The following is a 72,089-nucleotide window of genomic DNA, read 5'->3' on the forward strand; positions in this document are numbered from 1 at the left end:
GATCATTGCTGTCCAGTAAGGGCTGGAGGAGTATGAAGAAAAGGGACGAGAAAGTGGATGCTGGCTTTACCTCTAGAATAATGAGACTGGAGCAGCCCCACATTTAATTAGTCAACAAAGCTGAAGTCATTGTAGTTTGAAGGTGCTTTACTTGCTACTTAAACCAGTCTTTTCCAGCTCTTGCTAAGTCTCCTTACCTCTCTCAGAATCTAGAGCCTCTTCCAGTAAGTTATTTTCTAGTGAGTTTCCTCCTCTTCTCTATTCTTTCCCATAAATAGTAGGCTCCTGTTTGATTTCCTGCCCCATCTTTTATTTCTTAACTACTCACTGAAGATCTATTAAGCCCAAGATATTGCCTATTTTGTTTCCCATGTGATTGGATTTTTTTATAATATTCTCTGTTTTTGCTGGCAGATTCGACTTACTTAGAGCACTTAATAGTATTGTTGTGTTTACCTTTAGTGTCCACAGTGTATCTACAAGTAACATCATTGTTTCTGACATTTGGTTCTCAGGCTAATTTCCTTTTTTCATCAATCTTTTTAAATGTTCATGAGAATGTGGACTGCCTTAGCCTTTTCATGAATTTAACACAAATGTTTTAGTGTTTGAATGGAGGGACCCTGTTGGCTACAGTTTTAAACAGCTGTCCTCTATTGGGTTAAGAAATTGTTCTTAGATTCCTCCTTTGGTGAGAGGCTGTGTCCTGGCTGCCAACCATGAAAATAGCTGCTACATTTCCTCAAATTTATTTTCTATGGAGATTATGGTTATAATTCCTCTTAATTCCCTGTATTTGTGATAAATTGTTTTTTCAAACATCCTAGCGTTAAACCATCTTTCCATTCCTAGAATAGGTATGACTTGTTCATGGTGTATTACCCTTTTAAATAGACATGAATGCACTGTATTTATTCTGCTATTATATTGTGTATCTACGTTCAGGTATATGATGAATTTGCACTATTCATTATATTATTATTTTTCTGCATTATTGTTGATGCTTTTGGTCTCAATCTTTATTACACATCTAACATTTGCATGTATTGAACACCTGCTATATGCAGACACATTGTAAGTCCCTGCAAAGACAAGTGAGCAGAAACATCTTAATTTCTGACCCGCTTAAATATATATATATATATATATATATATATATATATATATATATATAATTATTAACATGATGGCCACAATAAGGAATCATACAGGATGCTTCCTCCACATGTGCTCCTCACACACTCTGTCCCTCCTGACCCTCACTGTCTGCCCTCCATCTTACTGACTTCTCAAATCCTTTCCATTACCAACCTCACCCAACCACGGAGAAAGTGAAAATTCTATTCTTTCCACCTCAAATTTGTGGCCTTACCTAATTTCCCTTTTAACATTTACCCATCTTTCCTCTTGCAGCTCAGATATTCATATTTCAGAGAAGTCTTTCCTACCCATCTCCTGGGGTAAATTGGTCCCCCCAAATTTTGTTTTCCTTTTAACTAAAATTTTTTAATTAAAAAATTTTTAATGTTGATTTAATTTCTTGAAAGAGAGAGAGACAGAGCACGAGCGGGGGAAGGACAGAGAGAGAGGGAGACACAGAATCTGAAGAAGGCTCTAGGCTCTGAGCTGTCAGCACAGACAGCCGATGTGCTCATGAACCTGGAAATCCTGACCTGAGGCAAAGTCAGATTCTCAACTGACTGAGCCACCCAAACATCCCTGTTTTCCTTTTAATTAATTAACATTCTATAGACACTAATAATATTGAAATTTTTTCTATCACAGAGGAAATAAACATATATTCTCAATTTTTAGGATGCTTCAATTTATAGAAGCTTTGAATATTTTTCTTTTCTTTTTTTTTTTTGCTTTGAATATTTTTCAATCAATCAATAAGTCAATCATTTTTGGCAATTAACTCCTCTGATCTTAATACAACACATCTCACTTGTGAGCATGTACACAGGAGCACACACACTCACACATGCTTTGTATTTCACTTTAATGGTTTTGTGATTCCCCCCCCCCCCTTATTTATGTAGTCCATATGCTTTGCCTCCCTTGTGGTGGAATCCACCTGACAGGTGACATCTGAAAGAGGGAGGTATAGAGTCTTCATTAACTAGAAGTGCTACATGGTGGTCAGCAGAGCTACCAGACCTGTTGTGCTTATCATGATCAGAATTCTGGGGGACCTTGGTGGCTCAGTCAGTTAAGCTATCTGACTCTTGATTTCAGTTCAGGTCATGATCTCATGGCTCATGAGTGCCAGTCCCCAACAGACTGCACTGACCATGCAAAACCTGCTTGGGATTCTCCCTCTCCCTTTCCCAGGCGTGTGCTCTCTCTCTCTTAAAATAAGTAAATAAACTTAAAAAAAATTTTTTTAATGATTAGAATTCCATCTTTGATGGCTGCCCAGTCTGAGTAGAATATTGATAAATGATAACCATAAATGACAAAGTTCTTGTGATACTAAGAACAGAAGCTCATATTTGTCAAGTGTCCAGTGTATGTCACAAAAACCACAATAGAAACATAACATGCATTATCTTGTTTAATTCACTGACCAGGCTTGTAAAGCAGGGAAATTTACTACTCTCATTGTAAACTGAGGTATCTATAGTCTCATGATTTTAATTAACTCTGTCAAGGTCACACAGAAAGTAGACTGGTGCACCAAAGTTTTATTCTAGAAGGTCTGACTCAAGATTCCTTTTTTTAAATCATAGGTCTATAATGATTTTTATGACAGTTATATATCAATAAACAATTGTCATAAAAGGAATAGATTAATAAAAAATAGTTATCATTTTTGACATCATTTTGACTTTTGGTGCACAAAAGCATTTTGAATCATCATAAAGAAAGTAATAGCAGTAACCACATTTTTAGGGGAAAAAAAAGACAGAGTTAACTGTGACAATAACAGGACACATCAGATCACAAAGTCAAGGGTGTTTGAGTTGAAAACCTATCTTAATCACTATTTTAGGGTTTTTAGAATAAGGGCAGTTATGGAGGTTATCAAAGAGAAGACCTTATTTGTCTTCAATGATTTTGGAAGATCATATCAAGGAAGAAATTGGTTTATATCCATAGATTTGAATAGAATTAGAACCAGTGAGGGGCGCCTGGGTGACGCAGTCGGTTAAGCGTCCGACTTCAGCCAGGTCACGATCTCGCGGTCCGTGAGTTCGAGCCCCGCGTCGGGCTCTGGGCTGATGGCTCAGAGCCTGGAGCCTGCTTCCGATTCTGTGTCTCCCTCTCTCTCTGCCCCTCCCCCGTTCATGCTCTGTCTCTCTCTGTCCCAAAAATAAATAAACGTTGGGAAAAAAAAATTAAAAAAAAAAAAAAAAGAATTAGAACCAGTGAGTAGGAGATACAATGAGAAAGATTTCTGATAAGTTAAAGATAGTCTGAATGATTGCATACATTTAAATGGATTTGGGCTATGACTTCAATGAGTGAATCATTAGATTTGGAAGGACTGATTGAGAGTGAAGGATATCCGTGTAGAATGGATGCAAAAAGGATATCCATGCAAAAAGGTGATGACTAGGAGGTGTCAGTTGACTCTTCACTGAAGGCTGCTTTTGCCTCCTTCTCCAGCAAACACACCAGATACATGGAAGCAGAAAACCAGACAGAAGTATCAGTATTCCTCCTCCGGGGTCTCTCAGATGATCCAGAACTGCAGCCTCTCCTCTTTGGCATGTTCCTATCCATGTATCTGGTCACTGTGCTTGGAAACCTGCTCATCATCCTGGCTGTCAGCTCTGACTCTCACCTCCACACCCCCATGTACTTCTTCCTCTCCAACCTGTCCTTTGTTGACATTTGTTTCATCTCCACCACTGTCCCAAAGATGCTGGTGAACATCCAGGAATGCAGCAAAGGGATTTCCTATATAGAATGCCTCATTCAAGTGTATTTTTTTATGATTTTTGCTGGAATGGACGATTTCCTCCTGACTGTGATGGCCTATGACCGGTTTGTGGCCATCTGCCACCCCCTACACTACACAGTCATCATGAACCCACGACTCTGTGTCCTCATGGTTCTGAGTTGTTGGCTCACCCTTTTCTGGGTCTCCTTGATTCATATTCTACTGGTGAGGTGGCTGACCTTCTGTACAGGCACTGAAATTCCACATTTCTTCTGTGAACTGGCTCAGATTCTTAAGGCAGCCTGCTCTGATACCCTCATCAATAACATCTGCTTGTATGTTGCCACTGCACTGCTGTGTGTGTTTCCTCTCACTGGGATCCTCTTCTCATACTCTCAGATTGTCTCCTCCTTAATGAGGATGTCGTCCAGTGAGGGCAAGTATAAAGCATTTTCCACCTGTGGGTCTCACCTCTCTGTGGTCTGTCTGTTCTATGGGACAAGCCTGGGGGTCTACCTCACTTCTGCTGTGACCCATTCTTCCCAGAGAAGTTCGATTGCCTCAGTGATGTACACTGTGGTGACCCCCATGTTGAACCCCTTCATCTACAGCTTGAGGAACAAGGATGTGAAGGGGGCCCTGCAAAGATTCCTCAGCAGAGCAACCTCATGGGCATGATGGGCCACTAGCTTTGAAGCCACGTGGACATTGTAGGTCCCAAAAGCAAATGTGAGATTAAATCTGTCTCTTTTTCTCCTCTAATGAACATGTTTGATTTATTCTATTCCCAAAGCACCCATGACTTCCCTTCTATTTGTTTTTGTATTAGTTTCTCCTCAACAATTCCTCCATAAAACATTTTGGACTTTGCTTCTCCATATGCTGTCGATAAATTTCCATGTTTGATCAGCTTTCTTGCAGCCATTCTTAAGATTTCTAACTTCAGGCTTGAAGGACTTGTCATATCAAACGTTGCTGTGTTTGCTGCAAGAATAATGCTCTAAAATGTTGATGTTCTTCACCTCAATTTTTTTTAGTGGTGAAAAAACTTATATTTAGCCAGCTGGACTTAGTTTATTTTTTTAATTTTTTTAATGTTTATTTATTTTTGAGAGACAGGGCACAAGCGGGGGAGGGGCAGAGAGAGAGGAAGACAGAATCTGACACAGGCTCCAGGCACTGAGCTGACAGTACAGAGCCCAATGCGGGGTTCTAACCCACGAACCATGAGCTCATGACCTGAGCTGAAGTCAGACGCTCAACCGAGCCACCCAGGTGTCCCAGCTGGACTTAGTGTAGAAAATCCCAATTTGTTGGCAACTGCAAAGTGTCATAGTCAGGAGCCAGTTGAACATATGCTTTCTTTTCTCCATTCGGCCTGATCAGAGTGTTGGCCCTGGCCACATCAATGTCATAGAGCTTCTTCACAGCCTGTTTGTTCTGGTGCTTGTTGGCCTTGACATCCACAATGAACACGAGTGTGTTGTTGTCTTCTATTTTCTTCATGGCTGACTCGGTAGTCAGGGAAACTTGATGATGGCATAGTGTCAGCTTGTGTCTCCTGGGGGCTTTCTTCCAGGGATATTTGGGCTGCCTTAGGAGATGCAGTGTCTTGGGCGGTCAGAAAGTAAGTGACATGTGGATCTTTTTTTTTTTTTTTAATGACTGTGGATGCCTTTTATCACTGTTTTCTTGGCTTTCAAAACCTTTGCTTTGGCTTCGGCTCTGGGAACAGCAGGGGCTTCCTTCTTTGCCTTTGGCATCATCTTCGTGAAAGGCTCTTCACCTTTTGTTTGTGTGCTTGTTTTCCCCACAAGAAATGGAATGAAATCCTATGTGGTCATTCAAAAAGTGCTTACCTTCTCAGAACTGTGCCTTTTCCTTCGCATGTATGACTTTCTGTCATCTTGAAAACGTGTGTGGAGACATTTCCTCTCATTCACCCCACTTTCAAAAGAGGAGAATAAGATGGAATTGGGTAGAACCTGGCTAACTGACATGGAGTTTCCATCCTACTTTGTATAAGAATAGGGATGTGATTTTCAACTTCAAAATCAGAATCTAGATTTCTATGATCATGTTCATAGTAATATCCTGCCTTGGAAAACTCTGAGATGTTGCTTCATTCTTTGTGATCTTTCCATCTTTCCTCCTTTTCTTCCTTTCCTTCTTTCATTTGACTTTTATTTCCCATATGTGCAATTTTAAGATATACCCTCTAAGTAAGTAAATAAATAAATAAATAAATAAATAAGATACACCCTCTAAGATCCTAAAACATACAATAGTGAAGACAATAGAATAAAAGTTATTTTCTAGTGTGGTTTCTGGGACTCTCTGGAGGTGCCATCAAGAATGGTAATTACACACATGTGGAATGTGTTCAGAATATAACTCACTTTGGGGGAATAACGTGGATAGAAACACTCACTTTCACTGAGTGTTCAGTGAAAGATGGACTAGTAGACGCTGTCAACATTTCTCCCACATTTCTCTCCCATTTCTTCCCTGGGACCCCTCACCATGTCCACTGCATGACTGCCAAATGACAGCCCTAGCCAGAACCAACTTTCCCCACTAGGTGATGGTGGAAGTGACAGAGAATTATGCCCACACAAAGACAGCCCTTCATGGAGATCTATAGGGTATGGCATGTCTTTCACACACTAGACTGGATAATTCTGAGGTTTGTATTTTGTACCACTTTCCGGAATTGCCCCACAGGATGAAATTCTGCTCCTTCCCTGTGGTAGCAGACTGAACATAAACTTAATTTTAATGTATTTTCTTCTTTTTAAATTTTTTTTTCAACATTTATTTATTTTTGGGACAGAGAGAGACAGAGCATGAACGGGGGAGGGGCAGAGAGAGAGGGAGACACAGAATCGGAAACAGGCTCCAGGCTCTGAGCCATCAGCCCAGAGCCCGACGCGGGGCTCGAACTCACGGACCGCGAGATCGTGACCTGGCTGAAGTCGGACGCTTAACCGACTGCGCCACCCAGGCGCCCCAATTTTCTTCTTTTTAAAAAACATTTTTTTTATTACGTTTCTTTATTTTTTGAGAGGCAGAGAGAGACAGAGCATGAGCGGGGGAGGGGCCGAGAGAGAGGGAGACACAGAATCTGAAGCAGACTCCAGGCTCTGAGCTGTCAGCCCAGAGCCCAGCACGGGGCTCGAACCCACAAACCATGAGATCATGACCTGAGCTGAAGTCAGACACTCAACCAACTGAGCCACCCAGGCGCCCCTAATGTATTTTCTTCCATGTATCACTTCTCCTCTCACCCATGTTCCATGTTCCTTGTTCTTTCCAATAAAGTGCTTGCACATAAACCCTTGGCTAAGCATCTGCTTCTCTGAGAATCCAAGCTAAGACAGGTGGTAAAGCTATAATGTACAACACCATATCCTGAAAGGAGTTCAAACTTCTGGAGAGAAAAAAAAAAAGGAAACTAATCATTGGGAACATAGGACTGCAAAATTACTCTGAAATTATAATCTGTTAGAGAGGAAAGGCTTATTTGATGTAACTCCAATTCACTTTGATTCCATTAAGTTGACACCAATGTGAATTTATTGGCTACTGTGTCCAAATCGAGGAGGGGTCCAAATGGTTGCAATACACAGTGGTGAGCATAATGTGGTGTGTCATAGATCGTTTTGAAAACAAAGGTAAAAATTTTGAAACCATCCTGAATAATTCCAAGAAAACTCTTTCAACTTTTTAAAAATAATTTTTGAGGCATGATTTACATATACAAAATTTACCCAATGATAATGTAAATTCAATGATTTTAGTAAATTTGTAGAATTATGTGATTATTACTGTAATCTACTTTTAGAATATTTCCGTTACCTCATAACATTCCCTTGTGCCCATTTGCAGTTACTATTGACTCCCACCTCAATCCTAGGAAATCACTTATCACTCTCTCTATTAATTTGCTTTACTAGATATCTTATATAGATGCAATCATACAACGTGTAGTCTTTTGTATTGGTCTTCTACACAGCGTATGTTTTTTCAGAGTCATCCATGTGGAACTATGTATCAACGTTTTGTTTCTTTTAATTGCAGAACAGTATTCAAATGTGTGGATGTACTAATTTTTTAATCTACTTGTCCGTTGGCACACATTTGGACATTTCCAGTTTCGTGTCATTATAAATAATGCTGCTGTGGGTACTTGAGCACATGCGTTTGTGCCAACGTGTGTTTTTATTTCTCTTGGGTAGATACCTAGGGTTGGAATTGCTGGGTCATATGGTAAGTTTATCTTTAAGCTTTTAAGCAACTGCCAAACTGTTTTCCCAAGTGACTGCCCAATGTACATTCCCACCAGGAATGCATGAAGGTCCAGTTTTTCCACAATTTGGCAACACTTTGTATTCAGGGAAAACTTCTATAGGAAAATATATGCTTACGTGATGAATAATGAGTAGAAATTTAACTGGATAATAGGCTTGGGTGACATTTAACAGACATGCAAGAATGAAGTATTTTAGGAGTATATATAGAATTTAATGGCTGAGTTATTGGGAATAAGCCTGGGGGTGCCTGGGTGGCTTACTCAGTTAAGCATCTGACTCTTGATTTCAGCTCAGATCATGACCTCAGTGTCATCATCTCAGGTGTTGGAATCAAACCCCTGGTAGGTCTAGACCCTACTTAAGATTCTCTCTCTTTCCACCAAAAACAATAAAATACCTAGGAATAAATCTAACCAAAGAGGTGAAAAATCTCTACACTGAAAACTATAGAAAGCTTATGAAAGAAATTGAAGAAGACACCAAAAAAAAAAAAAAAGGAAAAATATTCCATGCTCCTGGATAGGAAAACAAATATTGTTAAAATGTTGATACTACTCAAAGCAATCTACATATTCCATGCAATACGCATCAAAATAACACCAGCATTCTTCACAGAGCTAGAACAAACAATCCTAAAATTTGTAGGGAACCACAAAAGACCCCAAAGAGCCAAAGCAATCCTGAAAAAGAAAACCAAAGCTGGAGGCATCACAATCCCAGACTTCAGGATGTATTACAAAGCTGTAATCATCAAGACAGTATGGTACTGGCACAAGAAGAGACCCTCAGATCAATGGAACAGAATAGAGAAATGGACCCTCAAATGTATGGCCAACTAATCTTTGACAAAACAGGAAAGAATATCCAATGGAATAAAGACAGTCTCTTTAGCAAGTGGCACTGGGAAAACTGGATAGCAACATGCAGAAAAATGAACTTGGACCACTTTCTTACACCAGACACAAAAATAAACTCAAAATGGATGAAAGACCTAAATCTAAGACAGGAAGCCATCAAAATCCTAGAGGAGAAAGCAGGTAAAAATCTCTTTGACCTTGGCCACAGCAACTTCTTACTCAATATATCTCCAGAGGCAAAGGAAACAAAAGCAAAAATGAACTATTGGGACCTCATCAAGATAAAAAGCTTCTGCACAGTGAAGGAAACAATCAGCAAAACTAAAAGGCAACCGATGGAATGGGAAAAGATATTTGCAAACGACATATTAGATAAAGGGTTAGTATCCAAAATCTATAAAGAACTTATCAAACTCAACACCCAAAAAACAACTAATCCAGTGAAGAAATGGTCAAAAGACATGAACAGACACTTTTTGTTTTTTTTTTTTTTTTTAACGTTTATTTATTTTTGAGACAGAGAGAGACAGAGCATGAACAGGGAAGGGGCAGAGAGAGAGGGAGACACAGAATCGGAAGCAGGCTCCAAGCTCTGAGCCATCAGCCCAGTGCCCGACGCGGGGCTCGAACTCACAGACCGTGAGATCGTGACCTGAGCCGAAGTCAGACGCTCAACCAACTGAGCCACCCAGGCGCCCCAGTGAACAGACACTTTTTGAAAGAAGACATCCAGATGGCTAACAGACACGTGAAAACATGTTCAATGTCACTCATCATCAGGGAAATACAAATCAAAACCACAAATGAGATACCACCTCATACCTGTCAGAATGGCTTACATTAACAACTCAGGCAACAACAGAGGTTGGAGAGGATGCGGAGAAAGAGGGTATTTTTTGCACTACTGGTGGGAATGCAAACTGGTGCAGCCACTCCGGAAAACAGTCTGGAGGTTCCTCAAAAAATTAAAAATAGAACTACCCTATGACCCAGCAATTGCACTATTTATCCAACGGGATACAGTAGTGCTGTTTTGAAGGGGCACATGCAACCCAATGTTTATACCAGCACTATCAACAATAACTAAAGTATGGAAAGAGTCCAAATGTCCATCGATGGATGAATGGATAAGATGTGGTATATATATGCAATGGAGTATTACTCGGCAATCAAAAAGAATGGAATCTTGCCATATGCAACTCCATGGATGGAACTAGAGGGTATTATGCTAAGTGAAATTAGTCAGAGAAAGACAAATATATGACTTCACTCATATGAGGACTTTAAGATACAAAACAGATGAACATAAGGGAAGGGAAGCAAAAGTAATATAAAAACAGGGAGGGGGACAAAACATAAGAGCTCTTAAATATGGAGAACACACAGAGGGTTGCTGGAGAGGTTGTGGGAGGGGGGATTGGCTAAATGGGTAAGGGGCATTAAGGAATCTACTCCTGAAATCGTTGTACTATATACTAACTTGGATGTAAATTTAAAAAAAAAATTATCTTACAAACATAAGAAAAAAAAGATTCCTTCTCTTTCACTCTACCACTTATGTTGTCTCTCTCCAAAAATAAATAAGTAAATAATTTTTAAAAAAGAAAAAAGAAAGTAATAAGCCTGTAAATGTAGATGGAAGACAGACCATTGAGAGTCAAACTTGACATACTAAAGATTTTGTAATCATTTGAGAACCAAAACATGCTGTATTCAAAGGTATCAAATGAGGACCTTAGGATTACTCTGAGTGGGAGAATTGGAGCCATAGGGATCAGTTAGGAGACAGTTGAAACAGTCAAGGAGAGACATAATGGGTACCTGACCTAGCCAGTGGCAATAAGATAGGCAAATTTTGGAAGAGAGGTATATTAATTTCCTATTGAATCTGTTTTGCGTTGCCATAAGTCTAGTAGTTTCAAATGACACAATTTATTATTTTACATTCTGGAGGTCAAAAGTCTAAAATGTATCATCAGGATTGCTTTCCTTTTGGAGGTGCCTGAGAAAGTCCTTTTCCTTGCCTTTCTAAATTTTAGAGCCCCCCTGCATTCGTTGGCTCATGGATCCTACTTCCAGTTTCAAAGTACAAAGTACGACATCTTGAAATCTCCCTCTAGCCCTCCTGCTTGCTCTTCCTAGGACCTTGAGGATTACATCGTGCCGACCCAGATAATTCGGAGTACATTTCCTATCTCAAGATCCTTAACTAAATGACACTCCCAAAGTGCCTTTTTCCATCTAAAGTAGCACATTCACAGCTTCTGCAGAATAGTACATGGACATCTTTGGGAGGCTATTATTCAGCTTACCACAGGAGATGTGTTGAGTTACAATTTGGCAATGACTGCTTGATAAGGCCTTGAGCTGGAAGGTGGAGGGTCTGTCACAGCACTCTTTGCTGATTTTCAGTGGAGATTATCACCTCATGATCCTGTCTCATGTAAAGATAAGGCTGCACTAGACAGGTGTGCTTGGGCCACAAGTTACGGAAGAGAATTCTCTGATTCATCTGAACATAGCTGAGAGGCGGGTCAATTGGGCACTGGTACAACTAAACACTGGGGCTCAAACACCATGAGGATTTCCTTTCAGACTATCGGCTTTATTTTCTCAAACTGGCTACTTTCAAGTGGAAACAGACATGGAGATCAGCAGTTCTCACCTCTCACACCTCATAGCTGCATTTTTCAGAACTGGAATTACTTTGGTTACTCAGATGAAAAGAAAGGAAGGAAGGAAGGAAGGAAGGAAGGAAGGAAGGAAGGAAGGAAGGAAAGAAAGAAAGAAAGAAAGAAAGAAAGAAAGAAAGAAAGAAAGAAAGAAAGAAAGAAAGAAAAGAAAGAAAATCCCAGGAAACAATTCTAATCCGCACAAATATGTTCTCTTTCCACCTTGGGCCAATCAACTGGGGTCAGGAAACAATGTTACTAGGAGCCCCTTTAGAACATTTATTTGTTTACTGATTTTTTACTGTGTCAGTCATATTTTAGGCTCAACTACCACAAGGATAAACAGGTACAGGTGTATGGGGAGAACGTGTTGTCACAATAAAAACCATGTTCTTAATAAACCTCAATGAGTACGTTACATTGTGAAGAAGGTGAATGCACGTCTTGTGGAAACATGCCCCGAACAGATGGAAAGGTTAATACAAAGCCCTTAAGGTGGGAGGTTGCCTGGGGAGGACGTGGCTGAAGGAGTGATGGAGCCATAGTGCAAGAGAAGGACAGGTATCCAGGGCTGATTAGCTGAGGCTTTCCCTGCCTTTCAAGGACTTTTGCCTTTATTCGTTCTGAGTGATGTTGTTACAGGAGGGTGGGAGAGACGCTGGTCCTTGTCTCACGGAGTCGAAGAATGAATCTGTGGACAACAGAGCAAAGTGATAGAATTTACTGAGAGAAAGTGTGGGGTCCCAACTGGGTTGCCACTGAGGATTTCTGTCCCTGGATTTTTATTGGGACCTTATCAGAAAGTTTGTGAGAATCCACGCATGCCGCCTAGCCTGGGCAGTTCTGGAACAAGTTTACCTTATCCTGTTTCTTCCCCCTGAACTTCACTGCCACTGCTGCTTCTTCAGCCTCCCATTTGTAGCTGCATCCTGCCTCCCTGACGGTCCCTTATCTCTCCATGCCTATCATAACCCTTTCCCTATTCAATGTGAGGAGTCATAGCAGGGTTTGGGGCAGACAAAGGACACTATATGACATGATTTCACAGATCATTCCAGCTGCCTGGTTGAGAGTGGATTGCAGGGTGTGAGAAAGTCTGCTTGGAGATGACTGCAGTAAACCAGGTGAAATATGTATAGTTAGCTAGGAGCAGGGAGGTGACAGTGTGTTGAGAAGTGCTCCCTGGAACTATGATTAGAAGGAAGAGCCAAGATGATTTGTTGTCAGTCAGGATACGGGGATGAGATAAAGAGGAGCCAAGATGGGTTTCAGGGTTTGGGGCCTGAACAATGAAAGAACGGAAGTGTATCCATCGAGACAGGGAGGGCTGTGGATGGAGCATATTTGGAAGAAAAGTGGACGTCAGAAGTTCAAGTTTTGAAAGTTGAGAATTTCAAAATGGAGACGTTGCGAATGGATACATTTGATTCTACTCATATGAGGTACCAAGAGGAGTCAAACTCACAGAGACACAAAGTAAAATGGTGGTTGCCAGGGGCTGGAAGAAGGGAGGAGATAGAGGGCTAGTGTCAACGAGGACAGAGTTTCAATTTGGGAGGATGAAAACATTCTGGAGAGATATAGATGCCAAGTGCACAGAATGTACACTTGAAGATAATCAAAATGGTACATCTTATGTCATTTAAATCTAACCACAATGCAAAACGTCAAGCAGCCTAAGACAAAAATGAAAAAATCGAGATTTGTTTTACATAACATTTCAATATCATTAAATAATAAAGAGAATGGTTGAGATTTTTTTAGATAAAAATTTTAATATTACTTCTCAACACTTGTCTAGACCAGGGTTTCTCAGTCTCCACAATATTGACTTTTTGGTCTGATTATTTGCCACAGGGGACTGTTCTGTATATCACATGATGTTTAACAGCATCCCTGGCCTTCAGCCATGAGATGCCAGCACTGTGTTGGGATAACCAGAAATTGTTCCAGAAGGGTCAAAATCAGCCCCATGGAGAACACTGGAGCAAAACCATTCCCTGAGTGCAGAAGTTGATGCTGTTAGCTTTCAAAGAGATGGGATAAGAGAAAAGCAACATTTTAGGGAGGAGCAAATATCTTGGGAAGATGTTGAAGGGCCTGCAGAGCACCCCATAGGCACTATTATCTTGGAGGTGAAATGTACTGGTCTGGCGATCATGGGTCTGCAGGGATGGTGGTACAGACCAACTACTTGTAAGGGAAGAATGAGAAGATTCTGCTGTGAATGTCAGGAGTTAGACAAGCTGTTGCCTGGCTGAATCCTGCCCACAACCCTTAGTTCTCAGGTACACCGTCTCCACCAGATATATGTTCTCATGGACACTCTGCCATCCACCACATTCACCACTAGTGTTATTAAATAGTTATTTGTATGATTCTTTTATGAATGGCTGCCTCTTAAAAACGTCCACCTGAACTTTGAATCCCCTCCCCTTCTAAATTTTGGGGGGAGCTTATGCTTCATTTATCTTTTTTATCCTGTGTATTCCAATGTCTGGGTGCAATGTTGGAATTTCCAATAGAAATAAAATAGAATTCTGCAGAAAAGAAATAAAACTCAAGACACCTGGGTGGCTCAGTCACTTAAGGCTCTTGATTTCTGCTCAGGTCATGATCTTGTGGTTCACGGGTTCGAGTCCCACGTTGGGCTTTATGCTGACAGTGTACATCCCACTTGGGATTCTGTCTCTCCCCCTCTCTCTCTGTTCCTCCCCCATTCGTGCTCTCTCTCTCTCTCTCTTTCAAAATAAAGAAATACATTTAAAAAATAGTAAATTCTTAAGGTCCATCAATTCCAGGTATATGCCCCCTAAAATTTAAGGCAGAAACTCAAATAGATTCTTGCTGAAGTTCATCCCAGCATTAATCACAATAGCCGAAGGATGAAAACAGATGAATAGATAAACAAAATTGGATATATACATACAATGAAATATTATTCAGCCTTTAGGAATGAAATTCTGATACATGGTGCAACATGGTTGAATCTTGAAAACATGCTAAGTGAGATAAGTCAGACACAAAAGGATAAGCACTTTATGAGTCCACTTATAAAAAAATCTCAACCATTCTCTTTATTATTTAATGATATTGAAATGTTATGTAAAACAAATCTCGATTTTTCATGCTAAGTGAGATAAGTCAGACACAAAAGGATAAGCACTTTATGAGTCCACTTATATGAGGTACCTAGAACGGGCAAAGTCATAGAGACAGAAAGTAGAATAGGGGTTTTCAATGGTTGGGAGAGGGGGAATGTGGAATTTGTTTAACGGGGACAGTGTGCTATTGGAAATGATGGTAAAGTTCTGGAAATGGATAGTGGTGATGGTTGTACAACATTGTGAATGTTCTTAATGCTACAGACTTGCACACTTAAAAATTCTTAAAATGGAAAATGTTATTATATACATATTGTGGAGATATATATCTATCTGTACCTATATATTTGTATCTATCTCTACAATAAAATATAAATAAAAATAAAGTAAAGTAAAATTGTTGTAAATTTTTTTCAAAGTACATTCTCAGCCTCTTCCCCTGGAGATATTGACTATGTATGTCTGGAATAAGGTGGAAAGCTATACATTAACAAGAGCCCAAGGTGATACTTTTGATAAAGCTTACATTTTGAAACTACCCTAGGGCAACTATTCTCAAAATAGTGTTCTAGAGACCAACAAAATTTAGAGGTTGTGAAAAATCCAAATTATCAGGCCCAAAACCAGACACATTGAGACAGAAACTTGGAGATGGAACTCAGAAAAATATTTAAATAAAAGGGGCACCTGGGTGGCACAGTCATTTAAGAGTCTGACTCTCGATCTCAGTTCAGGTCATGATCTTGCAGTTCGTGAGTTCAAGCCCCACAATGGGCCCTGTGCTAATAGTGTAGAGCCTAGTTGGGATTCTGTCTCTCCTTCTCTCTGCCCCTCCTCTTCTTGTTCTCTCTCTCTCTGTGTCTCTCAGAATAAATAAATAAACTTAAAAAATAAAATAACTTAAAAATAAATCTAGTTAAACAAATATTCAAGGTCATCCTGGCACAGGCCAGAAGTTTGAGAACCATTACCCAAGTGACTCCTGGGATCCTTCATTACTCAGCCATCTGCCTGATGTGAATACTACAAGTCAGTTGTCTTCAGGAGGAGATCTAAGAAACACTGGAAAAATTCTTTCCAGAGAAAAGGGACCCAGAAGAGAGGTGTCACAGCTGGCCCCACTGTTACTCTCCTAGGGATAAGGAATTGGCAGGTCAGAGACCCTTTCCTGTGTGGTCCCTACCTATCAGGAGTCAAATTGATCAGGGAATGGAAAATCCATTGATCAATTTGTCTAACAAGCTTCACAGGGGATTCAGTCCCCAGGGCCACCAAACCTGTAACATATTAACTTATAGTCACCAAGGCCCATGTATCACTCCCAAGATACCCATGCCTTTGCCAGGAAAAATCAGACACACCCTGCATTACATGCCTGGCTCTGTATCCCTTCTCTTTGGGGAAACAAATGTTTCTTCATTGCCCACCCTCCATGAGAGAACAAGATGCAGGGGAGTCGGTCCCAGTGGTGAGCCCACATTGCCAAGCATGCATAGCCCAGTAAGTGTTGTGGGAAATAGAGAAAAGAGGTGGTTGGGTAGAAAGGGCATTGACTACTATTAAGCATGTGGCAGGGACACCCCCATGGTATCCATGCAGGAGGAGCTCTAGGGGCCAATTTTTTGGGAGGGTGAATGGCTACCCTACCATTGTTAGTGAGCTTTTACTTTGCTTGCATGTTATTTGGGTGGATGGTTGATGGAGATTATAGGGTTGAGGAGGAAGAGTTAAGCACCCAGTCTGCTCTTGGATACCATAGCACTATCCAGGACCACACCGTGTAATGGCACAGTTACCAGTCGGAAGTGCACAAATGGATGCCCCCAGGTACTGATAGATTATTAGGCCTTTGACTATGCAATATGGATCTTCTCTTATTCTTTACTCCTATCGCCTGGCCCCAAAACTCCAGAGACTTCACCTTCACTCAGACCAGATAAATCCTTTCTGAATCCTTCTTTACCACCTTCATTTGCTGGGGAACATACCCTGTTTCTCCGTAAGGACCTGTCCCTCCTCTTCCTTCTTCACCTTAGTCTGTGGTCCTCATAGAGATATTCAAGAGTGAAGAGTCTGTGTTCCCTGGTATCTAGGGCTGCAGTGTATAAAGACGTGGGCAGGATGGATGTGGGAGGAAGAGCAAAGCACACAGGAAGGTCCAATGTCCAGTCCCCTCTTGACACCCTCCCCTTCAGCTCTGGAAACATTCTGGAAGACACTGATTTCACATATCCCTTCCTCATAGTTGCACTTGATTCCTCTTGGGTGTCAAGTCTCACCCTTATCTAGAAACACGGAATCATTAGTAAGACATGGGAACAATTTATTCACCTCTTCATCTTTGTTCCTCTTCCCTAAAATTGGTGACGTGGTCCCTTCAACTTTAATGATGTGAGTATTCCCAACCCCATTCCCTTTGACCCTAGTTTGCCTGCCTTAAATCTATCTTTCACTCCAGACACCAGGGAAAATCGTGATATGGATCATGTTACTCCTTTAGTCACAGTCCTTACATAGCCCCTATCCTTTTATCCATTGTTTTTTTCAAGGTTCCCAGAGATGTGGCCCCCACTCATCTCGTCAACCTCATTCTTCACCATTTCCATGTCCCACTTTGTGTTGCAACAAATTGCTAAGAGCACACTGTCCCATGCAGCTTTTTGCTTATGGGCCTTTTTCCTTGCTGCCTTCTCTGTCAGAAAAGCCCATGCTCAGTCATCAACCTAGACAACTCCTTGCCCACGGATCTGTTCCTCCAGGAATCCTTCCTTGACTGCATCACTTCAGGCTGTATTTGTGGTTCCTTTCTCTACTTCACTCTGAAGACTGCATTTACCTTAGCTTTTAAGTCACTGTATTATGATGACTGGTTTCTATATCCACCACTACCCCTGAAAGGTAGGCTCCCTCAAGACAAAACCACACCATTAATCTTTGTACCCCCAACAGCTAACACTTAGCCTGTCCCAAAGTAATCCTTCTTGCAGAATGGCTTCCAGGACTTTTTCAGTGACTAACAGCCTAGTTCCATTCTTCTCTACACCCTGCCTGGCTCAACAAAATTGCCCACTAACACTAGATCCTAGAAACAGAACAGAAACAGAAGACCAACATGTATTTGGTGCATGAATAAAGGGGAAAGTATAAATGACAAATGGTTGTATCTTTCACCTCTAATTTCTAAGCTCTCGTCCTAAGATAAAATGTTTCTTCCTTTCTTTCTTTTTGCTGATCATAAATCTTTATTTTTTAATATGAAATTTATTGTCAAATTGGTTTACATAAAACACCCAGTGCTCATCCCAACAGGTGCCCTCCTCAATGCCCATCACCCACCCTTCCCTCCCTCCCACCCCCCATCAACCTTCAGTTTATTCTCAGTTTTGAAGAGTCTCTTATGGTTTGGCTCCCTCCCTCTCTAACTTTTTTTTCCCTTCCCTCCCCCATGGCCTTCTGTTAAGTTTCTTAGGATCCACATAAGAGTGAAAACATATGGTATCTTTCTCCGTATGACTTATTTCACTTAGCATAACACTCTCCATTTCCATCCATTCTTTTGTTGCTACAAAAGGCCAGATTTCATTCTTTCTCGTTGCCAAGTAGTATTCCATTGTGAATATAAACCCCAATTTCTTTATCCGTTCATCAGTTGATGGACATTTAGGATCTTTCCATCTTTTGGCTATTGTTGAAAGTGCTGCTATAAACATTGGGGTACAAGTGCCCCTATGCATCAGCACTCCTATATCCCTTGGGTAAATTCCTAGCAGTGCTATTTCTGGGTAATAGGGTAGATCTATTTTTAAATTTTTGAGGAACCTCCACACTGTTTTCCAGAGTGGCTGCACCAGTTTGCATTCCCACCAACAGTACAAGAGGGTTCCCGTTTCTCCACATCCTCTCCAGCATCTATAGTCTCCTGATTTGTTCATTTTAGCCACTCTGACTGGCATGAGATAATATCTCAGTGTGGTTTTGATTTGTATTTTCCTGATGAGGAGTGACATTGAGCATCTTTTCATGTGCCTGTTGGCCATCTGGATGTCTTCTTTAGAGAAGTGCCTATTCACGTCTTCTGTCCATTTCTTCACTGGATTATTTGTTTTTTGGGTGTGGAGTTTGGTGAGTTCTTTATAGATTTTGGATACTAGCCCTTTGTCTGATATGTCATTTGCAAATATTTTTTCCCATTCCATTGGTTGCCTTTTAGTTTTGTTGATTGTTTCCTTTGTAGTGCAGAAGTTTTTATCTTGATGAGGTCCCAATAGTTCATTTTTGCTTTTAATTCCCTTGCCTTTGGAGATGTGTCAAGTAAGAAATTGCTGCAGCTGAGGCCAGAGTGGTTTCTTCCTGCTTTCTCCTCTTGGGTTATGATGGTTTCCTGTCTCACATTCAGGTTCTTTACCCATTTTGAGTTTATTTTTGTGAATGGTGTAAGAAAGTGGTCTAGTTTCATTCTTCTGTATGTTGCTGTCCAGTTCTACCAGCACCATTTGTTAGAGGCTGTCTTTTTTCTACTGGATAGTCTTTCCTGCTTTGTCAAAGATTAGTTGGCCATACTTTTGTGGGTCCAATTCTGGAGTCTCTATTCTATTCCACTGGTCTTTGTGTCTGTTTTTGTGCCATAAGATAAAATGTTTCTAATCTATAAGAAACTCTTTCTTAAGATGAATGTGATAATTCATCATTTCATGACCCGCTTGAATCATAATCCAGTCCCTCTAAGAAATGGCTTTACTGAATTCTAATGCAGTTGATGATGTTGACACACAGCACCCAGGGAATATCCAGAATTGTGGGCATTTCCTGTGTACTCTGATATTCTGCTCAAAACAGATCAGAATGCAAGAGAGCAAGCTACATCTATTAAAAGTCAAGGAAAATTTTTCAAACTATCATGCTTTAAAGATGAGTCATGACCTTCTGTTTAGAATACCTCTCACCTGACCAGAAGCCACCAGAGGTGATTGCAAACTGCCCACCTACCAAGGGTCAGAACAAAGACGTTTATTCATACTTAAACAATTTGCCTACAACGTGACCATCTTTATCATTCCAGAGACACTCTTTGCTTTTGGGTTTTAGTGTTTGGTTTTTTTTAGGTAAAATTTGTATGTACTATTATATTAGCTTAAGGTATATGACATAATGATTCATCACATTGCCCATATAATATTTGACATATTACCACAATAGGTCTAGTTAACATCTGCCACCACACATAGTTATAAAAATTTTTTTCTGGTGATGAGAAATTATATGATCTATTTTCTTCTTTTTTAAATATTTTTTATTTATTTTTGAGAAACAGTGCACTTGTGAGGGAGGAGCAGAGAGAGAGGGAGACAGAGAATCTGAAGCAGGCTCCAGGCTCCGAGCTGTCAGTACAGAGCCAGATACAGGACTGGAACTCATAAACTGCGAGATCATGACCTGAGCTGAAGTCAGACACTTATCCGACTGAGCCACCCAGGTGCCCCTATAAAGTCTATTTTCTTAGCAACTCTCAAATATACCATATAATATTATTAACTGTATTCATACTGCACATTATACCTCATGGTTTATTTGTTTTATAACTGGAAGTTAGTACCTTTTGACCACCTTCACCTATTTCAGCCACCCCTTCCCTGCTACTTTGGTTTTTATACCTAAGAGGACTGACAGGGATGACAGTCAATGGTGGCTTTTTCCCTTTGTAGTTAGGGGCATTACAGAATAGTAGTTGTGCAAAAATACTTCTAATGAGACAAAATACAACACTGAAGATCATTTTATGATTTTATGCTGTTCAGCATCCTGGGTTATAGGACCCCTTCCTCTATATCTGGGTACAGGACCCTCAGGACCTGAAACAAAGAGAGTAGGAGAGTAGGTGGGCTCCTCTTCTTCCCAGCCTCATTGAATCATCACCTGAATATGAGTGCCACATCTGACTCTCATTTTTTTGGGCTCCTATGTCAACATCCTGGAGCAGTTTCTATGCTTCCTCGGGCATTTCATGAGCACCATAGAGGATATGACTAAAATTCTACTTGTGACCTTTGTAGTATCTAATGGTACTGAAATAGTGCAAATGTTAATATGCATTTTTTGCTCGAACGTATACCATCTGGATGAACAGCATTTTGTCAAGCAACAAATGTCCAGGAAGCATCTGGCCCTGTTCCTGCAGGATGTTGATGGCCCCTGGTACACTCAGCGTTAAGAATCTGTTCATGTGATTTATCATTTTGTGAAAACATTTTCTTTTTCTTCCTTTTTTTTCTTCTTGAGGAGTAAACCTACATTCTACTCATCCTGCAATAGTCTGTCCAGACACGTGAGATACCCTCAAATTTTCTCACCTCTGAGACATAGTTATCTGACCCTTTTTTGCGTCCCACACAAGGCAGATAATCCACATTAAGTTACTGCGGTTCACCAGACCTCATGTTGCTCATTTGTGTTAGAATGAGTTTGGATCATGTTATGGCTAATGTCCAAAGTTGTTCTTAACTTTTTGGATTTGGTGATTCTAAATAAAGAGGATAAATGAGGGCCCCAAAGGCCAATGGACAGGGATTGATCAACATTATTAAATGTTGCACATAAAACAGAATATGGGATGTCTAAATTCTGTAATGTTAAGGCTTTTATGCCCAATGCTTCATTTCAAGAAATAAAAAAGTAGACTCTAGAGTTTGTCTAGTGTCTATCTCATGTGCATTCCCTTCTTCAATCATCTAGCTGATGTGTTGACAATATGGAACCAAGAAATCAAACGAGTGTTTCAGAATTTTTACTCCTGGGATTTTCCCAAGACTCAGAGAATCAACCCATTCTATTTGGGCTATTCCTGTCCATGTACCTGGTCACCGTGCTCGGGAATCTGCTCATCATCCTGGCTGTCAGCTCTGACTCTTACCTCCACACCCCCATGTACTTCTTCCTCTCCAACTTGTCCTTTGCTGACATCTGCTTCACCTCTACCACCGTCCCTAAGATGCTGGTGAACATCCAAACACAGAGCAAATCCATCACCTATGCAGGCTGCATCGCCCAGATGTATTTTTTCATGGTTTTTGGAGGTATGGACACTTTTCTCCTCACTGTGATGGCCTATGACCGGTTTGTAGCCATCTGTCACCCCTTGCACTACACAGTCATCATGAACCCGTGGCTCTGTGGCCTCCTGGTTCTTGTGTCCTGGTTCATCAGCTTGTCATACTCCCTGATCCAGAGTCTCTTAATGTTGCGGCTGTCCTTCTGCACCAACTGGGTAATTCCACACTTTTACTGTGAACTTGCTCAGGCCCTCATGCTTGCCTGCTCAGACACATTGGCCAATCACATCCTGCTATATATTGTAACTAGCTTTCTTGGCATTGTTCCCTTCTCAGGGATCCTTTTCTCCTATAGCCGAATTGCCTCCTCAATCCTGAGAATCCCATCAGCTAATGGGAAGTATAAGACATTTTCCACCTGTGCATCTCACTTGTCTGTGGTTTCTTTGTTCTATGGGACAGGGCTTGGTGTGTATCTCAGTTCTGATGCATCTTCCTGGAGGGGCATGATTGCCTCATTGATGTACACCGTGGTCACCCCAATGCTGAATCCCTTCATCTACAGCCTACGGAACAAGGACATCAAGAGGGCTTTACAAAAAGTTCTCAGGATAACACTCTATGTTCAGTGATGGGAACACTAGTCCTGGGTTTTTGAGCTGACAGTGGTAGCAGCAGGTGGCTGCTAAAGAAATCCTACCTCCTAATCACACTGAGTTGTGCTTCTCACCCGTCCTCCATAAGTAAGTGACGTTGCCCAGAGCTGCCTTGCGAGTACTTTTTCTGGGTACTTTAACCTCTTATGTTGACTCCTCTGTTATCCTCAGTTCTACCCTCTGCGTCCCCTCCTTTCACTTTCCTATTACTGCACCTCACCTTGGATTTCCAGTCCTGCGGCCACTTATGCTACTACCAGTTCAGAACAGTTGCATGAGGATTATGAAAAGTAGTGCATTTTATCAATAACCATTGTTAGTTCTTATTAACTAAGCGCCTTTGGTGTGCTAGGCTGCAAGAGATGTCTGGAAAACAGCACTGAAGGAAAAAAAAAACACAGAAAAAAATCTTTGCCCTAATAGAGCATAAATCCAGGATCTCAGAGTTTCTGATCACATTATGTGTCCAAACAGAATATTCACTGATGGATTAATTATTTGGCTATTAGCAAGGTTGAACGTTTCTCCAAATGTTTATTGAGTGCACTTCCAAAATAAGCTATAAAAATATATCACTAAATGTAGAAAAACTTCTGGGTCCAGAGTATCAGAACTGACCAGGCTCTGATACATCATTTGGTTTAGTTGCCTTGTTGTGCAGGTGAATTTACCAAGGGCCCAACACAGGAGAACACACAGTGATAAAATCTGTGTGAAAGGAAACATGTCTTTAAGTATGGTGTCAGTTACTGGATTATAATTCAGGAGAGTAAGGACAGAATCACAGAATCACTGCTCTCTAGGTATGTGATTCTGGGCAGTTTCAGCTGAGGTAGAGTATGTTAGGACCAGTGGATCTTCTGATAAATGTTTGTTTTCATATCTTCTTCACCATAAAGCAATTGGATAATGTGTTAAGTCTTTGGATGGTGGTGTTTGCCAAGGCACTGCAACAGGAAAGGCAAACATAAACACAAAAATATCCGTCCTGATAAAGATGAGTTGCTGACCACTCCAGGATGGAAGGAGTCTGACAGAATCTACTTTCCATCAAGTGGAGTCTTCAAGGGATAGCACCATTTTGAAAAACTATTTATGGATTTCCAAAAGGGGGACCCACCTCCCCCTTAATTTCTTTTAGGCTTTGTGTCTAAAAACGGATTTCATCTAGAAACTGGGAAAAGAATCAGGATATTTGATTGTGGTAGCCGACATCTGATAATTGCAGACTTGCTTTTTATATTTTGGGTTATCTAAGTCAACTGATACTCTCGATGTCTGCTCATCTATGATCTGTTACCACCACCACAGGTCTCTGTGGCTCATGGATCCCAGTCACCATTCTGGATTTGTTGCTCAATCACCCATGGTTAAGACTACTGCCATTTAAGTTTAGAACTCAAGATATTTGTGAATGTAGTTTAGAACTTCTGTCCAGGTATGGAGGTTAGCTAACTGAACCATATTAAAACACTCAAGAATTACAAATTTGGAACAAGAGTAGAAATTTTGGATATCAATTGATTAAGACTGCCTTAACATTCCCTGCAGCTTGACTAAACTTAAAACATGTTTCTTCCTGACTGCAAGGGCCTGACCTCCCCTTTGTCATCAATTTTACAACCCAGGATGTCTTCCTTAAAGACCTGGGAGCCATCCCTTTGAAATATAATCGTCAATAATGTTAGCACCTTTATCTCCCAACCTCTTTGCATAGGAGGGTAGGCACTTAAGTTCAATAAGCAGCAATTAGCAAACACAGACTAGCCACATCGACCAACCTCCCCCCAATATCTTCCACCCCTTTTCCATAAGCTCACCCCAGCTTTTATTTTTTATTTTTTTATATATATGAAATTTATTGACAAATTGGTTTCCATACAACACCCAGTGCTCATCCCAAAAGGTGCCCTCCTCAATACCCATCACCCACCCTCCCCTCCCTCCCACCCCCCATCAACCCTCAGTTTGTTCTCAGTTTTTAACAGTCTCTTATGCTTTGGCTCTCTCCCACTCTAACTTCTTTTTTTTTTTTTCCTTCCCCTCCCCCATGGGTTCCTGTTAAGTTTCTCAGGATCCACATAAGAGTGAAACCATATGGTATCTGTCTTTCTCTGTATGGCTTATTTCACTTAGCATCACACTCTCCAGTTCCATCCACGTTGCTACAAAAGGCCATATTTCATTTTTTCTCATTGCCACATAGTATTCCATTGTGTATATAAACCGCAATTTCTTTATCCATTCATCAGTTGATGGACATTTAGGCTCTTTCCATAATTTGGCTATTGTTGAGAGTGCTGCTATGAACATTGGGGTACATGTGCCCCTATGCATCAGTACTCCTGTATCCCTTGGATCAATTCCTAGCAGTGCTATTTCTGGGTCATAGGGTAGGTCTATTTTTAATTTTCTGAGGAACCTCCACACTGCTTTCCAGAGCGGCTGCACCAATTTGCATTCCCACCAAAAGTGCAAGAGGGTTCCCGTTTCTCCACATCCTCTCCAGCATCTATAGTCTCCTGATTTGTTCATTTTGGCCACTCTGACTGGCGTGAGGTGATACCTGAGTGTGGTTTTGATTTGTATTTCCCTGATAAGGAGCGACGCTGAACATCTTTTCATGTGCCTGTTGGCCATCCGGATGTCTTCTTTAGAGAAGTGTCTATTCATGTTTTCTGCCCATTTCTTCACTGGGTTATTTGTTTTTCGGGTGTGGAGTTTGGTGAGCTCTTTATAGATTTTAGATACTAGCCCTTTGTCCGATATGTCATTTGCAAATATCTTTTCCCATTCTGTTGGTTGCCTTTTCGTTTTGTTGGTTGTTTCCTTTGCTGTGCAGAAGCTTTTTATCTTCATAAGGTCCCAGTAATTCACTTTTGCTTTTAATTCCCTTGCCTTTGGGGATGTGTCGAGTAAGAGATTGCTACGGCTGAGGTCAGAGAGGTCTTTTCCTGCTTTCTCCTCTAATCACCCCAGCTTTTAAAATCCTCCTGTCTTAGATACCATATGGTTTCACTCTTATGTGGATCCTGAGAAACTTAACAGAAACCCATGGGGGAGGGGAAGAAAAAAAAAAAAAGAGGTTAGAGTGGGAGAGAGCCAAAGCATAAGAGACTGTTAAAAACTGAGAACAAACTGAGGGTTGATGGGGGGTGGGAGGGAGGGGAGGGTGGGTGATGGGTATTGAGGAGGGCACCTTTTGGGATGAGCACTGGGTGTTGTATGGAAACCAATTTGACAATAAATTTCATATATTAAAATAAATAAATAAATAAATAAATAAATAAATAAATAAAAATAAAAAATAAAATTCTCCTGTCTTTTGTTCTGTGGAGTTGAGTTCAATCTCTATCCCTTACTGTAATAGTCTTGAATAAGGTCTTCTTTACCTGTTTGACTATGTCCAATGCAATTTTACTTGGACACACAACGAACGACTTTCTCTAGAAAGTCTCTAGAAATTCCTAAAAAATTTCTATCAAAGTACTCTTTTGATGAAATTGCCCAGTGTCTTGCCTGCTTAAGCAAATAATATTGCATCTCACAAAGGACTTCAGACTGGAAGAGGAGCAAAACCCACTTTCTTGATGCATCAGTTTCATTTGGAACAAAATATCTGAGGTAGCCTGGTACAAAGACTGTCCATGACACTCAAAACATGTGAACTCACTCAGAAGGTAATGGTAGTAAAAGATGAATAGAGACTAACCTGATGGAGAGAACATCAGGAGAATTTAGATGGGTGTAAGAGAAGGCATCTTTTTTTTTAAGTTTATATTACTTACTTAGAGAGAGAGAGAGAGAGAGAGAGAGAGAGCGAGCATGGGAGGTGCGGAGAGGGAGAGAGAGAATCCCAAGCAGGCTCCTCACTGTCAGCATGGAGCCTGATGTGGGGCTCCAACCCAAGAACTGTGAGAAAATGACTGAAGCTGATCAAGATTTCTTCACTTAACTGACTGAGCCATCCAGGTACCTTAGAGAGAGAAAACATCTTTAAGCTTCGATATTTAAGTGGAAAATTGAGTAAGAAAAGGGAAGAAAATTTTAGGCAGAGAGAATTAAGTGTAATGGTCTAAAGACTGAAAGAATATAGTCTGTTTAAAGAAAAATAAGAGGGGTGCCTGGGTGGCTTAGTCAGTTGAGGGCCCAACTTTGACTCTAGTCATAACCTCATGGTTTGTGGCTTTGAGCCCCGTGTTGGGCTCTGTGCTGATGATTCAGAGCCTGCTTCACATTCTGTGTCTCCCTCTCTCTCTGCTCCTCCCCTGCTCCTGCTCTGTCTTGTATGTTTCAAATAAATAAATAAATAAACATTAAAACATTTTTTTAATTAAAAAAAGAAATATAAGATATCCAATATGTCTGGGAATGCAAGCTGGTGCAGCCTCTCTGGAAAACAGTATGGAGGTTCCTCAAAACATTAAAAATAGAAATACCCTATGACCCAGAAATTGCACTACTAGGCATTTATCCAAGGGATACAAGTGTGCTGTTTTGAAGGGACACATGCACCCCGATGTTTATAGTAGCACTATCAACAATAGCCAAAGTATGGAAAGAGCCCAAATGCCCATTGATGGATGAATGGATAAAGAAGATTTGGCATATATATATATACACACACACACACACACACACACACACACACACACACACACACACAATGGAGTATTACTCGGCAATCAAAAACAATGAAATCTTGCCATTTGCAACTACGTGGATGGAACTGGAGGGTATTATGCTAAGTGAAATTAGTCAGAGAAAGACAAATATCATACGACTTCACTCCTATGAGGACTTTAAGAGACAAAACAGGTGAACATAAGGGAAGGGAAACAAAAATAGTATAAACAAGGGGAGGGGGATAAAACATAAAAGATTCATAAATATGGAGAACAAACAGAGGGTTACTGGAGGGGGTATGGGAGAGGGTGTGGGCTAAATGGGTCAGAGGCACTAAGGAATCTACTCCTGAAATCACTGTTGCACTATATGCTAACTAATCTGGATGTAAATTTAAAAAAATAAAATAAAATAAAAAAGATATCCAATATGTCTAGGCAAATGGTTCTCACACTTAGTGTGCAATAGAATCACCTGGTGGGCTTGTTAAAATACAGATGGCTGGGTTCCAGCTGTAGAGGTTCTGATTTAGCAGGTCTGGAGAGGGTATGAAAGTTGGCATTTGTAGTTTCCCAGGTGAAGCTGGTGGTGCTGGTCCAGGGACCAGTGAAGGACTTGGAAAGGGATAGGAGAGACTAACTGAAGGGTGTTATAGACCATGGCAAGGGGTTCGAATTGTACTCAAAGAGTAACAGAAAGTGACTAGAAGGTTTTAAGCAGAGAAGTCACAAGTTTTGACTACACCTAAAAAATCAATCTGGCTGCCATGTCCACAGGGAGAAAGTGACTATTGCGCACCCAATTAGGGCACTCTTGTAAGAGCAATAATACAATGTCACCATGAATTGTTTTGGAAGAATGGGAAAAGCAAATCATATCACTAAAACAGTGCTATACAGATCATTTAATTGCTTTGATATGAAGACAAATAAAACAAAGACCTAAAATGACAAAATTTGGGGGGGGGTCTGAGTGACTTGAAAGGGAGGAGTAGGTCTCTCACTTGAAAATCTGAACAGCTATACTGTATGTGCTAGATGCTAGATGCTAGTGAATTTTGGCAGTAGAAACAAGAAGAGACTTACTCGTATGTCTGCCAACATGCAGTTAAAGCAACTTCCACTAATGGACCAGTGTTGGAGTGTTTCTTAATTCTTCAGAAAACTCCTCTTCCGAGAAGGGCAGGAATAGCCTCAGTGTTGAACACTGAGGTCATCCCCATGAGCAATGCTTTCAAAATCCAATGAACAGAGGAATCTGTGGGGCCATGGTAAAACTTGTCACAAAATAAGGGGTTGGGTAGGGGGGAAGTGTTTACGGTTGGACCACTGACTCCAGAAATTTGAGGATTACAATAGCAGCAGCAGCCAAAATTGTCATTTTTAATACATATTTTATTTACACCAAGGGTTTAATGTTTTAAAATAAACTTTTTAAAAGTGTAACACACATGGGGATTTGTATGTTACCTTATTATCTCAAACTCTACACTCCTTTTCTATCAAATATCTCTGCATTTGGGTTTCCAGAGTCATTAAAAATTTCAATGGTGACCTCCCTGCTGCCCCCAGGGAGCATTGAATGAATGAATGCCCCCATTCTTCATCTCTTGCCCTTGAATTTTCCTTTTCATGAGCCCAGCGTTAGGTTTGTAATTCAAAGAATATTTCAACTACTTCAGAACTGCCTTTACAATTTTTTCAAGGAACACCTGGGTGGCTCAGTCGGTTAAGCAACCAAGTCTTGATCTCGGCTCAGGTCATGATCTCACAGTTTGTGAGTTCATGTGAGCCCAGTGTCGAGCTCTATCTTGGGCTCCCAGCTGACCATGCATGCAGAGCCCACTTGGGATTTCTCCCTCCCCCTCTCTCTCTGCACCTTCCCCCTCTCAAAATAAGTAAATAAACTTTAAAAAAATAAAATAAAATGTTCTCAAATACATTTTATTAGTAACAAGGTGTCCCATATTGAGTTCCTTCTGAAGCCGACTCTGAGACAATGATTAGCACACAGGATGTTTACCAAACAATGTTCCTAGAATCAACATCTGTGGAAGGGCATATGTGTAGTAAAGAATTTGGCCTCACCTAAAGAGAGATGGCCTTTGTCCCAGCTCCTGGGAGGTAACCTTTAAATGCTTGAAAATTTCCTAGTGATAGAAGTGATTGGTTATTCGTGAAAGACCTCAGGTTATTCATGAAGGACCACACCTGATAGTTTATGCTAATGAAATGACTTAGGATGGGAACTGGCCTTGCCAAAAAGACCAGCCATGTGATTAAAGGGTTGGAGTGCTGGGCAAAGGGATATCAGGCCAATATAAGGAGGGAGGTTGGAAATTGGGTTCAATCTCATATGCCATAATTCAACTATTCATGTCTATATAATGAAGCCTCAATAAAAATTCTGGACAATGGAGCTCAGGTGAGCTACCTGATTGGAAATGGTCTTTGAGTATTGTCACACATATTGTCACCAGGAGGAGGTAATGGGTCTGGACTCCAAGGGAAGAGAACAACAAGAAGCTTCGCATATGGAGGTTCCTTATGCTTTGGATGACTCTAACTTGTGTCTCTTTCCTATAAGCAAACTGCAATCATAAGCACACTGCTTCTTGAGCTCTGTGAGTCATTCTGGTGCATCTGAGGCAGTCCTCTCAGTTTGAATCATTCTAGCAAAGTATCGAATATGAAAAAGTTCCCAAATTTGTATCCAACTGGTCTGATGTGAGAGTGGACCTAGGGGCTCCTGGACTTGCATCTGGTGTCAGAAGTGAGGACAATCTTGTGGTTTGGCAAATTCTTTGCAGCAAGGAAGGAAACTGGAAAAAGTCGAGCCAAGATGAAGCCCATCAAAGATCTCCAATAACCAGCAGGAAGTTCTGGAGCTAAGATGATCTCTTACAGTTGCCTGGAATTAGGGCAAAGGGACCAAATGTTTGCACCCCCACACCTAATCAGTCATCGGATGTGGGCTGCCCCAAGAAGGAGGCATGAGTTTGCTGAAGTAGGTCCCTACAGAGGTTGATTGCTGAGGGCTGAGTAACACCCAACATTTGAAGCAACATGTCCCTTATTCCTGACACAAGATCTTTTTTTTAATTGTGGTAAAAGAACATAAAATTTACCATCTTAAGCAGTTTTCAGTACAGTGGCATGAAGTACATTCACACTGTTGTGCAGTCATCACCACCATCCAACTCTAGAACTTTGCTATCTTCCCAAACTGAAATTCTGAACCTACTAAACACTACCTCCCTGTCTCTCGCTCCTCCAGACCCCAGCTCCCACCATTCTACTTTCTGTCTCTATGGATTCAACCACTTTATGCACCTTATATAAATGAAGTATACGATATTTGCCCCTTTGCATCAGGTTATGTAATAGACTGGGGAGAAGTTAGATGGAATGGGAAGGGGAATTATCAGGAAAATTGGGAATCACCTCTGTTCTGGTAGTTCCTCTCCCATCTATTCCTTGGGAACCATACATCCCAATGTTCCTAGAGAAGTCCCAGGAAACTTGATAACTGTTGACTCAAACTCAATATTAATAGTGTCCCATTTCAATTTCAAAAAGAAATTAGTCATCCTACTCGCTCAAAAATCTGACCAAGAGCATTAAGGTGCCAAAATGTATCAGACGTCTTGGTCCTTAAGGTAGGGTTTAGAACCTCCCATCAAATTGGTGGGTGGATGGGGCGGGGGAGGAGGAATCTCAGGAAAAGTATAGAAACAATAAATAACAAGATAGAGTTATGATTATTTTGCATTGATAGAAACAAGACTGCTCATGACCAAGAGTCCTGGGTAATGCAAAAGGAAAGTGAGAGGGATATATGAATATATACATAATCCTGCAGAGGTTATAATTTAAATGGGGAGCCCAAAATAATCTCCCAATTCTATTAGAGCTATACTAAGAGGAAAAATTGTGTAAGCAAAAACCAGAGATCCATATAGGTACCTATACCATGTGACTGCACATCCAGAATGTCTTGTGCATGTTTGATTTGCTGCATTTTGCAGTGCAATGAACCGAAAAGGATAAGACACATGCTGAGATTAGTCTGTCCTGCTGATAATCCCCCACAGTGCTCTCTTGATATCCTTGTTTCTCAGGCTGTAGATGAAGGGGTTCAGCATTGGGGTGACCACAGTGTACATCACCGAGGCCACTGCACCCTTCCTAGGGGAGGGGGAGACAGATGAACTGAGGTATACCCCAAGACCTGTTCCGTAAAACAAGCAAACAACTGATAGGTGAGAGCCACAGGTAGAAAAGGCTTTGTACTTCCCGCCTGTTGATGGGACTCTCATAATGGAGGAAACAATTCGAGTATAAGAGCAAAGGATCCCTGAGAGTGGAATGCCACCAAAAATGGCCCCCATGAAATATATTAGTATGGTATTGATGGAGGTATCAGAACAGGCAAGGTGGAGAAGTTGAGGTGCATCACAAAAGAAATGATGAATTTCCACACTTGTGCAGAAGGTAAGTTGTGACACCATCAAACAGTGAATCTGAGAGTCCAAAAGGCTGCTGAAAAATGACACAAGGACCAAAAAGCCACAGAGGCATGGGTTCATGATGACTGGATAGTGCAGGGGGTGACAAATGGCCACAAACCGGTCATATGCCATCACAGCCAGGAGTAGATTGTCCAAACATCCAAATAGGAAAAAAAAGGACACCTGAGTTAGGCAGTCTGCATAGGTGATAGATCTACTGTGTGTTTGAATGTTCAACAGCATCTTGGGGATCGTAGTGGTGCTGAAACCAATGTCAGCCAAGGACAGGTTGGAAAGGAAGAAGTACATGGGTGTGTAGAGGTGGGGGTCAGAGCTGACAGCCAGGATGATGAGCAGGTTCCCCAGCACAGTGACCAGGTACATGGACAGGAACAGCCCAAAGAGAAGGGGCTGTAGTTCCAGGTCATCTGAGAGTCCCATGAGGAAGAATTCTGAGACACCAGTTAGATTCTGTGGTTCCATGAAGATGGGACACCTCTTGAAAAAGAAGAGAGTGTTGAATAAACAAAACAAGTATAGAGACATCCAGCTAAGTGTGAATATTTTGATTCAAGCAATTCATAAGTAAAGCATTCACACTTGAGGATCCTACCTCCTGTTACCTTCAGCAACATTTCTCAATTGTAAACTCTTCTTAGAACTCTTTCTTTATTGGTGTCTTGGCAATTTACCTGTTTCTACATATACCCATCATGAAGGCATTGAGCCAAAGAATGTTAGACAAACATCTAAATATATAAACATAGAAATATTTAGGGGCACCTGGGTGGCTCAGTTGGTTAAGCATCTGACTCATGAGTTCAGCTCAGGTTATGATCTCATGGTTTGTGGGTTCAAGCCCCTCATCAGGCTCTGTACTGACAGCATAGAGCCTGCTTGGGCTTCTCTCTCTCCCTCTCACTCTGCCCCTCCCTTGCTTGTACTTTCTTTCTCTCTCTCAAAATAAATAAATAAACTTTAAAAAGAGAAATATTTAGTTATACTTGCTTTGGAACTCATATTTGTGGCCAGGAAAAGTTGAGTTTTCTTGCTATCCCTGCATGATCCCATTGCCCTCTTCACTTCAGCTGCCCAAAGGCAAACACTGTCACGAATGTGGCAGTATATTTTCCTTTCAGTGTTTTCATAATATTAGTACTGGTGTATTCATGAACAGTTTTCTTAAAAACTTACTTAATACTGGGGCGCCTGGGTGGCTCAGTCGATCGAGTGTCTGACTTCGGCTCAAGTCATGATCTCATGGTTTGTGAGTTTGAGCCTCGCGTCAGGCTCTGTGCAGACAGCTCAGAGCCTGGAGCCTGCTTCAGATTTTGTGTCTCCCTCTCTCTCTGCCCCGCCCCGACCTGTGCTCTATCTCTCTCTCTCAAAAACAAATAAAGTTTAAAAAAAACCTTACTTAATACTATAATAATGCTCACATTGCTTTCTTCATTCTCACTTACCACAATAATGTGTTTTAAGTGTCTCTGTGAAGTACACACATCTATTTCAAGCACTTCAAATGATGCTTAGTATTACCTGATGGATGACTTTATTTTATTTTTCCATTTATTATTATAATATTCCTAATAAAATTCTTCTGCACACTTCCATATTATACAAGAATTTCTATACCATATAAGCAGAAAGGTGAAGAATTGTAAAAATCAATACATGTACAATTGTACTATTAATTATCTATATTTATTTTCCTAATAGAAAAGGTAGACAAAAGCAACTTCATGCTTTTATTGTCAAGGTATAGAATTGGAAAGATGCCTGAAGTCTGTGTTGCCATGCTCTTTCATAGTAGATCCACATGAAAATTCTATTTTTGTCTAGGGAATAATATTTCCAAATCACAGATCTCCAAAATAGGCTGCCAAATGCATTACTCCTCATAAAAAAAATCCTATGATCTATAATATTCATACAGTAAAGGCCCCCGTAAACCATTTGGCCCATTTCCCTAATTCACAGACGAAGTCACAAAATCTCAAGAGAAGGAATTGGTCATCCTCTTTCTGTTTTCTCATCTGGGACAAAAGCATGTGTGAAATTGGAGAAATCATTCCACACTGGTCGAGTGCACCGAGTCTTGGGATGGGAATCAGGACTTTGAGTCTCACATCTGTCACATACTAAATCTGGAGTATTTGCAAGCTCTCAACCTCTCCGTGCTGGTATCCCTCTAGGTATCACCTAGAAATGGGGAGAACAGTACCCATGTGGCACCTAACAGAGGTTTGTACTGGAAGGAAGAGAAGCACGCAGAGAGAGCATTGAAGCCATATTGTCTATGCTCTGTGTCTGAGAACCAATGTAGGGTCTATTCAATATTGAACAGAGATCACTGTTGTCCTTGTCACCTACTCTGTGCCAAGCAAAGTGTAGACTCTGGGAAATCAGAAATGAATGTGATTCAGTTGTTTCCCTCCAAACACTCAGTACCTACCTGCATAAGAACAACAACAACAACAACAAAAAATGTTCTCTCAGGATCTCAGGAAACCGAAAACTTCCAATCACAGGATATTTAGTTGGATAGATGGTGCTTAGCCTTGATAATGACAGTAAAAACAATATTAAGAATACCTAAAATTTACCTTGCCCTTACTATATGCATTCATCACATATTTAGTCACATGTACAGTGCTCATGTTAATTCTTACTCAGTGCAGTTGTATAAACCAGGTCAAAGATATTAAGAGCTTGCCCAGTCCCATACAGATAAAAAAGTAGAGCAGATAAGATTCAAAATTCAATGGTGGGTCCCTGTTTCCCTGAACTTCAGAGCATTTAAGAAGAAGTCCAGAGGTCTTTTCCAAAATCGCTAAGATATACCTTTGAACTGTTTCTTTCTGTTTTGTTGTTGTTGTTGTTGTTGTTTTTTGTTTGTTTGGTTTTTGGAGAGAGAGAGAAGCATGCAGGGGAGAGGGACAGAAAAAAGGAGAGAGAGAATCCAAAGCAGGCTGCATGCCCAGTGTTGAGCCCAATGTGGGGCTCAATCCCACTATTCTGGAATCATGACCTGAGCGAAAATCAAGAGTCAGAAGCTCAACCGACTTAGCCACTCAGGCACCCCTGAACTCTTTATTTCTTAAGAATGGGATCTAACATACTGACTCTATCCCCTTAGAGATCAAGAGGGCCTAAATTACAAAAATGGAGGAGAAAGTGGAGTGTGAAGCAAAATCCAGGAGAAGGGGCAAGAGAGAGCTTCTCTGAACTGTCATGAGTTCTTTTTTTTTTTTTTAATGTTTATGTATTTTTCAGAGTGGAAGACAGAGTGCAAGTGGGGAAAAAATATAGAGACAGAGACACAGAATTTGAAGCAGGCTCCAGGCTCTGAGCTGTTAGCCCAGAGCCCAATGCGGGGCTCAAACTCATGAGTCCTGAGATCATGACCTGAGCCAGAGTCTGACGCTTCGCTGACCGAAACATCCAGGTGCCCCATGAGCGGACTGTTTATATGATCTCCACCTTCATCTCAACTATCTTTTCTATAGTTGACGCAGCTGGTGGCACCACTGCTCTCTGGTGTCTTCTACCATGAACCCCCAAAGGAAAGAGCACAGAGAGCAGGAGTCTCTTCCTGGAGTAATGGGAAAAAGACAGGCAGGTTGGATAAGCAGGAGTGAATACAGTCTAGGTGCCCTGTGAACAGAGTCTCACTGTCTGCCTCTAAACATGACTTCATCCCTATCTATTCCAGGACCTGGTAAAACTTAAAAACTTTATGCATAGCAAAGAAACAATCTTTCCAAAGAAGACATACAGACACGTGAGAAGATGCTCAACATCACTCATCATCAGGGAAATACAAATCAAAACCACCATGAGATACCATTCAACACCTGTCAGAATGGCTAAAACTAGCAACACAGGAAACACCAGGTGTTGGAAAGGATGTGGAGAAAGGGGAACACTCTTCACTGCTGGTGTAGCCATTCTGGAAAATACTATGGAGGTTCCTCAAAAAATTAAATATAGAACTACCCTATGATCCAGCAACTGCATTACTAGATATTTACCCAAAGAATATAAAAATACTAATTCAGAGGGATACATGCACTCTGATAGCTATGGCATTATTATCTACAATAATAGTTATAGAAACAGCCCAAGTGTCCATCAATTGATGAATGGATAAAAAAGTCGTGATATATATATATATATATATATATATATATATATATATATATTTCTCAGCCATAAAAAAGAATGAAATCTTGCCATTTGCAACAACATGGATGGAGCTAGAGAGTATTATGCTAAGTGACGTAAGTCAGTGAGAGAAAGACAAATACAATAAGCTTTCACTCCTGTGTGGAATTCAAGAAACAAAACAAACAAGGAAAGGGGGAAGAAGAGAGAGAGGCAAGCCAAGAAACAGACTCTTAACTATAGAGAAAAAACTAGAAGGGAGGTGGTTGGGGGGATGAGTGAAATGGGTCTTGGGCATTAAGGAGAGCACTTGTCATGATGAGCATTAGGTGACATATGAAATTGTGGAATCATTATACAGTACACCTAAAACTAATATTATGTTAACTATGATCACTAACTGGAATTTAAATTAAGTCTTAAAAATAAAAGTGGGTTGGACACAAAAAATAAATAAAATCAGGAAGTGAAAGAAAATGCTGTGCTCCTCTCCTTATCTCTGAAATGATGATAATGCATGTTGTTGTCTGCTGGGGATGGTAATGCAGATAAAAGGTAGCGAGCTACATAGAAAACTTAACTCAGTGCCTGAAACTCGGAGTCCCAAGGTAAAAGTTTGTAACATTCTGGTTACTGTCATCATTGCCATCATCACTATCATCATCACCTTCATGATCATTTGCAGGACTTGTGGGCAGTTAAGAAGGACCAATTTCCTGCTCTGATGGGGAAGATGCCCACGGGAGACAGAAATAACATGGGGGCAAAAATAGAAATCTAAATAAGAGTTCTTGGATCCACACCAAAACCAATAACATTAGGTCTTTATAGGGCTGTGAGTTGAATCTTTCCATTTTGGTCCCCTCATGTCTGGCTATTCCAACTGCTCTAGTTGTCTTGATGAGGAGGAAACCATGCTCTTCCAGTCGCTTCTGCCTTCAGTCTCTCCCACTGCACTTACTCCTCCTGGACTGTGCTGTGTCTCTGCTGGAGCAGGTCTGAGGAATGCAGATCCCACTGCCACTCCCCTACCTGGAACTGGATGAGGACAGAGGCTTTGTTTCCAGGACTGGCAGGAACACAGATGCAGCTACGGGTCTTCTGGAGCAGACAACTCTGGGAGGAGGAGGGACATGTATGGAGCCCACTTAACTGGAACTGGCCACTAAAGGGCTGGAAAGCACGGGCTGATTGTTTACAACTGTTTGACCTTGAGGGCTCAAAGCACATGGAACACAATTAGCCAAATTGGTCCATGTTCTCTCAATCTCTAAGGACATTCTATTACTAATGGAAGAGGAAAAGGAACAAAGTGAATGTACTGAGGTTGCAGGGGGTTGGGGACGGGGTGTCAAGACCCTTCCTCTTCTCAGGAAGAAGCTGACCTCTACTCTTCACTTCTGACTTCCAAGTTACATACCTAACCATAAAATTCAGACACATTTTTTTCCAACCAGAGAAAGCACCTTATGACTTTTATATCTGTGAGGCCATTGACTTAATCATAATTTAGAGATAATTAGGTCTTCTATACCAAGAATCTGATAGGATTTGTATTTTCTCACTGAAAATTTATGTCTCTAAGGAGAACTTTCTATTTTTCTTTCTATAGACCTGGTTTGGGGTTTGGAATTTTATACATTGGAGATGTCTGGTTTTTGCTGTTTTGAATGACTGTCCAGGTTCTAAATTTACCATCTAGCCATATAGATTGCTACATTAGACAACTGTTTATTTTTACATATTTATCTGGTGACTTGATAGTTTGCTTAAATACTTCAGGGGCTCTCAGAGATCTCTACATTCAAAATGTGGGCCAGGGATGTAGTCCTCTCAAGGCTTGACTGGAAGATGAGCTCAGAGATTGATTTCTTATTTACTGATACAAAGAAAACCTCAATAATTACCAAATTAATTGGATATGAAAGAAAGTGTGCTAATCATGTTTGTGTGTGCATAAATGGCAGAGGAAAATTTTAGAGTGTCCAAAGGACCAAATGACAGGAATATAGAGAAGGGTTGGAGAAGGAAGTATGCATACTGAGATGTTTTATAATGCTTGAACAAGAGGAAAATTTAGTATTAAACTGTAGTCACTTTGTAGCAGGAAGAGCTAATCCAATGCTAGGTTCATTGCCAGTGAAGCTGGTAGGCCATTGGCTTAGTGTAGAGGCAGAGCAAATGAAAGCAGTTATCATAAAGCTTTTCAGAAAGCCCCCAAATCTCTACCTCAGAAACTATCTGTACCACCTGTAAAGGAAAGATTGATATGAACATGGGTTCCTGGGAGTGTAGCAGAAGAGAGAAGAACCCGTCATGATAGAAGTGGTCATGATAGAAGAGAAGGAAGCATGGTGACAAAATGGAATCCTAATAAGGTGGTTACTAGTGAAAGGGAAGATCTGCCCTTTGCTGAGGACACGGTCCTTTGCTATCCTTGAGTAATGACAATGAAGATACAGTTACATTTATCCACAAAGACTTAGGTGATTTACAACCTACAGGCACAATCAAAACAACTGGAAATATCACCACTACTTGAAACCTCAGTTGTATACCCTTGACCAAGACACATCATTACATTCACCTTTTCATCCTCACCCACTTGCATTCTTCCCATCGCATCTCACAATGTAGCTTTATTCCCCACATTACGATTTACCAGACTTCAATCAAGAAAAACCTGCACTAGTTATTGTAATGAAGGTAATTTAATGTAGTTATGATTAAATACTTATTGAACAGTGAAAGACACAAAAGGAAAAATAAGGCAACAGAGAAGTAGCCACAGGATGTAGTGATAACAGCATAGGCTAGGAAGTATGGGGAAAAGATTGGGGATTAGTGCATGTGACATTGATCACCATTATTGGAAGAACTTAAAGAAAGGACAGATGGAAAATTAGAGCAGTGGTTGAAAGGTCCCTAGCCCCTACCACAGCATCACAACTTAACGTAGAGAAGGGTAAGTCTGGAGCAGAGAACAAGAGCATAATATTCAGCTATTCAGCACAGTTAACCAGCTGTAGAGTATGGAGGAAGAAGACATGTAAAAAAATATTACCAGGCATATGAAGGAAAAAAGCATATTGGTTATGGCTATGGAAAACTCATATCTCCTCTATTGGATATGAGCTATGGAAAGCTCATATCTCCTCCTTTACAAACTCTGATCACTTGGAGATGTCCAGGATCTGGCCATGAACAGTGAAGGACCCAACACATGTAAATCATCTTTGAATGAAAGGTCTGACAAAATCCCATAGGCCTCCAAATTAGCTGCACATTAGCCCCACCTGGGGAGCTGTTAAAAAAGAAAAAGAGGGCGCCTGGGTGGCGCAGTCGGTTAAGCGTCCGACTTCAGCCAGGTCACGATCTCACGGTCCGTGAGTTCGAGCCCCGCGTCGGGCTCTGGGCTGATGGCTCAGAGCCTGGAGCCTGCTTCCGATTCTGTGTCTCCCTCTCTCTCTGCCCGTCCCCCGTTCATGCTCTGTCTCTCTCTGTCCCAAAAATAAATAAACGTTGAAAAAAATTAAAAAAAAAAAAGAAAAGAAAAAGAACAAAACTGTTCACATTCTTTTCACTCTCCAGTCCAATTGAATCTTAATCTATAATGGTGGGACTCAGGCATGAGGATATTTTTAAAGATTTTTTACAGTTTATTTATTTATTTTTGAGAGAGAGAGAGAATCCCAAGCAGGCTCTTTTCTGTCACCATAGAGCCCAGTGCAGGGCTCAATCTCATGAAACCTGAGAACACTACCTGAGCCAAAATCACGAGTTGGACTCAATGGACTGAGCCACATAGGGGCCCCAAGATTTTAGTTTTAGGTAATCTCTATACCCAATGTGAGGCTCGAACTTACAACCTCAAGATCAAGAGTTGCTCACTCTTCTGATTGAGTCAACCAGGCACTCCATAGTATGACGATTTTAAAAGGCTTATCAGATACTCCAAATAGGAAGCCAAGATTACGGACCAGTGACATACATTCTCTCACACAACATGGATAAATAGATTTGACCAAAGCCAAACTTTTATGGATAATAGACATTATGGTGAAAATGGCTGAGAATTGTGTATCTATTTGAAAATGGAGTTGTGAATTTCTACAGGAAGCTCGGGTCATAGGTGACAAATCAGAAGATTCCATAGGTATAAAGAGATTCAATTGTGCAGTGATATTGGGATACATAGCGTCCTGGAATACTCCCATAATTCCATCAAAAGGGTGCCAAGATAAGCAATATTTAGAAATAACAAATCAAGAGGAATGGACCACGACCTACAAAAAATGTGACCAAAGAGGCATGCTTGCCAATTCCATATGTTTGGTTTGGCAATCATTTCTGATCAATAGGCACACACACAAAAAAAGCCCAAGTATTAAGACTAGGCTGTTCTGTTAAGGAGCCTCTGCAAGGCCCTCTTGATGTCCCTGTTCCTCAGGCTGTAGATGAAGGGATTCAGCATGGGAGCAACCACAGCATACATCATGGAGGCCACTGCATCCTTCCTGGGAGAATGTGAGACAGTCGATCCCAGGTACACCCCAAGACCTGTCCCATAAAATAAGCAAACAACTGACAGGTGAGAGCCACAGGTGGAAAAAGCTTTGTACTTCCCACCTGTTGATGGGACTCTCAGAACGGAGGAAAGAATTCGTGTATAAGAGAAAAGGATCCCTGAGACTGGAATACCACCAAAGATGGCACCAATAAAATACATGAATATTTTATTGGTGGAAGTATCATTACAGGAAAGCTTGAAGAGTTGAGGAGGGTCACAGAAGAAATGGGGAATTTCCACATTTGTACAGAAGGTAAGTTGTGACACAATGAGGCATTGCAGCTGAGAGTCCAGAAGGCTGATCAAAAAAGACACCAGAATCAGCAGGCGACAGAGGCGGGGGTTCATGATGACTGGGTAGTACAGAGGATAGCAAATAGCTACAAATCGATCATAGGCCATCACGGTTAAGAGTACACTGTCCAAACAGCCAAAAAGATAAAAAAAAGACAACTGAATCAGGCAGCCCGCATGGGAGATCACTCGGTTATGAGTCTGAATGTCCAAAATCACCTTCGGGACTGTGGTAGATGTGAAACCGATGTCAGCCACAGACAGGATAGAAAGGAAGACGTACATGGGGGTATGGAGGTGGGAGTCAGAGCTGACAGCCAGGATGATGAGCAGATTCCCTAGCATGGTGACCACATACATGGACAGGAACAGGCTGAAGGTTAGAGGCTGCCGTTCTGGATCATCTGAGAACCCCAGGAGGAGGAACTCCAACACATCTGTTAGATTATCTGGTTCCACAGAGCAGAGACAGCTTTTGGAAAATAAATGAGAGTTTACATAACAGAAACAAGTATACAGGAATCCATCAGTGTGGCTATACTTTGGATGCATGCAATTCACAAATAAAGTATTCACACTTGAGGGAAATCTAGCAACATTTCTCAGTTGTGACAACATATTCTTCCTACAACTCTTTTCTCATTGTCTTTTGCTCCATTCACCTGTTTCTATGTGCACCCACTTTGGAAAGATGGAGCTAAAGAAATTAGAGATGACAAGGATACTTACAGATTTAAAATTCCATAAACACACTAACATATCAGTACCCTCCTTAAAGGAAACAAAAGGAATAAGAAATGTCATTCTCCCTTAAAAGATTGTTCTAATCTAAGGGCACTAATTAGCAGTCAAAAGTACTTTATTTCATCTAAATTCAGAGAAATTACAAACACTCTAAAGAACTATGTAATAAAGTGTCTGACTCCATTTTTTGTGGTGATATTTGACTGCAAACAGTGGTCAAGGCTCTCTTTACCCCATCTGCCCAACACCTGGGCTAGCTGATAAAAAAACCCGGGTCCTCCAGTTATAAGTGAGTTCTAAGGATGTGATGTACAACATGTTAACTATAGTTAATAATACCGTGTTTCATATTTGAAAGCTGTTAAGAGTAGATCTTAAAAGTTCTCATTACAAGAAAAAAATTTTGCAGGACACCTGAGTGGCACAGTCGGCTGAGCACCCAACCCTTAATTTTGGCTCATGTCATGATCCCAGAGTCATGGGATCAAGCTCTGCATCCAGCTCTGCATTGAGTATAGAGCCTGCTTAAGATCCTTTTTCTCCCTCTGACCCTCCCTTGCCTGCCTGCTCTCTCTTTCTCTCTCTCTCTCTCAAAAAAAATTGGAACTATGTATGTGATGGAATCTAACTAGACCGTAGTGATCATTTTGTAATATGTATAAATTTTGAATCATTATGTTGTATACTTGACCCTAATATGTTATATGTCAATTTATCTCAAAAAACAAACAACAAAAAAAGCAAGCCAGGCAGCCTGGGTTCTCCCTCCTTTGGAGACAGTGAAACATTCAAACCTCACAAGCACATATGCAGGAATTCTCTCTCTCTGAACTCACACCATAGCCACAATACAAAATCGAAGCCAATCACTTTCCTTGAACTTTTGTACCATTTCATTTTTTTTTTAATTTACATCCAAATTAGTTAGCATATAGTGCAACAGTGATTTCAGGAGTAGATTCCTTAGTGCCCCTGACCCATTTAGCCCATCCCCCCTCCCGCAGCCCCTCCCGTAACCCTCAGTTTGTTCTCCATATTTATGAGTCTCTTCTGTTTTGTCCCCCTCCCTATTTTAGGATTATTTTTGTTTCCCTTCCCTTATGTCCATCTGTTTTGTCTCTTAAAGTCCTCATATGAGTAAAGTCATATGATTTTTGTCTTTCTCTGACTGACTAGTTTCACTTAGCATAAGACCCTCCAGTTCCATCCACGTAGTTGCAAATGGCAAGATTTCATTCTTTTTGATTGCCGAGTAATACTCCACTGTGTGTGTGTGTGTGTGTGTGTGTGTGTGTGTGTGTGTGTGTGTATACATTTCAGACCAGTTTAGAAAGCCTGCTATGCTTTCCCTAAAAGGAGATCTTTACGAAGAATAAAACGTTTTATAACCTCTTGTATGTGTGGCATATCAGCCTCAACATCCGAGCCAAATTTTGAGTAGGAGCCAATCCTACTTCTGCAGTGTCCTATCGATGCAGTGACTAGGGCATGAGGCAGTGACCACCACCAGACGAGGTCTTTCTTCTCTTGGTCTGGCTTGCTCACTGGCTCTGCTGCCTCATGGCAAGCACGCACTCTGGACTGTGCTGCGCTGTGATGCATCTCTTGGGCCCTTCCAATCCTTTCTTACAGATCCAAATGACCTCATTTAGAAGTGGCAATAATCACTTGGTTGTTAGAGACAAGAGTATGGGATGGGGTCTTTTTCTTTTGACATTTATCTTTGCGAGGGGAGCTAGCACAAGTGGGGGAGGGGTAGAGAGAGGGGGACAGAGGATCTGAAGCATGCTCTGTGCTGACAGGCTGACAGCAGTGAACCTGATGTGGGGCTCGAACTCACCAAGCACAAAATCATAACCTGGGCCTAAGTCGGATGGACGCTCAACCGACTGAATCACCCAGGTGCCCCAGGATGGCTCTTTTCTTAATACGGCCCTGGGTCTTGTGTCTTGGCCCAGACCTATCCATGTCTTAGAATGAAGCTGTGACTGACACTAGGGTTGAGGAAAGGCTCTTACCCTGACTGTTGTGTGTTTCAAACCAGCATTGGCCTCTATGGGTGCTCAAGGGAAAGAGTACACCCTGTGCATGATCTAGGTCCATTGGGTGGTTGCACATGGAAGTGTCATTGGAGAGATAGAGAGGGAAAGAGAGACAGAGGGAGGGAAATAAAGGAAGAAGGGGAGAGGGGAGGGGAAGGGAAGGAAGGAGAAGGAGAAGAAAAGCAGTCATCGTGTGTCATATGAGGTCTGCACTCCTAAAAACAGGCTGGGACCTTTCAATACCTCTGCTGTTCCTGTTGCCCATGCCTTTGTCACAACAAAGATCCAAATCCTCAGGGTTATAGGGAGAAACATCCATAGCATCCCTGTAGCACAGTAAAGAGGTTAGTGTAGACCTGGCTTAGGCATGGGGTATATAAACCCTATGAAACAATCATCATCATGGAAGAGGCCCCTCATCATGAAGATCCTGGCTTGAGGCCCTCTGGAGAAAGAAATTTACAAATATGAGCAGGATGGAGAGGACCTCCTTTGAAATATATACAGTGTTTAAAAATAAAGAAAAAAAAAAGAAGAGAAAGAAAGAAACTTGCATATGGGGAAGGAGACAAAAAATAGAACAGGTATACAATTTGATCCAATTAGAAATCTGAAATGTACTAAAATACTTTATAGAACAAAAAATAAAAAGGTGCTGATTGGCTTTGCATCTCTTCACACAGGTTCTGAATTAACTTTAGTATCTGCTGAAATGCACCAGTTGGCAAACTTCATGTTCTCAATCAATACAGGGGTTCAGGTTACAGTCATTTCTTGGGATCCCATTAAATTTAAACAACGTGCCCTCTAGAATCTTAGGGAGGAGGTTCTTGAACATAAGAACAGTGAACAAACATGTATGCTTCACCTTCACCATTAAAACTATTGTCTTGCCCTCAAAGATCCCACAATGGGCATGAACACTCTGACCCTATGAGTAGTAAACTAAAATTGAATTAAGTCTTTGGCACTGTATAGGAAAAACCCACGCACTTTTTCACCTCCTCCAATTCTCCATTATTTTACACAGAATACTTTCCCCACACACTAAGCAATTCTCTACAAGAGCTGAATGTCCTACAGTTTAACTCAGTTCTGACACTATCTGCCTGGAGTGTCAGATCCCAGAGGATAAGGGCTCAGTCTCACAAGACTGCTCCCACCTCACTTCAGATGCCAGTCAAGAGTAGTATGTCCGTCATGTTCTGGCCAATTTCTGTCTGATTTGGCTACAAACCAGGGGTTCCCATGGCCCCTTCCTCAGGGTTTGGTTAATTTGATTTGTCACTCTGGAAGAGTGCTTGGAGGAAACCACTGAATCTCATTCATTTGTCATATAGGACATCCCTGGAAGAAAAGAAAACTTAGACAGGAAAGCCTCTAGTGTATGGAAGCCATATTGATTACATTGTCTTCCTGTGAACTAACAAAGGGTAATCAATATTATATATATTATATGTATATAATATACATAATACATATACATACACATACACTATGCTAACCACAGTGTAGGTGCTGAGGAATGAATGAGGCTCAGTTGTTTCCTGCTGACATTCTGCCTGGAGTGACCTAGAAAGAAAAAGGAAAGGCAGGTTGAGATGTTGGTTGGTTTTCGTTTGTTTGTTTGTTTTAATATTTTACTTCACCAACTATGTCAAAAAATATTATAATTTCACCAATAAACAACACTGAGATATTTTACATTCTTTTTTGAACATCTTCAAAATCTGGTATCTTGTATGGGCAGAACATGTCAATTTGGACCACTCACATTTCAAGGGCTCACAAGCCACATGAAACTAAATTGTTTGGAAAGACATTGCCCACACCCTGTGCCTTGTGAATAGAGTCTTGATACTCAGATCCAAACCTGACTTCACCCCTTTTGACCCCAGGACTTGGTGAAAATAAATAAGAATGCTGTGCTCTTTTCCTCAATTGTGCACCTGTGTTTTGGGAAGGATTATGTACATGAAAATAAAAAACTATATAGCACAAAGTTCAGAGCCTGGCACATGGAGACTCTCAATAAAGTTTTGTAGAATGGCTACTCTCCTCATCACCATCATGATTACCATCATCACATTCATGATCCTTTTGGAGTGCTGAGGGAACAATTTGGAGACATCCATTTCTTGCTCTCATGTGAGTGTGGCATATGGAAGCTAGAAATGGTGTTGGAGGAGAGCAGAATTCTGAATGAGATTCTGAAATTCCCAACAGGAAAAAGAACATCAACTTCATAGGCCTCTGAGCTGAAACTTTGCTTATGGCTGTCCTCCCATCTGGCCAGCCCCAGCTTGTCTTGCTGAGGAGGAAACAGTTCCCAACAGCCCCTCTTCCATCCACCATCTTCCTGGACACTCACTGGTCTGTGCTATACCTCTGCCGGGTCATGACATAGGAGTTTGGATCCATCTTCCCCTCCTGCCTGGTAAGTGATGATGGCTGAGGTTTTGTGCTCAGGACTGGCAGGAAGACAGCCTCAGGCATGAATCTTGTTCTGCAGATGATGACTCTTGGAGAAGGCACAGTATGAATCCTAATGGAATTGCCATCCAGAAAGGCTGGAGGCACTGGCTAATTATTTACTCCTGTATGACCTTGAGAGCTCAATGCACAGAGCTCATAATTAGCAAAATTGGTCCATGCTACCCCACTCTCTGAGGACTTCCTAATAACAGAAGAATAAAATGAGAAAAGTGACTGTAGTTAGAAGGGTCTAGGCCCTTCTTTCTCTCTGGAGAAAGCTCATCTGTCTGTACACTTTCCTTCTGACTTCTAATCTCAAGGATCTTAATATAAAATACAGACTCTTTTTTTTTTCAATTTAATGTATGGCTTTTTGACTTTGACATCTGCAAATCCATTATGTCAATCATGTAAATTAGGGAGAATTTGGTTTTCTACAACAAGAATCAGAGGCTATTTCCATCTTCTAAGTTAAAATTTATGTTCCTAAGAGGAACTTCCTTTTTCCCGTTTTTAGGGGGTTTTGTTCCCTTGTTTAAATGACAGCCCAAGTTCTAATTTTTCTGTTTCTTTGATATACGTTGGCATATTAAGTACTATTAATTTTGTATGTTTATTTATAACTTGATACTTCTCTTAAATAAACAAGAGTATCTAACAAGACTGCAGTGAGTGTGCCAGCTAGAGTTACAGTCCCCTCAAAGTTTGACTGGGAGAAGACCTATTTCCAAGCGCACTCACATAGCTGTTGGAAGGATGGACTCCCTGTGGGCTGTTGGCCAGAGGTATTCTTCAGTTCTCTGCCACATGGGTCTTTCATGGGGAAGCAACATAGCAGCTGGCTTCCATCAGGATAAGCAGGCAGGTGACAAGGAAACTACAGACAGGAAGTTGAAAGCCAGAGTCTTTTTGTACCCCAATCTCAGAAGTGACATCCCATCAGTGTTGCCATGTTGTGTTGGTTGGGAGCAAGTCACTAGGCCCAGGACACACTTAAGGGGATAAGTCTCCACATTGGTATAAATCCAGGAGGTGGAGGTCTTTGGGAACATATGAGAATCTACCCACCATGCAGGTCTCACTCTTTTTCAGGACATTGGTCTTAAACACCACAAGACTCTGAAGATGTCTCTCTGCTTCCCAACACAGCCCACAACCCATAACACCAAAAGACTCAACAAAATTCCTCTGCAAAAGATCTGACATGTGAGTAGAAATGGCCACTGATTTGGTATTTCTGCAGATCCCACCATGTTGCTTCAGGATATGAAGCTAATATAGTTTCTCTTCTACCACCAGGGTCCCTCCATTGACATCACACCAAGCTGAGCCGTTCTGTGCTCAAATTTAACAAATGCCCCCAGTAGTTTCTCATTTCTGCGCATTGAGAAGAATCCATTTGCCCTCGAATGTATTTTCTTTACATTACTTTGTGTTCACAAATCCTAACATTTAAATAAATGGCCTGTTGAGGGGTGCCTGGGTGGCTCAGTCGGTTAAGCGTCCGACTTCAGTCAGGTCATGACCTCGAAGTTTGTGAGTTCAAGCCCCGCGTCAGGCTCTGTGCTGACAGCTCAGAGCCTGGAGCCTGCTTCAGATTCTGTGTCTCCTTCTCTCTCTGCCCCTTCCCCACTTGTGCTCGCTCTCTGTCTCTCAAAAATAAGTAAATGTAAAAAAAGTTTTTTTAAATAAATGGCCTGTTGCTTTTTTTCTGGGTGACAAAATAAATTGTGTGAAAATATTGGTCCCTCACAACCTGCCACAGCCTATCATGTGGTTCTCCTGGTTCAGAGGACTCTGGATGAGTAACTCAGAGAATGGTTTATCATTAACTGATGCAAAGAAAAATCAATTAATCCAAGATGGTGAAGAAGCAACCCTGGCCTCTGCCACACCCACCTGAGAGATCAATAATTAACCATCCATGAGCAAAAACAGCTCTGGAACAGCTCAGGAGTCTACTTAAGAAACTTCAGCAAAAGGTGACTAACCACACAAAAGGGAATAACCTGAGAATAAGGTTAACACAAGAATAACTACACAAAAGGGAAGAAAGAATAGCTTCATTTTGCCTGCATCATTCCATCCCTCAGCTAGCACTGCTCAGCACCAAGAGGGTATTCATCAGCTAGAAGAGCTCCTCTCAAAAGGAAAGGGAGAGTAGTGTGAGTGACCAGTTTGCCCATAGGTTCAGGGCTCTGCACAAAGGACCTGCTACTGGTGTACCCCACCCAGAGAATGGCAAAGCTTGTACATATAGACGCAGCTAGAAACAAGGAAGAAGTGTAAGCACTACCAATAGTAACCACAAGCAGGTATGGTAATGACATAAAAATAGACACAGAAACCAATAGTACAGACTCAACAGCCCAGAAATAAACCCCTGCATATATAGTCAACTAATATTTAACAAGAGAACCAAGAACACTCAATGGGGAAAGGATATTCTTTTCAAAAAATAGTGTTGGGAAGGGGCATCTGGGTGGCTTAGTTGATTCACTCTTGATTTCAGCTCATGTTTTGCAAGATGGAGCCCCGTGTTGGGATCTGCACTGAAAGCATAGAGCCTGCTTGGGATTCTCTCTGCCTCTCTCTCTGCCCCTACCCAACTCACACTCTGTCTCCAAAAAAAAAAAAAAAGGTTTGGAAAACTAAATTACTACATGCAGAGGAATAAAATTGGACCCTTATCTTACACTACTCACAAAAACGAACCTGAAATGGGTTAAAGATTTAAACAGAGGACCTGAAAACATAAAACTCCTAGAAGAAAACATAGGGGGAAAAACTCCTTCACATTGGTCTGGCAGCAATTTCCTAAATAGGATACCAAAAGCACAAGCAACAAAAGCAAAAATAAATAAGTGGGACTACATCAAAGTAAAAAGTTTCTGCACCACAAAAGAAACAACAAAATGCAAAAGCAACCATGGAATGGGAAAATGAGAGGACATATTTGGAAATCATATATCTGATAAAGAGTTAATATCCAAAATATATAAAGAACTCACACAACTCAAGGACTAATAATAATAATAATAAATGGGCAGAGGAACCAAGCAAACAGTTTTCTAAAAGTAGACTAACAAATAACCAATGGGTGCATGAAAGTGCTTGACATCACTCATCATTAGGGAAATGCAAATTGAAACCACAATGAGATATCAACTCAGACCTGTTAAAATTACTGTCTTCAAAGACACTATAACAAATGGCAAAAGTAGAGAAAAGGGAACCCATGTGCACTTTTGTGGGAATGTTCATCAGTACAAACACGATGGAAACGGCATGTGGATGTCTCAAAGTATTGAAAATAGAGCTAGCATATGATCCAGCAACCCCACTTCCAGGTATATATTCAAAAGAAATTAAAACAGGATCTCGAAGAGGTATCTGTGCTCCCATGTTCATTGCAGCACTATTCACATTAGCCAAAATACAAAAATAATCTAAATGTCCTTCAACAGACAAACAGATAAAGAAGATGCAATATGTATCCATACACACAAAAGAGAATATTAGTCAGCAAAAAGAAAGAAGTAAATTTGGGGTGCCTGGGCGGCTCAGTGGGTTAAGTATCCAACTCCTGATCTTGGCTCAGGTCATGATCTCATGGTTCGAGTGTTCAAGCCCTGTGTTGGGCTCTACAATGACAGCATGGAGCCTGCTTGGGATTCTCTCTCTCTCTTCCTCTTTCTCTGCCCCTTCCCTGATCACTTGCTTTCTCTCTTTCTCTCTCAAAAATAAATAAATAAACATTTTTTAAAAAGAAAGAAACAAGCAAATTCTGCCATTTGCAACATAGATGGACCTTGAGGACATGATGCTAAGTGAAATAAGTCAGAGAAAGACAAATACTGCACACTATCTCTTATATGTGTAATCTAAAACAACCAAACTCGAACAAACAAAAAGTAAAAAACTGGTTACCAGGGGATAGAGGGTAGGGAAAATAGGGATATGTTGGTCAAAGGGCACAAACTTTCAGCTATCAGATAAATAAATTCTGAGGATCTAATGTACAGCATGATGACTGTATTATATCATATACTTGAAAGTTGCTGAGAGAGTAGATCTTAAATGTTCTCACCACAAAAAAGAAATGGTACTTATGTGAAATATGGAATTGTTAACTAACTCTGTGGTTGTAAATCACTTTGCAATATATCAGTGTATCAAATCAATACACTGTACATTTTAAACTTACACAATGTTGTATGTCAATTATATCTCAATAGAGTTGAAAAAAGAAATATATCAACCTTAGGATATAATGATGATAATGATATCTATATTTATTTAGTTCTTACCATGAGCATATTGTCTTTTTATTTTTACTTTTTTTTAAATTATTTTGTTAATGTTTATTTATTTTTGAGAGAGAGAGAGACAAATGTATGAGTTGGGGAGGAACAGAGAGAAAGGGAGACACAGAATGCGAAGCAAGCTCCAGGCTCTGAGCTGTCAGCACAGAGCCCGACGTGGGGCTTGAACTCATAGACTGCGAGATCATGACCTGAGCCAAAGTCAGACACTTAACCGACTGAGCCACCCAGGTGCCCCCCCTTTTGTTTTCCTGCTGTCTTTTTAATCCTAGAGTGCTTTCAGCTAAATATTACTTAAAATGAAGGATCAGAGGCCATGAAAGTTATAAAAATATATCCCAGTGCACTCAGCTAATGAGTTAGCTGATGGTGAAGCCAGAGCTGATGTTACAAGTCAAATTTTGGCCTACAAAGCCTGTATGTTGGAACTATACACTGGCCTGTCAATATACTACAACAATTTGCCCTATCGACCCCTTACTATATCCTAAATTGTGTTCTATCATTACATTTGATGATATCTTCTCAATCAGCCTCTCATTTAGATGCTCTTATTATCATAACTCTACAGATAAGAAATTAAATAGAAATATGTTATGTATCATACTCAAAGTCACACTGTTTGCAACATCAAGTTACTTATAAATTACTGGAATGTTTATTTAAATTAAGTTCCTTAATGTTATAATAAGGATTACCATATACCATCCGACTGGTCCATGGCACAATTATATATAATTATTTCATGGCCTCAGAGGATAAACACTGTTGCGCTTAATTTGCTGCTGAGGATTCTGAGGCTCAGAAAAGAACTTTGACTTACTAATTTGCAAATTTTTGAGCCAATACCAGGCCATGGAGTATTTTCCTATCCCACATTTTTTTTTTATTATCTGTGTTTCCTATTCTTTTTTGGGTTTTGGGGTTGGGGTTTTTTTTTGATGTTTATTTATTTTTGAGAGAGATACAGAGTGTGAGCGTGGGAGGGGGAGGGGCAGAGAGAGAGGGAGATACAGAATCCAAAGCAGGCCCCAGGCTCCAGGCTGTCAGCACAGAGCCTGATGCAGGGCTGAAACTCATGAACAACATCTTGACCTGAGCCAAAGTCAGACACTCAGCTGACTGAACCACCCAGTCTCCTTCTGTGTTTCCTATTCTAATCAAGTGTTGTCACACCACATTTAGATGGCTGTATGAATCTTCCAGTCTTTTCCCATGCTCAGCACTCTTCTAAATCTAAACCTAAAAACAAACAAACAAAACCAAAGTGCTGCCACTGGGTAGAGTCTACCATCTGACAAAAAAGGCAGCATCACTTCCCCCTTACCAAGGTTCTTTGGCCATCACTTAGGTCTGCATAAATGGATAGGCAAATATAGAAATGTGGTAATTTTTCTTGGATGGTAACTTCCCGCTAACTGTTTTCGCTTCATCATCTGTCAATTTCATGCCTTTCTCCAATATCAAGTTCCTTATCCATGTAGTTGGTAGATGATTTACCATAGAGGAAAAAGACAGGGTAAATTAAAGTAACTTTTGGACAGGTTTTCAGAGAACCAAGATTACTACCAATAAACTACGTATGACATTTCTAAGGAAAGATGGATACCAAATGGAGCCCAAAGACTGATTTATCAATGACAGAAGACAAGACGGTAAGGCAACAAAGTGAAGTCCTAAACAGGCTGTTTGTTACTAGACAAAGAAAAGAGCTCACCTTTGCTGACAACATAAACCTTTGCTGCTGAGGATGTTTTAAAAAGGAGGACAAAGTACAATTTATTTCTGATGAAATTTGTGACTTTATAATCCTCAGACACCATTAGAGCCACTCATCTACTGGAAATATGATTCCAGGACTTAGATCTCAGTTGTACATTCCTAAATCTATATTTAAAACCACCTTTATTTTATGAGCTCATTATGCAATATTCCAACTGCACACAACTTATTACACACCTTTCTCCTCATGTTATAATTTAACATTCAGGGTTCAGTCAAGAAAAAAAAATCAATGGATTATTTTAATAAAGAGAATTAAGTGTAGGTAGTTGAGTAAATAGCTACTTCAGGACAAAGTGAAAGATGGTAAAATGTGGTGACAGACGGAAGCCAATAAATACCAAGGGCTTAGGGTTTTTAGAGGTAGGAGTGAACTTTACTTAATTTTAGAGTGTAATATAATTTGCTGACCATTATTAAAAATATGTAACAACTCATTTTTCATTTTTTTAATGTTTGTTTATTTTTGAGAGAGATAGAGACAGAGCATGAGTGGGGAGAGGGGGAGAGAGAGAGGGATACACAGAATCCAAAGCAGTCTCCAGACTGAGCTGTCAGCATAGAGCCCAATGCAGGGCTTGAACTCATGAACTGTGAGATCATGACCTGAGCCGAAGTTGGGACACTCAACCGAGTCACCCAGGCGCCCCCAAATTATGCAACAACTCTTAACTGTAGAGAACAGACTGAGGGTTGCTGGAGGGGAGGTGGGTGGGGGGATGGGCTAGATGGATGATGGGTACTAAGGAGGGCACTTGTTGTGATGAATCACCGAATTCTACACCTGAAACTAATATTGCACTATACATTAACTAACTGGAATTTAAGTAAAATTTTGGAGAAAGAAAAAAAAATATATATATATATGGAAAGCAAAGCAGGGATTTCAAGAGACCCACTCTAGCATTACAAGATAAGTATAGAAGGATGAGTTTGGAGCAGAAAGAGTTAACAACCAGCACAAAGAAAAAGCTTATAGTGTTGAAGGACAATATATTTGAAGAAACCCATTGCTACGAGCTACAGTACGTTTTTTATAACTTAGCCTTTTGAGCTGATCTCTTTAGCAACTCACAACTAAACCATCTTGGGTGCTTTTCAAAAAATCCTCATACCTAGACACACACCTGTCCAACTAAATCAGAATCTCTGGTGATGAGACTCAGTCATCATTAGTTATAAAACTTTTCAGCGTACTCTATAAAATCCATGATTGGGAGGTGCCTGGGTGGCTCAGTCAGTTAAGTGTCCAACTTCAGCTCAGGTCATGATCTCACCATTCATGAGTTTGACCCCACATTGGGCTCCGCACTGACAGTGCAGAGGCTGCTTGGGATTCTATCTCCCTCTGTCTGTTCCTCCTCCACTTGTGTGCTCGTGTTCTCTCTCTCTGTCAAAATAAATAAACTTAAAAAAAATCCAAGACTGAGGACCGGTAATGGCATATTTAGACATTACCCGGATAAATAGCTTTGACAGATGCAAAATTTGTATGGAAAATAAACAGAAACCATGGGAAAGGATATAAATTTTAAGTATATAAAAGGAAGAATGTACCCTGGATACCAGGGTCATTGAGGAGAACTTCTCATGCATTCATTATGATGTACAAAGCATCCCAGAATACTCCTCCAATCCAATTAAAAACAAATTTTAAAAAATAGTATTCATGTATGAAACATGAAGAGGAATGAAAACCATGAGACTTAAAAAATAATGGGGCCCAGAAAGCAGTATTTGCTGATCTACATGTTTGGTTTGGCTGATTTTTTCAACACACACTTCAAAAAGGAATGCACACATACTGAGATTAACCTAGTCTTCTGAGTGACCTCCATAGGGCACTCTTGATGTCCCTGTTCCTCAAGCTGTAAATGAAGGGGTTCAGCATGGGGGTGACTACGGTGTACACAACTGAGGCCACCATATCCTTCCTGGGAGAAGGCAACAGTGCTGATCCAAGGTATACTCCAATAGCCGTTCCATAAAATAAGCAAACAACTGACAGGTGAGAGCCACAGGTGGAGAAGGCTTTGTACTTCCCACTTGTTGATGGGATTCTCAGAATGGAAGAAACAATTTTATAGTAAGAGAAAAAGATCCCTGACATAGGGAGAAAGCCAGAGATGACACCAACAAAATACATGACTACGTTATTGGTGAAAGTGTCAGAGCAGGCAAGGTTGAGGAGTTGAGAAGGGTCACAGAAGAAATTAGAAATTTCCACATCCTTGAAACAGGTAAGTTGCAACACGATTAAATTGTGCAACTGGGAGTCCAAAAGGCTAACACAAAAGGACACCAAAACTAAGAAGCCACAGAGATGTGGGTTCATGATGACTGAGTAGTGTAGAGGATGGCAGATGGCCACAAATCGGTCATATGCCATTGCAGTCAGAAACATACCATCCATACATCCAAAAAGGATCAAAAAAGACATCTGAGTCAGGCAGCCCACATAGGAGATGACTCTGCTCTGAGTTTGGATGTCCACAATCATCTTAGGGACAGTGGTGGAGATGAATCCGATGTCAGCCAAGGACAGGTTGGAGAGGAAGAAGTACATGGGGGTGTGGAGGTGAGCGTCAGAACTGACAACCAGGATGATGAGCAGGTTTCCAAGCACACTGACCAGGTACATGGACAGGAAGAGCCCAAAGAGGAGGGGCTGCAGTCCTGGATTATCTGAGAGTCCCGTGAGGAAGAATTCTGAGACACTTGTTAGATTTTGTTCTATGTAGCTTTGACACCTTTAGAAAACAAAAAGAGGGTTGGAGAAAGGAAACAAGTAAATGGGCATCCAGCACTGTGTCCATGTTGTATATTCAAGCAATTCACAAGTAAAATATTCATACTTGTAGACATGCACCCTAGTGCCTTTAGAAATATTTTTCAATGACACATCCCATTTCTTAGAACTCTTTCCTCATTGGTTTCACATTATTCACCTCTCTATATATACATTTACTTTAGAGAAATTAACTGAAGAGTGTCAGAGGAGCAAGAACATAAGAGGTAATAAACCACGATCACAGTAAACAAGCCTACTTCTTTAAGAGAAACCACAGAATAAGACAAAAATCACTCTAATTTAAAGAAATGGAGATGCAGTTAAATATATCTTTCTTTACTCAAATGCAATGCTAGATATTCTCTTCATTTAGAGTATTCATAAACACCCCATGAAAGGCAGGACTGTGTGATTTCGATTCTGTATTAAAGTTCAATATTCATAATCAGAAAATATTTTGTTAGTTATATTCATGAGTTTTATCATTTTTTGATTTTCTTTCTTCTCTCCTTCATGGAGGTAAGCAATGATTTGATGTTGGTTGTCTTTTAAAAGTCATTTAATATGTAATTTCTATCCTTGGCTTTGGTGGACTTCAAATTTTGAAAAACACAGTTAAGTATGTATAATCATCCAACATTGATGACTATGAAGATAGTTTCTTCTTTGTTTCTGTGAACAATGGAAAGGTTTACCCTACATTTAACATAGATTTTTAAATTTTTGATGGCTCCCCTGTGCCAAAAAGGTATAGACTCCGGGGATTCAGAAATAAATGAGACTTGGTTGTTTTTCTCCATATGTGAAAGATATACTTGTGTAAACAAAAGTAAAATGTACTGTTAGAACTGTAGGGAAATCATAACCTCAGGTCATCAGATATTTAAGTCCAATGACATGATAGTTAACCTTATCATTATTAGTAATAAAAATTCTAAAATTTAATTTGCCCTTACTTTATGCACTCATCACATACTTATTGCATAGAGGGCATCCTTTGTTTGTTTAATCCTTTTTCAGTTGAGTTGTACCAATTAGGGATCAACTTAGACAACAATTCTAAGTCTCAGAGATACCAAGAACTTGACCTATAACACACTAATAATAAGTGGAGCAGACAGGATTCAAAATTAAATTGTTATTCTCTGAGTCCCATGAACTTCCTTGTCTCTATAATTTCTGAAAGTTTTCAACCGAGGTACAGAGATTTTAACTATAGGTATATCTGAGACATATTTTTTAACTGTTTTCAGTTTCCTAAGTAGAAATAGACCCAAGACTCTGACTTTGTCTCCTTTTGTGATTGAGTAGGCTTATTATAAGAATGGTAGAGGAAGTGGACAGTTGAAGGGAAATCCAGGAACAGGGGCAGAGAGAGAGAGAGAGAGAGATATCCCCTGAAGAACTGTGTGCCAACTCTCTAAGATCATTGCCTGTGATCTCAGCCATTCTTCCCATAGTTGATGCAGGAAGTTGACTGCTCTCCAACTGGGGTCTACCAGAAACCCCTAAAGGGAAGAGCAAGAAGTCTCTGCCAGGACTGACAAGGAAGTGAAATGACCATTTTGGGTTGTCGGTGGGGGGGGGGGGGGGGGAATACTGGTCTGATGTTCAGATTCAAACATGGCATCAACCCTTTCTGACTTATGACCTGGTACAAGTTACATAAAATTCTGTTCTCCTTGGGGCGCCTGGGTGGCTCAGTCGGTTGGGCGACCAACTTCGGCTCAGGTCATGATCTCGCAGTCCATGAGTTCGAGCCCCATGTCGGGCTCTGTGCTGACAGCTCAGAGCCTGGAGCCTGGTTCGGATTCTGTGTCTCCCTCTCTCTCTGCCCCTCCCCTGTTCATGCTCTGTCTCTCTCTGTCTCAAAAATAAATAAACGTAAAAAAAAAAATTTTTTTTTAATTCTGTTCTCCTTTCTCCTTATATAAAATAATAATAATGTGTGCATTTATCATTTGGGACAACTTATGCAGGTGAAATCAAACAAGATACATAAAATACATATCTCAGAGCCTGGCACTTAGGAAGCCCCCAGTACTATGGAAGTACTTAGGAAGCCCCCAGCACACTATGTTGTGGTTAATGGTTAATGTCATCCTCCTCCTTGTAATCATCATAATCTCCTTCGTGATCATTTTGGAGTAGCTTAGGAAAAGGCTAGAGAGATCCATCTGCGGCTATATGGCGGGGCAGATGTCAACAAGAGCCAGAACCAGTGAGAGGTGGAAGCAGAACTGTTTTTTAATTTTTTTAAATGTTTATTTATTTTTGAAAGAGAGAGACAGAGTGCAAGTGGGGGAGGGGCAGAGACAGAGGGAGACACAGAATCTGAAGCAGGGTCCAGGCTCCGAGCGGTCAGCGCAGAGCCCGACTTGGGGCTTGAACCAAGAACTGCAAGATCATGACCTGAGCTGAAGTCGGACGCTTAACCGACAGACTCACCCAGGTGCCCCAGAAGAACTCTTAAGGAGAATTCTCACACCTCCACCAGAACCAAGAAAATAATTTCACAGGGCTCTCATCTGAAGGTTTATGTACTGATGCCCTCCCATCTGTCTATCCCAAGCGTCATCATGTTTGTGTTGTTGAGGAAAAAATGTTCCTGATGGTCCCTCCTCCAATCACTGTCCCCTTCAGCACTTACTGGGCAGGAATGCATCTCTGCTGGAGCATGATGGAGGAGTACAGATCTCCTGTCGGGTGTATGATGAAGGTTCACAGTCCCTCCTCAGGACAGGCAGGAAGACAGACTTGGCTGGGACCTTCTTATGCAGATGCCCACAAGGGGAGGAGACACAGGTATGGAGCCACTGTATTAGAACTGTCAAACTAAACAGCTGGAGGCACCTGCCAATTATTTACAACTGTATGACTTTGGAGGCTCAATACACAAAGCTTATAATTAGCCAATTGGTCCATGTTGTCCCGATCTCTAAGGACTTGCTAATGTTAATAGAAGAGAAAGGGGAACAAATGAGTATCTTTAGAAGGGTCTAGGTCCTTCCTCTCCTCTGGAAGAAGTTCAGCTCTACTCCTTGCTTCTTACTTCCAGGTTGTAGGATCTTAACATAAAATTCAGACTTTATTTTCAATTGAATCACTCAATATGAGATTTTGATATCGGTAAATCCATTATATATGAATCATGAAATCTAGGCAGAATTAGGTCTTCTATACAGAGAATGTGATACTATTTCCATTTTCTCAGTCAATAGTTGCCTTTCTCTTTTATTTTTTTATTTACGTTTATTTTTGAGATAGAGAAACAGAGTGTGAGCAGGGGAGGAGCAGTCAGGGAGACACAGAATCTGAAGCAGGCTTCAGGTTCTGAGCTGTCAGCGCAGAGCCTGGTGGGGGGCTTGAACCCACAACAGTGAGATCATGACCTGAACTGAAGTCAGACGCTTAACTGGCTGAGCCACCCAGGTGCCCCAGTTAATAGTTGTCTCTAAAGATAACTTCTTATTTTCATTTTTTAGCTCTTACCTGGGTCAGCATTTTTTTTTAAGTTTTTTTTTTTTTGAGAGAAAAAGAGAGAGAGAAAGCACATGTGGGGGGAGGGGCAGAGAGAAGGAGAGGCAGAATCTCAAGCAGGCTTCACACCATGAGCACAGAGCCTGATGTGGGGTTTGAACTCACAAACTGTGAGGTCATGATCTGAGCCAAGATCAAGAGTGGGTCACTTAACCGACTGAGCCACCCAGGTGCCCCAGGTTGGCATTTTATATGTTGGAGATTCACAGGGTTATTTTTATTTTTTTGCTAATTTGAATGAGACTTTAGTTCTCTTTTTTTCTCTCTCTCTCTAATTGAGTTACACTGATATATTAGGAAACTATTGATTCTTACATATTTATTTGGTAACTGATATTTTACTTCAATACTTTAGAGAGCCTCTCATAATGTTATAATCAAGGTGTTGGCCAAGGCTGTTATCATCTCAAGTCTTGACAGGCAGAAACCCATTTACAAGCTCATTCATGGGCCATTGGTAGGATTCACATGTTTGCAGGCTGTTGGCCAAAGAATTCCCTAAGTTCCTTCACACTCAGGCCTCTTGATGGGGCAGTTCATAACATGGCAATTGGGTTCCATCAACATGATCAACTGAAAGAGTGAGAGAGAGGCGGTAGGAAGAAATTTTTTTTTTCACCCTATTCCCAAAAGTGACTTCCCAACATTTCTTCCACTTTCTCATTGTTGGAAGTGAGTCGCTATGTCTATTTCACACTCAGGGGGAGGGAAATACACAAGAACCAGAAAACCAGGAGTTGGGGATCATTGGAAACATCTCAAGTACTGCTTATCACACAAGTCTCATCCTCCATAAGAACTTGTGCTCCAAGCACTTCAAGACTCAGGTCAGTTCTGTCTGCTTTCCAGTATAGTCCCGAATTTGTCACACAACAAAAATTCCTAGGAGACACACTGGCAAATGGGTAGAACGCGTTCTCCATTGGGCACTTCTGCAGACCCCACTTTACTGCTTCTGGTCATGCCATCTCAAGTAGACTCCTTGGTTTCTGTTGCACCATGAGAGCCCCTCCACCAACTTTAAGCCAACTTGCAGCTATTCCATGGCCAAATTTAACAAATATCCCCAGCGGTTCTGATTTCTGCCAACTAGAGAGGAATCAACTCACTCTAGAATCTATTTTCTTTAGATTTCTGTGTTCTCAGCTTTTAAAGACATAAATAAACTGTGGTTTTGGTTTATCTGTTGTTTTTTTTTCTAGTGGATAAAGTGAGATGTATGTGGATAGTGGGATGTAACCTTCTAAATTCCCTCTAAGCATCCTTCCTGACTCAGAGATCTCTCTGCTGAGGAATATGGAGATTAGTTTGTCATTAAGTGATATGAAGAAAACTTTAGGGTATACCCAATCAAATTGGATACTGGAAAGAATGCTATTTACCTGTGTGTGGATAAATGACAGAAGGTATTTTTAGGGGAGAGCACACGACAGATAAGTAGAGGTAGATATGAGAGGGAGAGGTGGGGTGTTAAGGCATTTCGAATAGTTAGCCCATAGAAAAACTGTGTTATTAAACTGAAGTTATTTCAGAGTAGGGTGTATAAAGACATTAGTAGGGGGAAAGGATACTAGGGTCATGATAAAGATGAATTTATAGGACACAGAATAGGAAAACCAAAGGCATTTATGTTTGTGTAGTAAAATGTGATATGTGCTTTCTTCTTTTCCAGTTTCCAATTCCCGCTGCCATGATGAGTAGTGGCCAAATGGCAAGTAGGTAGAAGAAATGTATTGGAGAAGGAGAAGGTGAGTATTGGGGCCTTTTAATATTTGGGCAGTAGCAAAAATATTATTAAACTGAAGTCAGCATAGTGGGTAGAGGAGATGAGATATTAGTGTCACTGCCAAAGATGAGTATAGAGGACATGATATATCCAACAAAGGGGTCAATTTCCAAAATATGTAAAGAAATTATACAACTTAACACCCAAGAAATTTTTTTCAATTAAAAATGGGCATTTTTCCAAAGAAGACATAAGATGACCAACAAACACATGAAAGTATGCTGACCATCACTAATCACCAGGGAAATGCCAATTACTTGATACCTGTCAGAAGGGCTAAAATCAAAAACATAAGAAGTAACAAGTATTATTGAGGACGTGGAGAAAAAGGAAACCTCCTGCACTGTTTGTGGGAATGCAAATTGGAGCACTCACTGTGGAACCGTATTCTAAAAATAGCATTGCCATAGGATCCAGCAATTCCACTACTGGGTATTTACCCAAAGAAAATGAAAACACTAATTTGAAAAGATATTTGCATGCCCAAATACATATCAAAACCACAATGAGATATCTCACACCTTTCAGAATTGCTAAAATTAATGACGCAGGAAACAACAGATGTTGGTGAGGATGTGGAGAAAGGGGGACACTTTTCCACCGTTGGTGGGAATGCAAACTGGTTCAGCCACTCTAGAAAACAGTATGGAGGTTCCTCAAAAAATCAAAATAGAACTACCCTACGACCCAGCAATTGCATGACTAGGTATTTATCCATAGGATACAAAAATGCTGATTTGAAGGGGCCCATGCATCCCAGTGTGTAGCAGTGCTATCAACAATAGCCAAAGTATGGAAAAACCCCAAATATCCATAGACTGATGAATGGATAAAGAAGGTGTGGTATGTATAAACAATGGAATATTACTTGGCAATCAATAAGAATGAAATCTTGCCATTTGCAACAACGTGGATGGAAATAGAGCAAAATAGGTCAGTCAGAGAGAGACAAATATCATATGATTTCACTCATGTGTGGAATTTAAGAAACAAAGGAGATGAACATAGGGGAAGGGAAGGAAAAATAAAATAAGATAAAAACAGAGAGGGAAGCAACCCATAAGAGATTCTTAAGTGCAGAGAACAAACTGAGACTTGCTGGAGGGGAGGTGGGTAGGGGGATGGGCTAGATGGGTGATGGGTATTAAGGAGGGCACTTGTTGGGATGGACACTGGGTGTTATATGTAAGTGACGAATCACTAAATTCTACTCCTAAAACCAATACTACACAATATGTTAACTAACTTGAATTTAAATTAATTAGTTAATTTTTAAAAATATATTTGCACCCCTCTGTTTGTTGCAGTATTATTTATAATAGCCAAGGTATAGAAGCAACTCAAATGTCCATCAACAGATGAATGGATAAAGAAGATCTGGTATATTTATATACAATGGAATATTATTCAGCCATAAAAAAGGCAGTGTAATCTTGCCATTTCCAACAACATGGATGGACCTACGGGGTTTAATGTTAAGTGAAATAAGTCAAAACAAATACCATATGAATTTACCCATATGTGGAATTTAAGAAACAAAACAAACGAACAAACAAAAACATGAACAAGAAAACAGACTTTTAAATACAGAGAACAAACTGGTGATTGCCAGAGGAGAGGTGGGTGAGAGGATGGGTGAAATAGATAAAGAGGATTAAGAGTACACTTATCACAATGAGCACTGAGTAATGTATGAATTGTTGAATAATTATAATGTACACCTGAAACTAATATAACACTGTATGTTAATTATACTTGAATATAAATGAAAGAAAGGATAAATAGGATAAATGACTGAATGAATGAATGAATGAATGAATGAATGTCAAGTTTGACAACCAGTGACATGAATCCTCCCACATAACCTGATTGGATAAATGAGAAATCTGTATGGAAAATACACAAGAACTGCAGGGGAAATGTGATTTAAATGTATAAAAAGAGAACCTCTCATCTTTCTGGGATGCTTGGATCACCAATGCTAAAGCACAGAATCTCCACAGATATAATAGGATTCAGTCATGCAATGATTATGATATACAAAGGACCCCAGAATATTTTCTCTGTCCCATTGAAGACATATGAAAAAAAGCAATATGGAAATGTTCAGCAAGGAGAGGGGTGAAAGCCATGACAGCTAAAAAAAATGATATGGTGAGAGAGGTAGGATTTGCAAGTCTAGGTTAGTTTTGCTGCATTTTCCTACCTACACTCCAAATGGACAGCACAGTATTGAGATTAGATTGTTTTGCTGAGGAGCCTCTGCATGGCCCTTTGGATGTCCCTGTTCCTCAGGCTGTAGATGAAAGGGTTCAACATGGGAGTGACCACAGTATACACCACTGAGGCCACTGCACCCTTCCTGGGGGAAGTTGACACAGCTGAACTGAGATACACCCCGAGTCCTGTTCCATAAAATAAGCAAACAACTGACAGGTGAGAGCCACAGGTGGAGAAGGCTTTGTACTTCCCACCTGTTGATGGGATTCTCAGAATGGAAGAAACAATTTTATAGTAAGAGAAAAAGATCCCTGAGATAGGGAGAAAGCCAGAGATGACACCAACAAAATACATGACTATGTTATTGGTGAAAGTGTCAGAGCAGGCAAGGTTGAGGAGTTGCGAAGGATCACAGAAGAAATGAGAAATTTCCACATCCTTGAAGTAGGTAAGTTGTAACACGATCGAATTGTGCATCTGGGAGACCAAAACGCTGATGAAAAGTGATGCCAAAACCAACAAGCCACAGAGGCGAGGGTTCATGATGACCAAGTAGCGCAGGGGGTGACAGATTGCCACAAACCGGTCATATGCCATCGCAGCCAGGAGGAGACTATCCAAACATCCAAAAAGCATAAAAAAAGACATCTGAGTCAGGCAGCCCACATACGAGATGACTCTGCTCTGAGTTTGGATGTCCACAATCATCTTGGGGATGGTAGTAGAGGTGAAACCGATGTCAGCCAATGACAGGTTAGAGAGGAAAAAGTACATGGGGGTGTGGAGGTGGGAGTCAGAGCTGACGGCCAGGATGATGAGCAGGTTCCCGAGCACGCTGACCAGGTACATAGACAGGAACAGCCCAAAGAGGAGGGGCTGCAGTTCTAGATCATCTGAGAGTCCCGTGAGGAAGAATTCTGAAACCCTTGTTAGATTTTGTGGTTCTATGTACCTTGGACACCTTTTGAAAAAGAAAAGAAGGTTGGGGGAAGTAAACAAGTCAATGGGCACTCAGCACTGTGTCCATATTGTGTATTCAAGCAGTTCACAAGGAAAATATTCACACTTAGGATCATACAGTCCAGTACCTTCGACAATATTTCTGTGCCTAAAATTCAATTGTCTTAGAACTGTTTCCTCACTCGTTTCTCTGTTATTCTCTCTTTCTCTCTCTTTTTTAAATTTTAGACAGAGTCCACAGGAGTGGAGGAGGGGGCAGAGGGAGTGGGATTGAGAATCCAGGGTTCCATCTCATGACCCTGGGACCATAATCTGAGCAGAAATCAAGTCAGCCACTCAAACAACTGAGCCATCCAGGTACCCTCTTCCTATACACACTTTAAAGATACTCAGCTGAAGAATGTTAGAGGAGCAAGAACATTTAGAGATAAATGATAAATCCATGATCACCATAAAATGCTCTTTTAAAGAAATATATTGAATAAGAAACATTCTTCTCCCTTTAAGGAAAAAATTATTCTAATTAAAGGGCACTTAGAAGCATCCTATTTTATTCAAATAAGTGCAAGAAATTCTCTTTAGGATATTGATAAACTGTGTAATTGCTAGAATTACACTCTGACATTCTAAATTAAAGTCAAATATTTACAATCAGAAAGTTTTTCAAAGTGTATTAATTTTCTTCATGGGTTTCATCACTGTCTGGTTTTCTGACTTTTCTCCTCAGTGGAAATATGTGTTCACTCAAATATGTGTGTTGTCTCCTTAAAGTCTTTTCAAATATAGGGGTGCCTGTTGGCTCAGTCGGTTAAACGTCCAATTCCTGATTTCGGTCATGATCTCATGGTTCATGGGTTCAAGCCCTATGTTGGACTCTATGCTGACAGCACAAAGCCTGCTTAAAATTCTCTCTCTCTCTCTCTCTCTCTCTCTCTCTCAAAATAAATAAATTTGAACATCTTTTCAAATATAACTCTTAACTGTAGACTTCAAATTTTGATAAACATATTTTAGATAAATGCACAAAATCATGCATCATCAGTGACCCCATAGATGGATTCATGTACAATGCAGCTCTCAATCATTAAACTATAAATAACTTTTAAAAAATACTGTCATCCTATCTCATTTTATGCAGGATTATATATAAACATTACACAATCTCAGGGAAATTGACACTGGTGTTTGACACTGCTCTTTGGGGTGCTTTTTGTTTGTTTGTTTTTGTTTTGTTTTTTTGGTCTGCATTTTGTAGTGCTTTGGTATTAGTACAAGTGCTTACAGGTATTTCTAATCCTAAACATTTAGAAGAGCTGCTTCTTTTTATATTTTTAAAATATTTTTTACTTTTTTGTGAATTTTTTATTCCATTTTACTTTCATCATTTCATTTTATTCTATTTTATTGTATTCATTTTTTTAAATTTTCAAAAATTTTCCTTTTTTTTCCCTTTATTTTCTTTCCCTTCTTCTTCTATTCTATCAAGCCTCTTTCAACAACCATACCAAAACAACCTAGGACCTAGCATCCTTTATTTGATTTTTTTTGTGTTGTTTTTAATTTAAAAATTTATTTTATTAATTCTTTTTCTTCTTCCAAAATGACAAAACAAAGGAATTCACCCCAAAAGAAAGGATAGGAAGAAATGACAGCTGGGGACTTAATCGATATATATACAAGCAAGATGTCTGAACAAGAATTTAGAATCACGATAATAAGGACACTAGCTGGGGGTGAAAACAGATTAGAATCCCTTCCTGCAGAGATAAAAGAAATAAAAGCCAGTCAGGGTGAAATAAAAATACCATAACTGAGCTGCAGTTTCCAATGGATGCCATGGCAGCAAGGATGCATGAAGTAGAACAGTGAATCAGTGATATAGAGGACAAACTTATCAATAATTATGAAGCAGGAAAAAAGAGGGTAACTAAGGCAAAAGAGCATAATATAAGAATTAGAGAACTCAGCGACTCATTAAAAAGGAATAACGTCAGAATCATAGGGGTCCCAGAAGATGAAGAGACAGTAAAAGGGGTAGAAAATTTATGTGAGCAAATCATAGCAGAAAACTTTCCTAACCTGGGGAAGACACAGACATCAAAATCCAGGACATGCAGAGAACTCCCATTAGATTCAACAAGAACCGACCATCAACAAAGCACATCATAGTCAAATTCACAAAGTACACAGACAAGGAAAGAACCAAGAAAGCAGCAAGGGGGAAAAAAAAAGTCCTTAACCTACAAGGGAAGACAGATGAGGTTCATAGCAGACCTGTCCACAGAAACTTGGCAGACCAGAAAGGAGTGGCAGGATATATTCAATGTCCTGAGTCAGAAAAATATGCAGCCAAGAATTCTTCATCCAGCAAGACTGTAATTTAAAATAGGAGAGATAAAAAGTTTCCCAGACAAACAAAAACTAAAGGAGTTCGTGACCACTAAACCAGCACTGCAAGAAATTTTAAGGGGGACTCTCTGAGGCAAGAAAAGATGAAAGACAACAAAAAAGACCAAAAGCAACAAAGACTAGAAAGGAGCAGAGAACACCACCAGAAACTCCCAACTCTACAGGCAACACAATGGCAATAAATTCATATCTTTCAGTACTTACTCTAAATGTCAATGAACTAAATGCTCCAATAAAAGACGTAGAGTAACCGAATGGATAAGAAAACAAGATCCATCTATATGCTGTTTACAAGACACCCATTTTAGACCTAAAGACACCATCAGATTGAAAGTAAAGGGATGGAGAACCATCTATCGTGCTAATGGTCGCCAAAAGGAAGCTGGTAGCCATACTTAGGCAATCTAGATTTTAAAATAAAGACTGTAACAAGAGATGAAGAAGGACATTATATCATAATTAAGGGGACTATCCACCAAGATGACCAAACAGTTGTAAACACCTATGACCCCAATGTGAAGCGCCCAAATATATAAATCAATTAATCATGAACATACAGAAACTCATTGATAATACCATAATAATAGGGGACTTCAACACCTCACTTACAGCAATGGACAGATATCTAAACAGAAAATGAACATGGAAACAATGGCTTTGAATGACACACTGGACCAGATGGACTTAACAGATATATTCAGAACATTTCATCCTAAAGCAGGAGAATATACATCCTTCTGCAGTTTACATGGAACATTCTCCAGAATAGATTACATACTGGGACACAAATCAGCCCTCAACAAGTACAAAAGGATCGAGATCACACTGCATATTTTCAGACCACCAAGCTATAAAACTCAAAATCCACCACAAGAAAATATTTGAAAAGACAACAAACACTTGTAGACTAAAGAACATCCTAGTAAAGAATGAATGGGCTAACCAAGAAATTAAAAGGTAGATGGAAGCCAATGAAAATGATAACACCACAGCCTAAAACCTCTGGGATGCAGCAAAGGCAGTCATAAGAGGGAAGTATATAGCAATCCAGGCTTTCCTAAAGAAAGAAGAAAGGTCTCAGATATACAACCTAACCTTACACCTTAAAGAGCTGGAAAAAGAACAGCAAATAAAACTCAAAACCAGCAGAAGACAGGAAATAATAAAGATTAGAGCAGAAATCAATGCTATTGAAACCAAAAAACCAGTACAACAGATCAACAAAACCAGAAGCTGGTTCTTTGAAAGAATTCACAAATTGATAACCTTCTAGCAAGTTTGATCAAAAAGAAAAAGGAAAGGACCCAAATAAATAAAATCAAGAATGAAAGAGGAGAGATCACAGCCAACACAGAAGAAATAAAAACAATAATAAGAGAATATTGTGAGTAATTATACACCAATAAAATGGGCAATCTGGAAGAAATGGAAAAATTCCTAGAAACATATAAACTACCACAACTGAAACGGGAAGAAATAGAAAATTTTAACAGACCATAACCAGTAAAAACCATCAAATTAGTAATCAAATATCTCCCCAAAAACAAAAGTCCAAGGCCAGATGGCTTTCCAGGGTAATTCTACCAAACATTTAGAGTTAACACTTACTATTTTGAAGCTGTTCCAAAAAATAGAAATCAAAGGGAATCTTCCAAACTCATTCTATGAAGCCAGCATTACCTTGACTCCAAAACCAGACAAAGACCCCCTATAAAAAGGAGAACTACAGATCCATTTCCTGATGAACATCCTCAACAAGATACTAGCCAACTGGATCCAACAATATATTCAAAGAATTTTTCACCAACCAAGTGGGATTTATACCTGGGTTGCAGGACTGGTTCAATATCTGCAAAACAATCAATGTGATACATCACATCAGTAAAAGAAAGGACAAGAACCACGTGATCCTCTCAATAGATGCAGAGAAAGCATTTGACCAAATACAGCATTCTTTCTTGATAAAAACCCTCAAGAAAGTAGGGATAGAAGGATCATACCTCAAGATCATAAAAGCCATATATGAGAGAACAACTGCTAATATCACCCTCAATGGGGAAAAACTGAGAGCTTTCCCCCTAAGGTCAGGAACAAGACAGGGATGTCCACTCTCGCCACTGTTATTCAACATAGTATTGGAAGTCTTAGCCTCAGCAACAGACAACACAAAGAAATAAAAGGCATCCAAATTGGCCAGGAGGAGCTCAAACTTTCACTCTTTGCAGATGACATGATACTCTACATGGAAAACCCAAAAAATTCCACAAAAAAACCTGCTATAATTGGTCCATGAATTTGCAAAGTCTCAGGATATAAAATCAATGCACAGAAATTGGTTGCATTCCTATACACCAATAATGAAGCAACAGAAAGAGAAATCAAGGAATCGATCTCATTTACAATTGCCCCAAAAACCATAAAATACCTTGGAATACACCTAACCAAAGAGGTGAAAAACCTATACACTGAAAACTATAGAAAGCTTATGAAAGAAATTGAAGAAGACACCAAAAAATGGAAAAATATTCCATGCTCATGGGTTGGAAGAACAAATATTGTTAAAATGTCAATACTACACAAAGCAATCTACATAGTCAATGTAATCCCTATCAAAATAATACCAGCATTCTTCACAGAGCTAGAAGAAACAATCCTAAAATTTGTAGGGAACCACAAAAGACCCTGAATAGCCAAATAAATCCTGAAAAAGAAAACCAAACCTGGAGACATCACAATCCTGGACTTCAAGCTGTATTACAAAGCTGCAATCATCAAGACAGTATGGTACTGGCACAAGAACAGACCCTCAGATCAATGGAACAGAATAGAGAACCCAGAAATGGACCCACAAACATATGGCCAACTAATCTTTGACAAAGCAGGAAAGAATACCCAATGGGATAAAGACAGTTTCTTCAGCAAGTGGTGCTGGAAAAACTGGACAGCAACATGCAGAAAAATGAACCTGGACCACTTTCTTATACCAGACACAAAAAGAAACTCAAAATGGATGAAAGACCTAAACGTAAGACAGGAAACCATCAAAATCCTAGAGAACACAGGCAAAAACCTCTTTGATCGTGGCTGCAGCAACTTCTTACTCAACACGTCTCCAGAGGCAAGGGAAACAAAAGCAAAAATGAACTATTGGGACCTCATCAAGATAAAAAGCTTCTGCACGGCGAAGGAAACAATCGGCAAAACTAAAAGGCAACTGACAGAATGGGAGAAGATATTTGCAAATGACATAACACATATAGGGTTAGTATACAAAATCTACAAAGGGTTTCTCAAACTCAACACCCAAAAACAACTAATCCAGTGAAGAAATGGCCAAGAGACATGAATAGACACTTTTCCAAAGACATCCAGATGACTGACAGACACATGAAAAAATGCTCAACATCACTCATCATCAGGGAAACACAAATCAAAACCACAATGAGATACCACCTCACACCTGTCAGAATGGCTAACATTAACAACTCAGGCAACAACAGATGTTGGTGAGGATGCAGAGAAAGAGGATCTCTTTTGCACGGCTGGTGGGAATGCAAACTGGTGCAGCCACTCTGGAAAACAGTATGGAGGTTCCTCAAAAAATTAAAAATAGAATTACCCTATGACCCAGCAATTGTACTACTAGGTGTATATCTGAGGGATACAGGTGTGCTGTTTCAAAGGGGCACATGCACCCCAATGTTTATAGCAGCACTATTGACAACAGCCAAAGTATGGAAAGAGACCAAATGCCCATTGATGGATGAATGGATAAAGAAGATGTGGTGTGTGTATATATATACACACATACACACACACACACACACGCACACACACACAATGGAATATTACTTGGCAACCAAAAAGAATGAAATCTTGCCATTTGCAACTATGTGGATGGAACTAGAGGTTGTTATGCTAAGCAAACTAGCTCAGTCAGAGAAAGACAAATATCATATGACTTCACTCGTAAGTGAAATTTAAGATACAAAACAGATGGACATAAGAGAAGGGAAGCAAAAATAATGTAAAAACAGGGAGGGGGACAAACCATAAGAGACTCTTAAATACAGAGAACAAACCAAAGGTTGTTGGATGGGCTGTGGGGGGGTGGGGATGGGCTAAATGGGTAAGGGGTATTAAGGAAGACACGTGTTGGGATGAGCACTGGATGTTATACATAGGGGATGAATCACTGGAATCTACTCCTGAAATCATTATTGCACTACATGCTAACTTGGATGTAAATTAGAAATAAATAAATAAATAAATAAATAAATAAATAAATAAATAAAGTAAATGAATAAGTAAATAAATTCCTGCGGAATCTAATTGCCCTGCACACCTGCCCCCAAAGCAACCACTGTCATCAATTAGGTGAGTATATTTTCTGTCGGTGTTTCCATAATGTTAGTACTTATTTACATATTTACAAACTTTTCTTGAAAATTTACCTAAACAATATATTACTACATACACTGCATCTAAAGTGTTCTTGTTTACTACATTGTGTTTAAATCTAGATATAATACTTTAAGTGATACATAGTACTATCTGAGGAATCAATTTCATTTTATTTGTCAATTCCTTATTTCAATAACTCTATGAAAATCCTTTTTGCATATCATGCAGGTGAGAATTTCTATATGACATGTGCATAGAAAACAGTTGTTTGTGTTGTAAAAATCGGTGCAAGTCCAATTTCACTATTTATTGCCTACATTTGTTTTCCCAGTAGAAAAATTAGTTGGTACAACTATATGCTATTATTAAGGTATAGAATCAGGAGCACCTGGGTAGCTCAGTTGGTTAAGCGTCCGACTTTGACTCAGGTCATGATCTCGTGGTTTGTGAGTTCGAGCCCTGTGGTGGCTTTGTGCTGACATCTCGGACCCTGGAGCCTGCTTTGGATTCTGTGTCTCCTCCTCTCTGTGCCCCTCCCATGCGCATGCTCTGTATCTCTCTGTCTCTCAATAATAAATAAACGTTAAAAAAAATTTTTTTAAGGTATAGAATCAGAAATATTTCTCAAGTATCTAATAATAGTCATTCTGTGATAGCTCCATTTAAATATTCACATTTTATGTAGGGAATATATTTCCATATCTCAGATTTTCAAACTTGGCTGTAAAGTGCATTACTATTCATAGGAAATCCTATAATCCACTATATTAGTGCTGTAAGTACTCCCCAAAACCACAGTAACCTAGTTCACAGAAATATGTGTAAATCCCTCAACCTCTCTGTGTTGGACTCCCTTCTCTGGAAATGGAGAGGATAAGAGCCATCTCCAGAGATGTGTGGCACTTAGAGGAAGAGGAACTTAATAAATATTTGGTCACTTTGTACCCAGAATTTGAATCATTATTGTAATAGTGGGTTTCTTGATGAAATGCAATCCTGTGCACATTTGAATCACCTTTTACTTGATTATATGGAGAAAATCTGAAGGCTCTCTTCTCAAGGTGCTAGGAATCTTAAAATGTGTCTAAGCTGACACAGTAAAATTTATCTTCCCCTTCTCATTCTGCCTTTTCTTTTTGATACTTATGAAAATCACTGTAATGATTTCTTAGTAACTGAATGTTGTAGATGCTATTAAATATAAAATAATAGATCCTATTGAAAGTTTATGACATAGATACAAACAAGTGGTATTTTTTCTTATCCCTTGTCCTATGGGATGTCCCCAGGATGGATGAAGGGTCAAGCAGGAAAGCAGCAGTTTGTGCATATTGACTATGTTTGACCATATTGACTATGCTTCGTTCCTGTGACTCAAAGAAGGATCTATTCAATATTTAACATATTTGAGGGTTTCGTTGTTGTTGCCTACTCTGGGACAAAGATAATATAAGTTCTGGAGAATCAGAAATGAATGTGACTCAGTTATTCCCTTCCAAGTACTGAATACTTGTACAGGGACAAAAATTGAAATTTTTATTAGTATCCATTGAAAATCAATCAGTTCACAGGATATTTGGGTTGAATGGTATAATAAAGCTTGGTATTAACAATATTAATCAACATCATCAATAATAATATCTAAATCTTTTGCCCTTACTATATGGATCCATCACATATTTAACGACATTGTTAGTATTCATTATCTATTTAGTCCTTACTCGGTGGAGTAGTATCAACCAGGAATCTATTCAGATGACAATTTTGAGGCTCAGAGATACTAAGGACTTGCTCCAGGTCACTAGATAATAAGTAGGGAACATAGGACTTAAAATTATATTATGAATGGGGCACCTGGGTGGCTCAGTTGGTTCAGTGTCTGACTTCAGCTCAGGTCATGATCTCGA

At 40.2% G+C, this 72,089-nt stretch overlaps 6 protein-coding genes across 6 annotated transcripts; 2 read left to right on the top strand and 4 right to left on the bottom strand.

The window, feature by feature from the left end:
- The first annotated feature begins 3,628 nt into the window (after window positions 1–3,628).
- Window positions 3,629–4,567, top strand: LOC124523290 (olfactory receptor 7D4-like). The gene has a single exon (XM_047095151.1). The coding sequence runs from the start codon at window positions 3,629–3,631 to the stop codon at window positions 4,565–4,567; it is 939 nt and encodes a 312-aa protein (XP_046951107.1).
- A 17,112-nt stretch (window positions 4,568–21,679) lies between these two features.
- LOC124522853 (olfactory receptor 7D4-like) lies at window positions 21,680–22,513 on the top strand. Its single transcript, XM_047094525.1, has 2 exons — window positions 21,680–22,031; window positions 22,317–22,513. The coding sequence occupies exons 1-2, from the start codon at window positions 21,680–21,682 to the stop codon at window positions 22,511–22,513; spliced, it is 549 nt and encodes a 182-aa protein (XP_046950481.1).
- An 8,713-nt stretch (window positions 22,514–31,226) lies between these two features.
- On the bottom strand, window positions 31,227–32,219 carry LOC124523283 (olfactory receptor 7E24-like). The gene has a single exon (XM_047095145.1). It carries the CDS (start codon window positions 32,217–32,219, stop codon window positions 31,227–31,229), a length of 993 nt encoding a protein of 330 aa, XP_046951101.1.
- Window positions 32,220–40,233: 8,014 nt separating this feature from the next.
- LOC124523278 (putative gustatory receptor clone PTE01) lies at window positions 40,234–41,322 on the bottom strand. Its single transcript, XM_047095142.1, has one exon. It carries the CDS (start codon window positions 41,320–41,322, stop codon window positions 40,234–40,236), a length of 1,089 nt encoding a protein of 362 aa, XP_046951098.1.
- A 12,560-nt stretch (window positions 41,323–53,882) lies between these two features.
- On the bottom strand, window positions 53,883–58,069 carry LOC124523292 (putative gustatory receptor clone PTE01). The gene is made up of 2 exons (XM_047095154.1): window positions 58,047–58,069; window positions 53,883–54,789 (listed from the first exon to the last, which is right to left on the bottom strand). The coding sequence occupies exons 1-2, from the start codon at window positions 58,067–58,069 to the stop codon at window positions 53,883–53,885; spliced, it is 930 nt and encodes a 309-aa protein (XP_046951110.1).
- A 4,358-nt stretch (window positions 58,070–62,427) lies between these two features.
- On the bottom strand, window positions 62,428–63,414 carry LOC124523299 (olfactory receptor 18). Its single transcript, XM_047095162.1, has one exon. It carries the CDS (start codon window positions 63,256–63,258, stop codon window positions 62,428–62,430), a length of 831 nt encoding a protein of 276 aa, XP_046951118.1. The 5' UTR covers window positions 63,259–63,414.
- Between the last annotated feature and the right edge of the window lie 8,675 nt (window positions 63,415–72,089).

Source organism: Lynx rufus, unplaced genomic scaffold (genome assembly GCF_022079265.1).
Source record: "Lynx rufus isolate CCGP_SWC_20201006 ecotype Redwood Valley unplaced genomic scaffold, mLynRuf1.p SCAF_4, whole genome shotgun sequence".
Taxonomy (NCBI): Eukaryota; Metazoa; Chordata; class Mammalia; order Carnivora; family Felidae; genus Lynx; species Lynx rufus.

Excerpts from the sequence above, each read along its gene's own strand:
- LOC124523290 (XM_047095151.1), top strand. The coding sequence starts at position 3,629 with ATGGAAGCAGAAAACCAGACAGAAGTATCAGTATTCCTCCTCCGGGGT.
- LOC124522853 (XM_047094525.1), top strand. The coding sequence starts at position 21,680 with ATGTACCTGGTCACCGTGCTCGGGAATCTGCTCATCATCCTGGCTGTC. Across the intron at positions 22,032-22,316 it reads GGTTCTTGTGTCCTGGTTCA|CTGTGGTTTCTTTGTTCTAT; the intron begins TCAGCTTGTCAT and ends CATCTCACTTGT.
- LOC124523292 (XM_047095154.1), bottom strand. The coding sequence starts at position 58,069 with ATGGAAATAGTATCACATTCTCT. Across the intron at positions 54,790-58,046 it reads GAAATAGTATCACATTCTCT|TGTCTCAGAATTCTTCCTCA; the intron begins GTATAGAAGACC and ends AAATCTAACAAG.
- LOC124523283 (XM_047095145.1), bottom strand. The coding sequence starts at position 32,219 with ATGTCTCTATACTTGTTTTGTTTATTCAACACTCTCTTCTTTTTCAAG.
- LOC124523299 (XM_047095162.1), bottom strand. The coding sequence starts at position 63,258 with ATGTACCTGGTCAGCGTGCTCGGGAACCTGCTCATCATCCTGGCCGTC.
- LOC124523278 (XM_047095142.1), bottom strand. The coding sequence starts at position 41,322 with ATGTTGTCACAACTGAGAAATGTTGCTAGATTTCCCTCAAGTGTGAAT.